This window comes from Bufo bufo, chromosome 2 (genome assembly GCF_905171765.1).
Source record: "Bufo bufo chromosome 2, aBufBuf1.1, whole genome shotgun sequence".
Taxonomy (NCBI): domain Eukaryota; kingdom Metazoa; phylum Chordata; class Amphibia; order Anura; family Bufonidae; genus Bufo; species Bufo bufo.
The window spans coordinates 36,409,659-36,481,747 of NC_053390.1; the positions used below are offsets into that span (position 1 = coordinate 36,409,659).

Genomic DNA, 72,089 nt, shown 5'->3' on the forward strand with positions numbered 1-72,089 from the left:
GACCTTTGATGACGTAATCGCGCTCAGCACGTGGTGACGTCAGCGCAGGTCCTGCTGAAAGAAGATAGAAGATCCTGAAAGAAGATAGAAGATCCTGAAAGAAGAAGAAAGAAGATGATGCCGACTGCGTGATCAAGTGGATGAGGTGAGTTTTTTTTTTTGTTTTTTTTAACCCCTCAATCGACATTTTACTAAGCATTCTGTACTAAGAATGCTATTATTTTCCCTTATAACCATGTTATAAGGGAAAATAATACAGTGAATTTACTTTAATGGGGTCCGGGGTTGCTCATCACTGTCATCTCCTAGCAACCATGCGTGAAAATCGCACCGCATCCGCACTTGCTTGCTGATGCTTGCGATTTTCACACAGCCCTATTCATTTCTATGGGGCCTGCGTTGCGTGAAAAATGCAGAATATAGAACATGTTGAGATTTTCACGCAACGCACAAGTGATGCGTGAAAATCACTGCTCATCTGCACAGCCCCATTGAAGTGAATGGGTCCGGATTAATGGGCCTAAGGCTAAGTTCACACGAACGTGTGTGATTCGTGGCCGTGTATTGCGGCCCGCAAATCGCGGGCCGCAATACACGGCCACAGTTCCGTGTGAATTCCACATCACGGATGCGGACCCATTTACTTCAATGGGTCCGCTAATCCGGAATCGCGGAACGGCCGCACGGGACGGGACCCCTCGGAAGCACTACGGAGTGCCTCCGTGGGGTTACGTCCCGTACTTCCGTTCCGCAAAAAGATAGAACAAGTCCTATCTTTTAGCGGAACGGCCGGATCGCGGACCCATTAAAGTGAATGGGTCCGCGATCCGATGCGGCTGACCTACGGCCGGCGATCGTGCATTGCGGCCCGCAGCACAGGCACGGGTCACACACGTTCGTGTGAACTTAGCCTAAGAGTGCCAAGAGCAGCACATTAGCACTGAACCCAGTCACTGGCGCTGCATCTGACCACGCCCATGCACTACCGAATGTACACAGCGCGGGGACCAGAAGATGGAAACAGCGCAGAGGACCTGATCAGCAGGAAACAGGTAAGTATCAATCTTCTGTTTCAGCAGGCGGTCTGTTTGCACTGGCCTAAAAATCATTATATTTAGAAAACCCCTTTAAGGAGGCTGGTCTGGGGTCTATATTTATTTAGGGGGGCTCTGAATTAGTTTAGGGCAGGGGTGTCAAACTCAAATTCATCGGGGGCCGCATCAGCAGTTTGGTCACCCTCAATGGGCCGGAAAACTTACAATTACTTGGCTTGGCCCTTGGGGATCTCGGACGCCACTTCCACACTTTGGCCGGGGGCTCGGTGGAGCTGATGTTGTGTTTTATCCTAATGAGAAAGATTTCATAATAAGTATTTGGAGAAGGGGCAGAGGGATAGCAGAGCAGGGAGAGGCTGGTGCTGCTTCTAGGGGGTCATACCATGGGGGAGTAATAAAGCCCACCATAATACCCCCCAGTAGTAATAATTCTCTTTTATAATGTGACAGTGCAAAAATACCCCCTTGTAATGCCCCCATTTGAGCTAATGTCCTCATAGTGCCCCCATAATGTGCCAGTATAAAATACCCCTATATAGTGCCCCTAGTAAATGACCCCATAGTGCTCCACACCCTCCTTCCTCCTAGTGCCCCCCATAATGTACCAGTATAAAATGCTCCAGTAGATGCCCTCAGTGTCCCCCATAATTTGCAAGTATAAAATACCCCTTCTTAGTGTCCCCCGTAGATGACCCCATAGTACTCCTCTCCCCCCTTCCCCATAGTACCCACCATGTGTCCCAGTATAAAATTGTACTGTACAGGAGCCCATATAAAATACCCCTTCTTTGTGGCCTCAGTAGATGCCCCTATAGTGCCCCCAATCATGTGCCAGTATTAACAGCCCCCCCCCCTGTGCCAGTAATAATAGCCCCCTATGCCAGTAATAGCAGCCCCCAGTAATAAGAGCCCCTCTGTGCCAGTAATAACAGCCCCCAGTAATAAGAGCCCCTCTGTGCCAGTAATAACAGCCCCTCTGTGCCAGTAATAACAGCCCCCAGTAATAAGAGCCCCTCTGTGTCAGTAATAACAGCCCCCAGTAATAACAGCCCCTCTGTGCCAGTAATAACAGCCCCCAGTAATAAGAGCCCCTCTGTGTCAGTAATAACAGCCCACAGTAATAACAGCCCCTCTGTGCCAGTAATAACAGCCCCCAGTAATAACAGCCCCTCTGTGCCAGTAATAACAGCCCCCAGTAATAAGAGCCCCTCTGTGCCAGTAATAACAGCCCCCAGTAATAAGAGCCCCTCTGTGCCAGTAATAACAGCCCCCCCTTTGCCAGTAATAACAGCCCCCCCTTTGCCAGTAATAACAGCCCCCCCTTTGCCAGTAATAACAGCCCCACCTTTGCCAGTAATAACAGCCCCCCCTTTGCCAGTAATAACAGCCCCCGCCAGTAATAACAGCCCCCCTTTGCCAGTAATAACAAACAGCCCCCCCTTTGCCAGTAATAACAGCCCCCGCCAGTAAAAGTATTGTACATAATAAAAAAAAACACATACTTACCTAAATGTCAGTGATGCGATGCAGGCCTCTTCTGGCCTGTGTCCCACGCTGTATGGCTCAGGCAGCGCGATTACGTCATTGCGCCGGCCTCTGATAGGCTGCAGGCACTAGGCTGGCAGCCTATCAGAGGAAGGGAAAGGGACACGCCTCTCCCTCCCCTACCGCAGCACAGGCAGGCATCTGTATCGCTTTCCTGAGAACGGCGATACAGATGACTGGAGATGAGCGCTTCCACAATGGAAGCGCTCATCTCCCTGTGCCCAGCAGCCGCCGCCAGCTCGCTCGCTGCGCGGGCCACATGACGAGGTCTGGCGGGCCGGATTTGGCCCGCAGGCCTTGTGTTTGACACCCGTTGTTTAGAGGGTCTGGTCTGGGGTATGTATTATTTTAGAGGGTCTGGTCTGGGGTCTGTATTAGTTTAGAGGGTCTGGTCTGGGGTATATATTACTTTAGAGGGTCTGGGCTGGGGTCAGTATTAGTTTAGAAGGTCTGGTCTGGGGTCTGTGTTAGTTTAGAGGGTCTGGGGTCTGTGTTAGTTTAGAGGGTCTGGTCTGGGGTCTGGGTTAGTTTAGGGGGTCTGGTCTGGGGTCTGTATTAGTTTAGAAGGTCTGGGCTAGGGTCTGTATTAGTTTAGGGGGTCTGGGATAGTTTAGGGGGTCTGTATTAGTTTAGGGGGTCTGTATTAGTTTAGCGGGTCTGGGTTAGGGGGTTCTGGTCTGGGGTCAGTATTAGTTTAGAGGGTCTGGGGTCTGTATTAGTTTAGAAGGTCTGGTCTGGGGTCTGTGTTAGGTTAGAAGGTCTGGTCTAGGGTATTTATTAGTTTAGAGAGTCTGGTCTGGGGTCTGTGTTAGTTTAGAGGGTCTGGTCTGGGGTCTGGGTTAGTTTAGGAGGTCTGGTCTGGGGTCTGTATTAGTTTAGGGGGTCTGTATTAGTTTAGGGGGTCTGGGTTAGGGTTTAAGGGGTCTGGTCTGGGGTCAGTATTAGTTTAGAGGATCTGGGGTCTGTATTAGTTTAGAAGGTCTGGTCTGGGGTCTGTGTTAGTTTAGAAGGTCTGGTCTGGGGTATGTATTAGTTTAGAGAGTCTGGTATGGGGTCTGTATTAGTTTAGGGGGTCTGGGTTAGTTTAGGGGGTCTGGTCTGGGGTCTGTATTAGTTTAGGGGGTCTGTATTAGTTTAGGGGGCCTGGGGTCTGTATTAGTTTAGAAGGTCTGGGCTGGGGTCTGTATTAGTTTAGGGGGTCTGGGTTAGTTTAGGGGGTCTAGGTTAGTTTAGGGGGTATGGTCTGGGGTCTGTATTAGTTTAGGGGGTCTGCATTAGTTTAGGGGGTCTGGGTTAGGGTTTAGGGGGTCTGATCTGGGGTCAGTATTAGTTTAGAGGGTCTGGGGTCTGTATTAGTTTAGAAGGTCTGGTCTGGGGTCTGTGTTAGTTTAGAAGGTCTGGTCTGGGGTATGTATTAGTTTAGAGAGTCTGGTCTGGGGTCTGTGTTAATTTAGAGGGTCTGGGCTGGGGTCTGTATTAGTTTAGGGGGTCTGGTCTGGGGTCTGTATTAGTTTAGTGGGTCTGTATTAGTTTAGGGGGTCTGGGTTAGGGTTTAGGGGGTCTGGTCTGGGGTCAGTATTAGTTTAGAGGGTCTGGGGTCTGTATTAGTTTAGAAGGTCTGGTCTGGGGTCTGTGTTAGTTTAGAAGGTCTGGTCTGGGGTATTTATTAGTTTAGAGAGTCTGGTCTGGGGTCTGTGTTAGTTTAGAGGGTCTAGTCTGGGGTCTGTATTAGTTTAGGGGGTCTGGGTTAGTTTAGGGGGTCTGGTCTGGGGTCTGTATTAGTTTAGGGGGTCTGGAGTCTGTATTAGTTTAGAGGGTCTGGTCTGGGGTCTGTATTAGTTTAGGCAGTTCAGTTTCTGCATTTGTTTAGGGGGGTTCTGGTCTGGCATGGGTTCTCATTTTTTGGTGTGATGAAGGCAGGCAGGCCATGCACTATTTATTAATGAAAATCATGTGGAAATGTTTGCTAGCACATCGCTTAAAAGAGTACTCCGGCAACGATTTAAAACAGCCGCCAGCAACCTGTCCTAGAATTTGAACTTCCAGAGTTGCCTAGGGCAGTGAGGGGATGGGGCCTCAGTTTACAGTACGCTCTGGCACTTGCATATACTGCACATTGGTGAAGCGTTCCTGTCAGGCTGCTCAGCCATGATGGTATATTATAGGCAGGATTGCATCATTACCATCTATTGTAGAGCAGTGTAGTGAAGCCCCATCTCCTCACTCTGCCTAGTCAGCTCTACAAGCGGTGGCCACCAGTCCTGCTCACGTTCTAGGAAAGCATGCTGGCAGCCACGTTAAATCATTCCCTATCTGGAAATCTTCAGGATGCTGCTTGTTGACGAGTGTGCATCGCTCCTACAGGACACTGTGGCATCATATGGCAGTAGTACGTGGGACCTTGTGGAAGCTCCGCACACATGGCGCTGTCATAGGTATGAGGCCTTATTGTAGGAGCCATGCTGGTAACTCCCCAATATACTCACACGAAGCCATGCAGCACATGGTATATACGGAGGCCACGCCCTGCGCAGACTTGTTTGCCTCACCGTTTTTTCTACATGTTTTATATTTGGAATTTATTGATTATTTTTTTTAAATTCCTCTGAACATCAATATTAATTTATCAGAGGTCACCCACCTCAGAAGGCTGGAGCTTGCTGTTCCCACAGTCTCCCGGACGATGTCCGCAGCCTCCGCTCGCCGTACCGCCTCAGACGTTCTCTGGATCTAAAAGAAGAATAATGGCGTCATTACCCTGTAAATAGAGGCACGAGGCGGTTTATTTTAATGCCTCCGCTCCTCGTCCTGTGGTCACCTGCTGCCTTCTATTTACAGCTCACCTTGTCCTATAGATTCCGCACTTAGGAATAAAAGACGGGGGAGGGGAAGGTGACCGCGCGACATTGACCGTTCTTACTACATTTGTTCTTCAGAATAGTTAAAAAGGTCTGAGAACTGCAAGTGAAAATCTACACAAGACAGCGCCCCCTCTGCACAGGTCAATAACTGCGATGGACACCCCCAATAGTAGGCATCCAAACTAAAGGCTTTTGCACAAATGTAGCAGAGCTGAATTTGTGACCATTTCTTTGATACAATGAGACAGTCATGTCATGAAATCAGGAAAATAAAACTCAGTTCCCCTACACCCATAAGAGGACACAATAATCATTCCTGTCCCAACTAGGAGCCGAATAAAAGGAGGTTAATAAACACCTCAATGTCTAGTTCACATTTGTTGTTTTGATACATCCTCTTTTTTATGCCTCTTTTTGTTAAAAGCAGGAAGAAATAAATGAAGTAGAATTTAAAGTAATAAACAGATTAATTTATGAGAGCAGTCAAAGCCCCCAAATAATAAATTCTGTATTTCTGAGGCCACCACTAGGGGGAGATCTAGGTATAACTCTGCAACCCCCTGAGTTTGTGCTGGTGTGTGTTATACTCCTGAGCTCTAACTGATGGTGGCTGTATATATCTGTGTGCAGTAATCTCCTGAGCTCCCTCTAGTGGTGGCTGTATATATCTGTATGTATTAATCTCCTGAGCTCCCTCTAGTGATGGCTGTATATATCTGTATGTAGTAATCCCCTGAGCTCCCTCTAGTGGTGGCTGTATATATCTGTATGTATTAATCTCCTGAGCTCCCTCTAGTGGTGGCTGTATATATCTGTATGCAGTAATCTCCTGAGCTCCCTCTAGTGGTGGCTGCATATATCTGTATGTATTAATCTCCTGAGCTCCCTCTAGTGGTGGCTGTATATATCTGTATGCAGTAATCTCCTGAGCTCCCTCTAGTGGTGGCTGTATATATCTGTGTGCAGTAATCTCCTGAGCTCCCTCTAGTGGTGGCTGTATATATCTGTATGCAGTAATCTCCTGAGCTCCCTCTAGTGGTGGCTGCATATATCTGTATGTATTAATCTCCTGAGCTCCCTCTAGTGGTGGCTGTATATATCTGTATGTAGTAATCTCCTGAGCTCCCTCTAGTGGTGACTGCATATATCTGTATGCAGTAATCTCCTGAGCTCCCTCTAGTGGTGGCTGTATATATCTGTATGCAGTAATCTCCTGAGCTCCCCCTAGTGGTGGCTGTATATATCTGTATGCAGTAATCTCCTGAGCTCCTTCTACTGGTGGCTGTATATATCTGTATGCAGTAATCTCCTGAGCTCCCTCTAGTGGTGGCTGTATATATCTGTATGCAGTAATCTCCTGAGCTCCCTCTACTGGTGGCTGTATATATCTGTATGCAGTAATCTCCTGAGCTCCCTCTAGTGGTGGCTGTATATATCTGTATGCAGTAATCTCCTGAGCTCCTTCTACTGGTGGCTGTATATATCTGTATGCAGTAATCTCCTGAGCTCCCTCTACTGGTGGCTGTATATATCTGTATGCAGTAATCTCCTGAGCTCCCTCTACTGGTGGCTGTATATATCTGTATAGAGTAATCTCCTGAGCTCCCTCTACTGGTGGCTGTATATATCTGTATAGAGTAATCTCCTGAGCTCCCTCTAGCGGTGGCTGTATATATCTGTATGCAGTAATCTCCTGAGCTCCCTCTAGTGGTGGCTGTATATATCTGTATGCAGTAATCTCCTGAGCTCCCTCTAGTGGTGGCTGTATATATCTGTATGTAGTAATCTCCTGAGCTCCCTCTAGTGGTGGCTGTATATATCTGAAAAAACAGTGTATAGCAAAAATACACAGGCCCTCCAACAGATTGCTGCAACTAACACATTTTCTGGAAATCCAGACTTTGCCCGCAAGGAACTGATCCTCCAGCAGAATATTGAGGAGGGTCGCATTTTAGAATTTGGGGCTAGAACAACCAGGACACTAGAAGTGGAAACAGAACCCTCATCCTCTGAGGGTGAAAGCACCCCGTATCCCCCTGAACAGTTCCCAATTTTCTCTACAGGTAGAAGAAGAAGTAGGGGAAGAGGAGGTAGAAACAGGAGACCCCGTAATCGAGGAAATTTTTAGGGATTCCTCCAGGACCATCAACCTACGGTTTGAGGGACAGAAAAAAATCAATAAGACAATCTCCTATGGATAAGGTTTCTGACATTAGTCTGGAGACATCTCAATCCGCTAAGTATACTGATGATTTACAAATTATTAATCTCTCACAAAGACCCTTAAACACAGCAGAGATGCAGGTGCTTAAAAGGGGCCTCTCATTTGTCCCTACCTGCAGAAAATTATCAGAAAATTAAAATGGAAAAAATTCTTCTCCACTCATGACAGGCAGCAATGTGTTGAATTAGGGATTAATATCGATGAATTAGCAGACGTGCGTCTGCCAGCAACAATGATGGAGGAGGGAGATAGGTCAATAGAGGAAGGTCCTTTCACAGAATTAAAACTTCCATCTACAAAAATCCACCACTGGGAGATCACACAGCGATGGATATTTTCCTAAAGGTAGTGACGGACCAACTTAAATCAATAGAGGGGACTAGAAGCGGAAATTGTAACCTATCCAAGGCAGAAATTGAGGCATAATTATCTCTAGAGGGGGATCCCTCTATAGTGATCAAACCCTCTGATAAGGGGGGGCATGTGACTATTCTGGGAGCTGAGCAGTACAGTGACATGTGTTTGAACATCTTAAAGGACAAGCATCGTTATCGTGTCCTGGAGAGTAACCCTATGGGGGCTCTCCATACAAAGTTGAAACACATCCTGCTGATCAGCAAGACAGAGTACGCATATTTTCTCCCAAAACATCTACAAATGCCTTGTTTCTATAGCCTTCCAAAGGTTCATAAAGTTCTTTCCCCTCTGAAAGGAAGACCTACAGTTTTAGGTATTGATTGTTTTTACGTCCCTTTGTGCGATCTCTTCCATCGTACATACGTGACTCAATGGAGGTGATACAAAAGTTGGAGGGTATCCAAATTGATGAACACACCTTGCTGGCCAGTTTGGATGTGGAGGCACTCTACAGCTCTAGACCCCATGACAAGGGGTGGGAGGCTGTAGGAGACTTCCTCAAACAGAGGGGAACCCATCTATGGCCACGTAATGAGTTCGTACTGCAATTGCTTCAATTCATCCTTGAGAACAATGTGTTCCTTTTCGATCGTCGGATCTACCACCAGCTCAGGGAAAGGGGGGGGGCGGCGATGGGGAGCCCTTGTGCCCCCACGTTCGCAAACCTTTACCTGGGCTGGTGGGAGCGAGAGGTTGTTTTCACGGATGATAATGGCAGATGGACACGGCACATCAATTCATGGTTACGCTTTATTGATGACGTGTTCATCCTATGGTCAGGGGAGAAATCAGACTTTGTTGACTTTGTGCAGGTCTTGAATATAAATGAGATGGGACTTTTTTTCACCTTAGAGATCCATGCGGATAAGATTGACTTTCTTGATTTGACAGTGTTTAAGGACCAGGAGGGGTGCCTAGGGACCCGTCTCTTCCGAAAGAAGACTGCTACAAATAGTCTGCTGCATCAGGGGTCCCTTAAAAAAGGCATCCAAAGGGTCACTATTTGCGGTTACGGCGCACTTGCTCCAAGGTATTGGACTATTTGGTGGCAGCAAAGGATTTACAACAGAGGTTTCGGAGGAGAGGGTAACCACAGCATGTATTGGCTAAGGCACATCAGCACTTGGGCAGCTCAGCCTCTGTTGGTGGTAGACCTTGTCCCAGCCCTGAAAAAGAGGCGCAATGAACCTTCAGGTTACGGACGGTGCGTCCTGAAGGTCTGAATGAATATATCTCCTTTGCCTGTTTCATTTAATACGGCTCTATCGGGTTTATTGCAATGGCCAGAGATTTTCCTGGCCTGTCGCAAAACGTCCTGGACCCCGGGGTATTCGGCAACGAATCGCTGCGCGACTAAGTTCAGGACGTGTGCCATTTTGCCCTGTTTCAGCGCTCAGCAGATTGGCACCATTGTCGCACACCACTTTACCAACTGTCAATTTGAGCGGGGTTAGCCACTGATCTGCCTGTGACCGCAGAGCTGAAAGCAGTGCAGGACCGGTGTGGCTCTTGGCTTCAAGGCACAACAGCCGCAGCACAGCATGGCAACGTCTCACCTGGCACATCGAATAGGTTCTGGGGTGCAGCGGAAGAGGCGGAGTCAGCCGAGGAGGAGACAGAGGATGGAGTAGGAGGAGGAGAAGAAGAGGCCGGCCTGCATGGAATCCATGGCGGTAACACCAAATCCACACGGGTGCCACAGGGTACATGCTCGACAGCTGTCAGAAGGTTCACCCAGTGGGCAGTAAAAGTTATGTACCTTCCCTGCCCGTGTTTGCTAGACCACGTGTCTATGGCCAGATGTATCTTGGCACCGACACTGTGTGCCAGAGATATAATCACTTGCCGCTGAACGTGGCCATATAGTTCTGGGATGACCTTCTGGGAGAAATATTTCCTTCTGGGGACTTTCCATTGCGGTGTGCCAATGGCCACAAATTTTCTAAAAGCCTCAGAGTCCATCAGTTTATATGACCGTAGTTGTCAGGCTAGCAGTTCCGACAAGCCAGCGGTCAGAGGTGGAGCAAGAGGATTATCCGGCGTCATCAACTTTTTACGCTCGAACATTTGGTCCACGGAAGCCTGCCTTCTGCCAGATGAACGCGATGACAGCACTGTGGAAGGTGGAGTGGAGGAAAAAATGGGAGGAGAGAGGAGAAGAGGTAGGATGTGGAGCACTGGGAGTGTGGCTTTGTGGGTTCTGACGTTGTTGCTCCCACTGGGCTCGGTGATGGGAGGCCAGGTGCCTTCTTAAGGCAGTCGTCTCTAGGTGAGTGTTGGGCTTTGCGCGACTTATGCGTTGATGGCACAGGCTGCAGATGGCAACAATATTATTAGCAGTTGACATGTTAAAAAAAAAAGCGGAGCCATGTCCTAGCGTCCTGGGAGCACAAGATGTGACCGTGCATGGTGGATGGCTCGCTCCAGATAAATTTGCAGTCTGCTTTTTGCCTCCGGTGCACTGCGAGTTCTGCCTGCTTCTTTCTCCCTATCTGGTGCCTCGTCTCTCCCTCTGTACTCCCCTCCTCTTCCTCTCTTGTGGGCACACACGTGACGTCCATCGACACGTCATCATTGTCACCTTCACTACCACTGACATTAGAGATCTCGCCGTGGGCAGCAACAGCGGGGACCACCCTCCTTGGGCTGATCTGGGTACGGTCATCAGACTGCTGGGGGGCGGCCGTTGCTACCTCCTCTTCCGATACCAAGAATGGTTGTGCATCGGTAAGGTCTGGGAATGGGTGGAAAAATTATTCCTCTGACTTGAGTGGAGGGGCTATGGTGGTGGTGTATTTGGGGGTGCACACAGCAGATACAGAGGATGAGGAGGGTGCAGAAGCGGAAGGCTGAGCGAGCCACTCAACCAACTCTGGTGCGTATTTTGACGTAATCGCACACACCTTCTCCAACTTCCCACTTAGGTTCCGTCCTGGTGCACCTGCCCGACCCCTACAACCCCTGTGGAACAGCCTACCTCTTCCTCTGCCTGTCTTTTTCAAAATGACCCTGTGCCAAAATCCCTAGAGAAGAGCAGTATTTTGTGGAAGCAGGTATATAGAACCCCTTAATCAATATCTGGCAGAAGCAGGTATATCGCAGGCCTTAATCAATATTTGGTGGAAGCAGGTGTATCGCAACCCTCAATCAGTTTTATTGATGGGGGGGGGCAACAGATATATCACACCAGTTGCAATTATTTATTCCAATAGCGTTTGTCGCTCTATATATTGCAGCAGAACTGCACAACTGCTGCACAATACAAATAAACTATAATATTCTTTCTATGTTAGAAAGAATAGCACACCTATACCAGTCCTTAAAAAGGACTTTTGTGGCCCTATTAGCTAGCGTTTGGTGTCCCGAACAGTCTGTCCCTGCTCCACACAGCAACCTCTCCCAGATCAGGTTCTGTTATAGGGTGGGGGGTGTCAATGTTCGGTGCAATGCAAAATAATATGGCGCATGCGAACATGGCCATATGTTCGGCGAATTGCGAACGAGCAATGTTCAACACAAAACCACCAGGCAAACTGCAAGGCTATCTCTATAAATTGATATGTGCTGCTTTTTTTTACACTGCCTCCCATCAGTGGCACTGGAGAAGGTAAGCGATGAGTGCAGCTACCTCTGCAGTGAACACCAAGCATGCAGCTAGTGGGAACACATGGCTACAAGCATCCCCAGACCTCCATTCTCCTGAGAGGTGCAGGTCCCATAGGGAGAAGGCTACAGATTATTAACAAACCCAACAAGCACAAGTCCATGGTTCGCGAGTCCCAGAACACCCCCCCTCCCCTTTAAAAATCACTGCTAGATCAATTATAGGACAATAAGAACCAAGCAAGAAGAACAGTTACCAGCGATGGAAGCGCCTGAGGGGTTCCAATTCCTCAAATCATTTTCTTACATGAGTTTCTTGACAGCTCCTCAGAAGAGAGCGCAATGTCATCAGGACACACAAAAGCCATGAGTATGGATTTCTCATTCGTCGTGTCAGCCTCCTCCCGGGGTATTATGGATGGAGAATATACTTACTAGTTTTATAGAATGTTTTCTTGGCTTCTTTCCTGAAATTTCCAGAAAGGTTAAAGAAAGAAAAACGGCAGTTTTGTGTTTTTCCTTTATTTTCTTCCTCTCAAGGTTTAGACGACATCTACTTAGGTTGTTACTTAAGCTTTTGGTCCCATTGCTTATTACACCTATCCGGTTGCCTTTTTGGCATTGCTTTTATCGGGTATTCACTTGTACACATACAGCTCAACAATAAAACCTCCTGACAAAGATTGAGGTTCCCTCTCCTGCTCTGATCCATCGAGGTCTGGACGCCAAGACATTTGAGGAGTCCTGTAGCATCAGATCATGTAGGTCAGGGATGCTCAACCTATGGCCCTCCAGCTGTTGCAAAACTACAACTCCCAGCACGCCTTAACTGTAGGCTGTCCAAGCATGCCGGGAGTTGTAGTTTTGCAACAGATGGAGGGCCACAAATTGGGCATCCCTGCTGTAGGTTGCTCGGTGTAGACTCCTTTTTTCAGCACATCCCACAGATTACAAACAGATTGAGATCTGGGAATTTAAGTACAAGCCATCGCCTTCATCTCTTTTGTCATGTTCCTCATTTCTTGGACAATTTCTGCAGTATAGCTGGGGCATAATCCTGCTGACAAAAGGGCACTGCCGTTAGGGGGCAACGCTGCCATGAAGTTAGGCACTGGAGGGTAGTCTGGTTAGATATGTGTCACATCCACATGATGTCAAGGTTTCTAGCAGAACATTGTCCAGAGCATCACTGCCTCCACTAGCTTGTATTCCCAAAGAACACCTGGTGCCATCTCTTCTCCAGGTAAGTGAAGCACACACACACCCAGCCGCCCACATTACATAAAAGGTATTCATCAAGACCAGGCCACCATGTTCCATTGCTTCAAGGTCCAGTTCTGTGCTCATGTGACCATCATACACTTTCAGCCAAGGGTAGGGGGTCAGCCTGGTCTGCAACTATGAAGCCCCATAGACCGCAAACAGCAATGCCCTGTGTGTCCTGACACCTTGCTAACATAGCCAGCAGTAACGCTGTCAGCAACTTGCTCTCCAGTAGCTTCTGTGGGACTGGACCAGACAGGCTAGTCTTCACCCACCACACATTAAAGAACCTTAGGCATAGCACAATGCCCCAGATTGTCCTTCCCTGGACGATTCTGGAGATGTTCCGACCCAGTGGTGTCCACACCATGATTTGGCCCATATCATTTACATCAATTTAAAAAAAGGACTGGTTAATTGCTGCCCGACATATCCATAGGAGCCACTGTCACCAGATTCATTTCACCCATCAGTGGTTTTAATGTTACCAGAGAGTTCATAAAATAAAAAACACAACAAACAAAAACACAAGGCACTGCAAGTGTTAATCAAAACTACAATTTTTTAATTAATTAATCCCCATCTCTCCCCCAGCCCTATGTAACAAGTCACCACCACTGTCAGTACACAGGTCCTAGTTGGTAGACATCCATCTCTGTAGGACAGGGTGCTCCACCACCACAAATATTCACAAAACCTTCAGTTGCTGATCTGCTGCAGAGGCTTCAGGTCAGGAGAAACCTGGAAATAAAAAGGTGAAATCCATCAATTCATATACTTTAGGCTTTGGAGGATAAAACACATTGAAGATAGGAATATGGCCGCCGTAATGCCCACTACTCACTGCAAAGTCAGAGCCAGTGCACTTCTTTATATCGTCTACGGAGAGGCCTTCGGCCACTTCTATCAGAGTCAGCCCCTTCTCCCTGTCCACATCAAAGACAGCCTAGGACACAGGAGCGAAATCTGATCAGAAACGCATCCATATGTACATACAGGAAGAGTAGCGCCATTATACAGCGGCCCGATCCATCATCCGCAGTGGACCGAAATTAAGCCACCGCCATATCCCTCACCACATGCTGCGATCGGTTAAGTTACGGAGGCTCCCAGCAGGTCCGTGACCAGGAAACCCAATGCTGGAGAGTCCACCAATATATCCGAAAACAAAGATCTATGGAACGTGTCCCTCTGGAGAGTCCCGAGTGTGAGGACACCGACACGTTCTCCACCTTCATGCTGATCTCAGTGCCAAGAGGCACCCTGTAAAGCTGACCACAGACATGACCCAAGACAGAAGATGTCAGGGGGTGGAAAGAATGGCTGGGCAGGTTGAATTTCATTATGCCCGATCCTTCGTCCCTGCAGGCAATAAACCTCCACCTGAAAACAGCTCGTCTTCTTAACCCCAAAGGCCACAGACAGCAGCACCTAACAGCGCAGGTCTGAGGCAGCAGAGCGTTTTTTTTTTAGTCAACACTTGCAGCCATCAGCACATTATCTGAGGTCTTGGAGATGCCTTAAAGCAGGCATCCTCAAACTGCGGCCCTCCAGCTGTTGTAAAACTACAACTCCCACAATGCCCTGCTGTAGGCTGATATCTGTAGGCTGTTCGGGCATGCTGGGAGTTGTAGTTTTTCAACAGCTGGAGGGCCGCAGTTTGAGGATGCCTGCCTTAAAAAGAGTACGGGGACCTTAAAAGCAGACATGAGGGGGGGGGGGGGGGGTTTGCAAGCAGCAGGAAAAGACTCTAAAATACACCTTTAAAAAGGGAGTTTCTCAGCAATTTTTTCTATGATAAACTACTGACTGCACTAGGTAGCAGATGGGGAGAGCAGTATAAACAGAACTTTGCTGCAGTTTTATTTATCAGGAGTAAGGTGAATATGAAGTTTTATTCTGCCAGGTTCTGCTCCTGCAAGAGGACATTAATCTGCACTGGATGCAGCAAGGAGCGCGGCGTCCACCATGCTGGCACCAACTACACCCTGTGGATGTGACCATGGGCACCAGTATTACCTTCTCTGTAATGATCCGGTCCACGCACTGCATCCCGGTAAGCGGTAAGTTGCACTGTTCCAGAATTTTGTGGGTTCCCCCCTGTAATAAAAGCACAGGAGCGCACGTTGACGACTGGAAACCAACAAGGTGAAAACAAAGCTACTACACATGTGAAAATTATTCTGCATCCAGTCTTTTCCCTCTCAGGCAATTAAAGGAGACGTCCTGGATAACAAAAACATGGCTACTGGCTTCCAAAAACAGCGCCACACCTGTCTATGGCTGGTACTGCAGCTGAACATTACTCAGCACTGCAGTACCAGACAGGGCCTGTGGACAGGAGGGGCACAGTTTTTGGAATCAAGCTTCCATGGTTTTTAATTAATCCTGCACCACACCTTTAGAAGTGGTTGTCCAGGATTAGAAAAACAGCACCCCCCCCTGTCTGCAGGTTGCATCTGGTACTGCAGCTCAGCTCCGTTGGAGTCCATAGGGGGACCTAGGGGCAGATTACAGTACATCACACAGGGCTGGTGCTGTAGGCTACATGTACAACCCTGCAGTGGGTAAGTACCTCATGCAATGAGCACTCCCGTCACAGGTGTATAAAACTCCTCACTTTTCAAAACCTCTGCTTGCTGTCATCCAATAGAATCCTCCACAGTTTACTTCAAGGGGGATGAGACTCTGTCCTGGCCATGTAATATAGACACTGGTGCAAATGTAATGAGCTGTGCACCTGTGTCTCCATTACAAAAAAAAAAAAAAAAAAGTACATTGGATTTTAAGAGCTCTGCTTGCTGTTATCCACTAGAAATCTTTATTGCTCACTGTTCTGGTCATGTGGCACACAAAGTTTGACTGAATGACAGCAAGCGGAGATCTTCAAACTGAGCAACTTATGCAAAAAGTGTTGGAATTTTTTTGCATTTTTCCAGGATCTCTGCTCGCCATAATTCCAAAATAATTTCCAATATATTCTCTGTATCAGTCACTCATTATCAAGATCTCTGCCTGCTGTCACCAACTGAGCCATCACTGTTTACTTTGAGGGGGATGACAGTAGCAAGCAGAGATCTTTAAAAATTATCTATTGTTACAGAAAGCATTGAAAACATTTGCCCTTCTCAATTTTTCAAGATCTCTGCTTGCTGTCATCTAATAGGATGGTTTACTTTCAGGGGAGAATAAATCGGACCTGGTCCTGTGATGGTCACCGCTCTGATCACTGGCCTGTAACGAGCAGGGCACCTGCATGCCCATCACATGACCGGGACAACGAGCAAGGAAGGTTTCTAGCGAGTGAATGACCGCAAGCAGAGATCTTGAAAACTGATGAAATCGATAGAGAAAGTATATATGAAAATCGTAGGACTAGATATCTGGAAAGAATTTATATCCCAATGGTGGGGGCCAGCAGTCTAGAGGAAGCCGAGAGATGATGAGGACTGTAGTCAGGTTGAATGACTGCGCTCCACCCGGCTCCCGTCACATGCCGCCTTAAACTAGATTACAGCAAGCATCCGGAAAATGAGCCGTTACCAAGGAAACAGCCGTGACTCCCCCTCAATCACTTAGCTATTTAAGCGCTATCTATTAAATCCAGAAAAGCCATCACGAGGACGTTCAGACCGAGCGCTCACACCTGAAACCTCCGCTGATAAAACACGTATTGGCGCAATTCCCCCTTAAGACTCCAGACCTTACAAGACATGGCCCAGAAGAAAAAAAAAAAGAAAAAAAATACACATGGCTGCCTTCTTCCAGATACAGGGCCACCCCTGTCCACAAGCCGTACAGCAGCTCAGCTGCACTGAAATGAATGGGACTCAGCTGCAATACCGCACACCACCTGCGGACAGTGGTGGCGCTGTTCCTAGAAGAGAACGGCCGTCCATTTCCAATGCTGGGAAGGGATGTTGGCAGTAGCAGCACTGACCGCGGTCACTGCTAATGGAGGACTCCTAGTGCGAGGTAAGTAGCGGCTTTCTGCAGAGATCTCCATGCGACCAATAGCGGGAATGTTTGGGGAGCCCCTGATGCCAACAGAAACCAACCTTTCATTTTGTATTCTGCTCTTGAAAAGTGAAAGTCGCGCTGTGATTGGTTGCGGTGGGCGAGTTACGCAAGTTTACCGCAAAAATGGGCGATTTGAGAGATTCCTGGACATTGAGGGCAGAGACTAAGCTTCCCCGATGATGCCGGCATCAAGCCTCCCGACCGTCCTGCATCCAGCAAGGCAGTCCCGAACCTCAGCCCGTGTCCCACACTCCTGACCTCAGCTGTATCCGCATCCTCAGGACTATAGTGAATGAGGGAACGCTCCGTCAGTGGTGCGAGCACAGTGCGGGGGACATCCTCACCTAGCCACGGACAGCACCTATGGGAGGGTGGTGCAGACCTGGTCAGAAAATATGGAGGCACTAAGGGCTCTTAAAGGGGTTTTTTCACCCCTTCACCAGTGTGGTTGGACCTGCAGAGGGAGGCATACCTACCCGATCCCCGCCGCTTGGTTCCAGCTTAGTCGTTCCGCTCTCCCCGCTTCAACATCCAGTTTGACATGGATCACGTGGCTGCTGCAGCCAGTCGTGTCACTAGGTCACCGCTTCAGCGGCCATGTTACCAGCAGATACTGGGCGCTGCAGCAGCTTAGGCGGGAATGAAGGAATCCAGTCATGTGGGATCAGGAGTGTACGATTCCCTCCATGTCCAGGGTGTGGGGTCTGCCCCCCAAGGGTGAACAAGGGACCTCACACTTACTAATATCGCATATGACCCCAAAACTCCACAGGACATCCCAAATGTGCAGGGACCGTCTGCAAACTAAGGAGCGGTCCTGCAAATTCAGGACTGTTAGCAGCTAAGTGCTGGGGATCATTCTAGCGTGCGGGGAACTTGGGGCATACTGGGTATGGGCCGTCCTTGCGTCCAATCGGGAGCGGACGTGGTAGACGTGTGGACACCTGGATCGGAGCATGAAGACTACCGCCTCACCAGATGGCGGTATGACAGGCGGCTCTAGAGGACGAGCAATGTCACTCCATATTTATAACACAAGTCATAGGTCTTCTCCGGAGCGGAGGTCGGGGGTCATCCTGACGATCCGAACACACAGAATCCTCCACATCCATGACATTAAACCCGAAATATCCCACCTTCTTACCGCCACCTTACCTTGGCCGAATGTTCCATAGTCACAACTACTTTTGTTCCGGAGCTGGAAACCAGATCCATGGCGCCGCCCATGCCCTTCACCATCTTGCCCTGAAAGTAAATGGAGAAGGTCATTCATCCCGCACATGGATCTAGTCGATGCTGCAGTTGCGTGGCGGTATTACACTAAAGTGCTGCAGTTTCCCGTTACTCGAATGTCAGAAATCGAGTGCACCTCACAATGTTATTTAAAAATGAAAAAAAAATTATAAAAAAAATTATATAAAAACACCTTGCATTTTTTCATCAAAGACTGAAGTACACTCTTAACTGTGCGCCATTTTGCTTCCGAGGCGCTTCACGTTGCAGTTTTGACCGCCTCCTCGGGGGTTCCTGGTATTTTTTAGTGGTAACGGTGCAGTTTGTAGGAGAGTTAATAAAAAATGACTTCATTTTATGGGAATCGACCAGTGTGAACAGAGCCCGAGGATTTAGACGGCCGCTCCTTCACGGATCTCAGAGGAGATGCAGAGCGTCGGAAGGGATTTACAGCTTCTTATGCAAGTCTGCAGAAATCCTCACGGGAAATGAGATCCACGCATAACTGTGACCCGTGTCCTGACCACAATATACTGGGGGTCACCTACAGATGTAACCTACCTGCTCAGCAATAATCCTAATGCATTGAACAAGTCTGGAGGCTGCGCTACGACCACAGGTCAGTCAGAGCGTAATCCTGGAGCCATATGAAGGAGACGATGCCGCCACCCTGTGTAATAACTGCTGCCAGCACCAGAGGAGATGAGAAGTAAATCAGAAATACCGCAGACATCCACAACGTCATGGCGCACAATACCAGAAAGACAATTCCATAAACTTCACGTTCAGGTGTTTCTGCATGACAACTGCTTAGAAGACCGGAGACAGGCGCACATGACCTATTCTATAATGTTCAGCGGGTGTCAACATGGCGATGTTACGGCACCTCAAGGCCCCATTATATTTCTTGCCAAATCGTGACTCTCCAAAAAAGGTAACTACAACTCTCAGCATATACAGATGCCACAGATCACAATTCAAACTGTAGATGTGACCCATTTTTGCAGTTATACAGAAAGAATCTGCACAACCACAGCATTATGGGAGAATACTCCAGAGCTGCACTCACTATTCTGCTGGTGGAGTCACTGTGCACATACATTACTTATCCTGTACTGATCCTGAGTTACATCCTGTATTATATTACAGAGCTGCACTCACTATTCTGCTGGTGGAGTCACTGTGCACATACATTACTTATCCTGTACTGATCCTGAGTTACATCCTGTATTATATTACAGAGCTGCACTCACTATTCTGCTGTCTTTTTTGGTTCTGTTGCTATGCAACTGCCTTCCCCCTCCCTTCCATCAAACCACATGACACCCGATGTAGCGACCAGCTTACAGTGACCAGTCAATCATGGAGAAATCTAGAAAGCCGATTCAGAGCACGTCTTCTCACTCACCTCATCCACAGCTGCATTCATAATTCTGCAAATTTTTTAGATCAAATAGTTTTGCAATCTTTACAGATGTGCGTTGCTTCTGCTAGAGCAGAGTGGTCCGATGTAGACATGCACGGCTCAGCTTCACACGGCTGCAGAGACTGTGTCTTCAGCTCAATGTCAAGCAGTAACTGCAAAAGCCGGTATCATTTTAGAAATTAGAGTGCCGCCCTATACTGTGCTGGAACATCAGCCCTCCATGCAGAGATGTCCTGCTGAGCCTGTGTTTATCCACAGCAGCCAAACTGAAGAGACCGATCTGCAGTGAGTGGGAGGAGTCAGCAGCCTGAGCCAATGGTGAGGCAGGGGTGTGTCCTAGACTACCTCAGAGCTCCTGCCGTCACTGTAGTTAAAGGGGGTTCTCCAGGCTTTTAATATTAATGACCTATCCTCAGGATAGGTCATCAATATCAGATCGGCAGGAGAACCCCTTTAAGATGTAGTCACCTGTATGTATGATCTCTGCCCTAGAAAGAGGTTCGCCGTGTACAAATGGACATCTCCCTTAAGGCAAACTCAAGGCATCAAAAGCAAAAAACTTTAATATTACGGTTGTGCCAAGTCCACCACAGTTGGAGCTGCTCTGCCAGAAACAGCGCCACCCCCATCTACAGGCTGTGTGTAGTATTACAGCTCAGCCCCAATCAATGCAATAACCCAAAGACAAAGCCCCACAGTCTCTGAAGGAGCGGATGTGTTTTCCTGATCCAGTAATGAGATGACCCCGGCAGCCGCACACTCGTATCTGCAGGTTATTATCCACTGAGCAGGTAACTGATGTGCTGCAATTACTGCCTCCCCGGAGCAGCAGAGAAGGGTTTGCGATTATCACGTTTTGCAAATATTGCTGGGCGTAAATATTACAGATCGGGAAAGGTCAGAGTCATTATTTCCTCCGAGTAGAGACTCGAAAATGCCACTTACTGGAACAGCTCAGTGTGCACAGCGTGCGTGAGCAGCAGCAGGCTACCCCGAGCCACGCAGCAAACACACGGCCACTAGGTCTGGCTGTTACTATACCATGTGCACATGCATTAAAGGGGGCCTCCACCCAAAAGACCCAACTGTTCACATGTCGGTATATCAGGTGTAAGAAACTCAATGACTGCACCAGGGCTGCTGACCTGATATACAGAGATTGCCAGATCCCGTATACTACACCACACAGCAGAGCCGACAGCTCCCCTATACTACACCGCACAGCAGAGCCGACAGCTCCCCTATACTACACCGCACAGCAGAGCCGACAGCTCCCCTATACTACACCGCACAGCAGAGCCGACAGCTCCCCTATACTAATCCGCACAGCAGAGCCGACAGCTCCCCTATACTACACCGCACAGCAGAGCCGACAGCTCCCCTATACTACACCGCACAGCAGAGCCGACAGCTCCCCTATACTACACCGCACAGCAGAGCCGACAGCTCCCCTATACTACACCGCACAGCAGAGCCGACAGCTCCCCTATACTACACCGCACAGCAGAGCCGACAGCTCCCCTATACTACACCGCACAGCAGAGCCGACAGCTCCCCTATACTACACCGCACAGCAGAGCCGACAGCTCCCCTATACTACACCGCACAGCAGAGCCGACAGCTCCCCTATACTACACCGCACAGCAGAGCCGACAGCTCCCCTATACTACACCGCACAGCAGAGCCGACAGCTCCCCTATACTACACCGCACAGCAGAGCCGACAGCTCCCCTATACTACACCGCACAGCAGAGCCGACAGCTCCCCTATACTACACCGCACAGCAGAGCCGACAGCTCCCCTATACTACACCGCACAGCAGAGCCGACAGCTCCCCTATACTACACCGCACAGCAGAGCCGACAGCTCCCCTATACTACACCGCACAGCAGAGCCGACAGCTCCCCTATACTACACCGCACAGCAGAGCCGACAGCTCCCCTATACTACACCGCACAGCAGAGCCGACAGCTCCCCTATACTACACCGCACAGCAGAGCCGACAGCTCCCCTATACTACACCGCACAGCAGAGCCGACAGCTCCCCTATACTACACCGCACAGCAGAGCCGACAGCTCCCCTATACTACACCGCACAGCAGAGCCGACAGCTCCCCTATACTACACCGCACAGCAGAGCCGACAGCTCCCCTATACTACACCGCACAGCAGAGCAGACAGCTCCCCTATACTACACCACACAGCAGAGCCGACAGCTCCCCTATACTACACCGCACAGCAGAGCCGACAGCTCCCCTATACTAGACCGCACAGCAGAGCCGACAGCTCCCCTATACTACACCGCACAGCAGAGCCGACAGCTCCCCTATACTACACCGCACAGCAGAGCCGACAGCTCCCCTATACTACACCGCACAGCAGAGCCAACAGAAACACAGGGAACTCATGCAGTCATCCCGGAGGTGCTGCTCGCCTCTTCACGCTGGTTTAAGCTTTCTGTAGTCAATGAGCCATTTCTGAACGGGTCCTAATGGCGCTACTTCAGCCATGACGCCGGGCGTAATAGGATTATTAAAAAGGTTGGAATGGAGGAATTTATGGAGGCGAATATTTAAATTGCTGAATATGTAGAGGACAGCATTAATAGAAGTTAATGTTTAGGGTTTTTATTTTTATTCTCATTATTGTTGACTTACTGAGCCAAAGAATATATTTATTTTTGACAATTGGACCAGGTTGTCTTCTGCCTCTTTTCAGACACCGCTCGGGCTCCTGTCTCCTGACGCGCCCTCCGGTCTGACGGATTAGGGCGCGTCAGGAGCCAGAGAGACCAGGATTACACAGCGAGCGGTCCGACATTGAATGGGGTGGAGTTGCAATTCCAGACAGTCCACTGACAAGTGTGGAGTCACTTCTACAAAACCAGAAGACCCTTTTTCTAGTCCTAGGCACCTTAAAGTCTCAGCAACTGCTCTGATGGGACCACCACATGGTAAACTCTGCAATACTACAAGGGTCCAGCAGAGGATCCTCCAAAACTCTGATGGATTCACAAGGTTCTCAAAAGTAAGAGTTTGGTTGGTGCCTCTATTCTCCACCATCCTGGTCCATAAACTTACAGCAGAAAAAAAACAAAAAAAAAACAACATCTATATGGCCACAAAAAACCCCATTCCTTAGAAGGAGTCTCCACTTTTGTCAGAAGGGTCTCTTGACAATGAGCTGGTCACAAAGGGTCCTCCTGATGGAATCCCCAGTGATTAGCTGTGATCTGGGAGGGAACCTGGCAGAAAGCATTCCACTTCCCTGCAGCGCGCCCGCAGGAGAAACAAAGCATTACACTGTCCACTCCCACCACTGGACTGTCCAGATAATACAGGACAGGAGATGAAGATCCTGTGACATTCGGAGGTCATCGGCTTGTACAGGAGATTGTATTCGTGGCCACATCTCAGAAACGTGAATGAGCTGCAGCCCCCGAAGAACATTTGAGAGGTTTCTGGTAATCACAGCTTAGTTGGTTTATGGCGGTGTACAGCGGTGACCCACTTCTGACACGCTCGCAGCCTACACTACCCTGCAGTGCATCAGCACTTAACGCCGATCATCTAATTATCCTGCCCAATTTAACTTCATTGCTCCAATGCATCTAAAATGGAAAAAAAAAGCAACCTCGCCAATAATCATTAAAATAAAATATCTCCCACTGTTTTGGGTCTACAGCTCTTATTCAGAACCAAGTGTCCCTACGGTTACAGTGACCTATAAGAAACGGTGGCAAACAAGCCCTGTGTGATCCTGCAGTCTGTTAACCCCTTCCCACCAGTGACTGTACCTTTCGGCAACCCGCTAGTGTGCATGAGTGGCGGTGTAATACAGCTTACTGAAGTCCTGTCCCACAGCTTCTATCTAACCTTCCACATCTACAGTAGTAAGAATTAGGTTTAAGATGGCAGGAGTATGACTGCAATATCTGACTACATTAGATTAGCTTGTAGTCTAACACATTGTAACTGCACCTACCACTAGGAAAACTTACAGCATACCGATTTACTATCAGTACAAATGTATAAACAGCAATCTCCCGAGCTCCCTCTAGTGGTGGCTGTATATATCTGTATGCAGTAATCTCCTGAGCTCCCTCTAGTGGTGGCTGTATATATCTGTATGCAGTAATCTCCTGAGCTCCCTCTAGTGGTGGCTGTATATATCTGTATGCAGTAATCTCCTGAGCTCCCTCTAGTGGTGGCTGTATATATCTGTATGCAGTAATCTCCCGAGCTCCCTGTAGTGGTGGCAGTATATATCTGTATGCAGTAATCTCCCGAGCTCCCTGTAGTGGTGGCAGTATATATCTGTATGCAGTAATCTCCCGAGCTCCCTCTAGTGGTGGCTGTATATATCTGTATGCAGTAATCTCCCGAGCTCCCTCTAGTGGTGGCTGTATATATCTGTATGCAGTAATCTCCTGAGCTCCCTCTAGTGGTGGCTGTATATATCTGTATGCAGTAATCTCCTGAGCTCCCTCTAGTGGTGGCTGTATATATCTGTATGCAGTAATCTCCTGAGCTCCCTCTAGTGGTGGCTGTATATATCTGTATGTAGTAGTCTCCTGAGCTCCCTCTAGTGGAGGCTGTATATATCTGTATGCAGTAATCTCCTGAGCTCCCTCTAGTGGTGGCTGTATATATCTGTATGTAGTAATCTCCTGAGCTCCCTCTAGTGGTGGCTGTATATATCTGTATGCAGTAATCTCCTGAGCTCAGTCTAGTGGTGGTTGTATATATCTGTATGCAGTAATCTCCTGAGCTCCCTCTAGTGGTGGCTGTATATATCTGTATGTAGTAATCTCCTGAGCTCCCTCTAGTGGTGACTGTATATATCTGTATGCAGTAATCTCCTGAGCTCCCTCTAGTGGTGGCTGTATATATCTGTATGCAGTAATCTCCTGATCTCCCTCTAGTGGTGGCTGTATATATCTGTATGCAGTAATCTCCTGAGCTCCCTCTAGTGGTGGCTGTATATATCTGTATGCAGTAATCTCCTGAGCTCCCTCTAGTGGTGGCTGTATATATCTATGCAGTAATCTCCTGAGCTCCCTCTAGTGGTGGCTGTATATATCTATGTAGTAATCTCCTGAGCTCCCTCTAGTGGTGGCTGTATATATCTGTATGCAGTAATCTCCTGAGCTCCCTCTAGTGGTGACTGTATATATCTGTATGTAGTAATCTCCTGAGCTCCCTCTAGTGGTGGCTGTATATATCTATGCAGTAATCTCCTGAGCTCCCTCTAGTGGTGGCTGTATATATCTGTATGCAGTAATCTCCTGAGCTCCCTCTAGTGGTGGCTGTATATATCTGTATGCAGTAATCTCCTGAGCTCCCTCTAGTGGTGACTGTATATATCTATGCAGTAATCTCCTGAGCTCCCTCTAGTGGTGGCTGTATATATCTATGTAGTAATCTCCTGAGCTCCCTCTAGTGGTGGCTGTATATATCTGTATGCAGTAATCTCCTGAGCTCCCTCTAGTGGTGACTGTATATATCTGTATGTAGTAATCTCCTGAGCTCCCTCTAGTGGTGGCTGTATATATCTATGCAGTAATCTCCTGAGCTCCCTCTAGTGGTGGCTGTATATATCTGTATGCAGTAATCTCCTGAGCTCCCTCTAGTGGTGGCTGTATATATCTGTATGCAGTAATCTCCTGAGCTCCCTCTAGTGGTGACTGTATATATCTGTATGTAGTAATCTCCTAAGCTCCTTTTTGTGGAGAATTTCATGTTTTAAATGAACGTTTATGCAGGAGATTTGGAGCTCTGTATCAAAAGAGTAGAACACTGAATCCTATAAAGATTAGGATGCTACTTGGAGCAGAAGTTTGCAGCTATAAAAGGATATAATCATGAGGTGGAGATATTCTCTGAAATCCCTATTCACATGGCACATTTTTAAGCTGCTCGGCTTTCAGGGTGTGCTGCAGTTCTTCCGTGTGATGTGGCTTCCCATGGAAAGTGCTGTGTGCGTCCTAATAACATTGCGGTTTGTCTCATCAGTCCGACATTTGCTTCATCAGTAATCTCCTGAGCTCCCACTAGTGGTGGCTGTATATATCTGTATGTAGTAATCTCCTGAGCTCCCTCTAGTGGTGCCTGTATATATCTATATACAGTAATCTCCTGTGCTCCCTCTGGTGGTGGCTGTATATATCTGTATGTAGTAATCTCCTGAGCTCCCTCTAGTGGTGGCTGTATATATCTGTATGTAGTAATCTCCTGTGCTCCCTCTATTGGTAGCTGTATATATCTGTATGTAGTAATCTCCAGAGCTCCCACTAGTGGTGGCTGTATATATCTGTATATAGTAATCTCCTGAGCTCCCTCTAGTGGTGGCTGTATATATCTGTATGTAGTAATCTCCTGAGCTCCCTCTAGTGGTGGCTGCATATATCTGTATGTAGTAATCTCCTGAGCTCCCTCTAGTGGTGGCTGTATATATCTGTATGTAGTAATCTCCTGTGCTCCCTCTATTGGTAGCTGTATTTATTTGTGTGTGATCCTCTCCTTAGCTTCCTCTGATGGTGACTGCAGGTAGTCAGAATTGTCATGTAAAGGATATAGGAGGTCTGCTAAACAAAAAAAAAAAGTTACAAAAATAAAGAAGTGGAATTATAGCAAATAAGACTGTGCTCAGGAGCAGTCTGCCACTCTGCATGCTTACTACATTGAGGGAGGACGATAAAGCCTTTTAGCTTAACTTGGCCTGACAGACATTTCTTATGACATAGGGCAGTGATGGCTAACCTCTGGCACTCCAGCTGTGGTGAAACTTCAACTCCCAGCATGCTCCATTCATTTCTATGGAGTTCTGAGAACAGCCAAGAAAGTGTACATCTTGGGAGACTGGGGTCTGAGCAGTTTAGCTTACAGAGCATTGTCTAGACTGGATACAACTCTGCTAGTTTGTTACAATGTATCAGTCTGGAGTCCGGGCTGTTTAGCTCACAGAGCATTGTCTAGACTGGATACAACTGTACTAGTTTGTTACAATGTATCAGTCTGGAGTCCAGGCTGTTTAGCTTACAGAGCATTGTCTAGACTGGATACAACTCTGCTAGTTTGTTACAATGTATCAGTCTGGAGTCCGGGCTGTTTAGCTCACAGAGCATTGTCTAGACTGGATACAACTGTACTAGTTTGTTACAATGTATCAGTCTGGAGTCCAGGCTGTTTAGCTCACAGAGCATTGTCTAGACTGGATACAACTGTACTAGTTTGTTACAATGTATCAGTCTGGAGTCCGGGCTGTTTAGCTCACAGAGCATTGTCTAGACTGGATACAACTGTGCTAGTTTGTTACAATGTATCAGTCTGGAGTCCGGGCTGTTTAGCTCACAGAGCATTGTCTAGACTGGATACAACTGTACTAGTTTGTTACAATGTATCAGTCTGGAGTCCGGGCTGTTTAGCTCACAGAGCATTGTCTAGACTGGATACAATTGCATCTACTTCTCGGCTCGGAGCAGGACGAGCTGTGGACAGGATTGCTGCCTCTAAACGGAAACAAGTTGCACCAAGGAGATCTTTTATTTCAATTCTTTAGCAATTTCAAGATCTTATTAGAAAGCCATTTTAATGTACAGAGACTGGAGGACAGACACCTTGTGACTTGGTACTGGACTGTTGAGGTTGCAGCCCTAAAAATCCCCTATTTGGTTTCATTTTTGGATCAGATACGATATTTTGTGCATTTCCCAACAGCTTAACCTTCTAACAGGCAGCGATACCCAGAAAGTAACATTTTCCCAGGATTAGTCCAAGAAAAAAAAAAAGTCAAAAGGCACAGAAAAGCAGAAAATTACTATAAAAACACGACACCCAGACAAAACGGCAAAATGTTCCAAGTGTCAGCCGCCTGGCACAGGCAGATAGTTACAGCCACTTATCTGGTAACGGGAGATAATTGTGCTCTACAATATCTCCAGAGAACGGCAAGGATTTGGATTTGATTTCTTTCCAATGAAGGGAAGAAACTTCATTTCTAAACTTATCACCAAAGAAAAAGGGAAAAAAAAAAAAAACTAAACCAATGTAGAGCCTCTGAACCCCTGGGTGAGTAAAGGAATGACCGGCAACATCCACCAATGTCATCTGGAGTTTTCTGCCCATGTACGTTAGAAAATGCACAACCCCCTCTTAGTGCTGGGGAAATGCCTCCACCTTTCCTCCAAGCACATTTGCAAAATTAGTCAACTATAAAAAGTTAAAGACTTAAAAAGGAAACTGCAGAAAACTACATTTATACTTTTGGCATCAAAGTATCTTGAAATATTGCAATTCTCACACTGGCCACTAGAGCACACAGTAGGCTGACACTTCCTGTTCGTTGCAGCTCAGCTTTGCTGTATAGACAGGGACAGAATGAGCAGAGTCCCATCATTAGAGGTTGGGAGTTAATGACCGCTGACGTCTAGATAAGGCAGGTTAGTTACAATATACACAGATAGGGTCTGTATGCAGCTCCCCCGTCACTCCCTGGTCTCTGGGGGGGGGGGGGGGCTGTACTTCACTTCCTGGAGACTAATAATTCAAGACATTTCTTTGACAATCAAAGGCATATTCAGATCTCAGAATAGGTCAGCCAGGGGTGGTCGGGACAATGGTAACAGCCATTCCTAAGTGCATGGGCGTTACGGAAACAACGTAACGCGCCCACCTGGCTGTTTGTCATCCCAACCACTTCCGGCTGCTGGGACTGAATAAAAACTCCATCAAAGTCCATTTCTGCTCATCAGATGGCAGTATAATTACTTCCAGGAAATTAACGGAGCGAGATGTGCACTCCTGCGATTCTTCCATTATACAGAATAAGCTTCCTGTGCACAGGGCAATGCCAGCCTTAAAACAAGTCATTAGCTCCATGCCCAGCAGCACTCCGCACAGGGCAGTGCCTGCTCGTCTCCCTCACCGGCTACATCACCGATGCCTCCCCTGTGGCTCCAGACAGGTGAACGTCAACCAACACAAGCGAGTAACCACCTGCCCCGATACCACCTCAGGCTCCAGCCACTCCCCGATCCTGTCCTACTTTCTCTTCACTCTTAATACTTTTTTTTATAATTTCACCTGTTTAAAATATCAGATGCACAAAATGCACGACCCGCCGCCAGGCATGGCAATTTTCTACATTTTTTTGGGGGTGAGGGAGAGAAGGTGCATTCTGTGCCACAATCTGTCTGCATTCGATAAATGAGATTTTCAGAACTGCAGCAAATGGTTATTTTTTACAAAAATGCCTTAAAAGGGAATCTGTCACCATATACCGCTGCTAGATCCATTATGGTATCTCGACCCAAATGTTTGTCCCCTTCCTAATCGGCGCCTCGGTTACTGAGAAATGCTGGTTTTCCTAACATGCAAATGAGTCGATTGGTGCAATGAGGGTGTCACCTTTGCACCAAAGGCTCCTCTTCGTGGTGCCAAGCAGTGGAGATGTAAGCGCCCCAGCTGTGTTTTACCGTTTGTGCAGTAGCATTTCAGGAATCGGCACATGCACAGTACACTCCTGATCCTTGCCAGGGCTGAAGCCAGGGGCGGATTGGGAAATTTCCTGGTGGGCAGATGCCCAGGGGGCCACCCAAGCTCTCCTGATGGCCGAAGGCCAGGTACATAATCTGAAGCTCAACGGCCGCCCTCCTGAACTCAACTGTATTACCATCCTCAGGAGGGCGATAGATTTAAATACTGTGGAGAGGGCGGCAGTATTTTGTGCTGCACTGTGGTATCTGGTTCTGCTGGGGCAGTACTTTGTGCTGCACAATGATATTGCAGGCCCTGTCTACTTCGGTCGTCTCTGCCCACTTATGTTGCCCAGTCTATCAATTTAGTCCCGCCTAACATAGGGCCACTTAGTTTTTTTTTTTCCAGGGCCACTTTAAAGAGGTATTCCCATCACATGCAATGGGTACATATCGCCAGGATATACCCTTATTGTCTGATAGGTGCCGATCCCACCTCAGGAGCAGGGAGAGCTGTGGCTGGAGGACCCAGGGTTTCCTGGGGTCCGTCCGCCACCTGGCGCTGCTCCCATACAAGTGAATGGGAACACACCATACACACACGGCCCGTGCTCCTATTTCTATGGGGCAGACGGAAAAAGCAGAGCCATTTTTGGCAGCCCCATTGAAATGAATGGAGAGTGGTTGCGCATGCGCAGTTCACTCTACATTAATTTCCCCGCTCTGTTCTCATTTAGGTGCGGGTCCCAGAGGTGGGACACGCACCTATCAGACAATGGGGGCATATCCTAGCGATATGCCCATTGTAGGTGATGGCAGAACCCCTTTAAGTTCCCAAATCTGCCCCTGGCTGAAGCCATCTGTACTGCGCATGCGCCGATTCCCAAAGAGACAGTGCACATGCCAGAACTTGAGGCCACAGGAGCTTACATCTCCATTGCCGGGTCTGGGGTGTGGGGAAGGCTGGCACCAGTAAAGGGAGAAGCTTTTTAAGCAGCAAGGTGCAACAGTGAGCCCGTGATTGCACCAATCAGCTTATTTGTGTATTCTAAACAGCAGCATTTCTCAGTAACAGACACTGAGCGGGAAGGGGGCAAAAGGTGATCAGTGGGGGCAGCGTCGCCGGGTGTGAGCTTTGCTGACATAATGGAGCTGAATTGTGCAGCAGAGGAATCAACCGCAGACCTCCTGCCCCACTATTGCAGCAATTGGGGGGGCTTGCACCTGGACACCCATTGATCTAAATGTCTGACCTTGCAAAATTAGAGTGACAATTTAAAGGGGATTTTCCAGGATATGACATTGATGGCCTGTCCTTGTAGGAATCGGGTGAAGAACAGATATTACATTGCATTAAAGAGTCTCTTGGGACTAAAAGATGTCCAGGCTGTGGGGGGTAAGGTGCAGTTTTGGGAACAGGACCAGCTTGTGTATTGTACATATGGAAGTTGTTCATAGGGAGACACTCACGGGAATCATCCAGTTTGCCAGATCTCCGTATTTAGAAACCTGCATGGCGCCCAACATGGTCAGATCCACATGGCCCCTGTAAGGGAAGGAACGAGAGAAATCAGACAGAGCGGCCATTCTCCAGATACACAAGTATACCCCAGAGTGGTCCTCACCCAGCTTGCCCTGAACGCTCCTAACCCCAGAGATGCCGACCAATGGCAGATTAACCAATGTGGGTGACAAAACATGGACCTATTTGATCCCACCTAGTTGACAGAGCCAACATGTCTACTAAAGGACTTATCGTTCCGATTCTAGGTTAAAACCCCCCCGAATGGGGCGGATTCTGCATAAAATCTGCCATTTGTGACTATACTCCGTGAGCACAAGATGGGTACCGGGTACTCACCCTCTGATCATGGCGAAGGAGTCGTCACTGGAGAAATACGCTGCTCCTGGAAGGACCGTGACTGTTTCTTTACCTAAGAGGTCAGCCAGAGTTTAGTTATAACTAATGTACTGTACCACCCAAAGAAAGCAATAGTAAAAAGGGTGGTCCGAGCTCTAGAGTAACAACCTGTCCTTCAAATAGGTCATCAATATCAGACAGCGGCACCCACCAAACCGGCTGCTCTCTGCTTGTGCGGGAAAAAAAACGTGGATGAAGCAGAAAGGCCATGACGGACGGACATAATGTCACAGCCCCTTCCAAACAACTGGTGGGGTGCCAGGAGTTAGACCCCCACAGATTTGATGACCTACCCTGAGGATGGCTCATCAGTATTTAAATACCATAAAACCCCTTCAAGCTGTAGGAGTCAATAAGTACATACATTACTCTGTACTGATCCTGAGATACATCCTGTATTATACTCCAGAGCTGCACTCACTATTCTGCGGGTGGATTCACTGTGTATATACATTACTTATCCTGTACTGATCCTGAGTTACATCCTGTATTATACTCCAGAGCTGCACTCGCTATTCTGCCGGTGCAGTCACTGTGTACATACATAACATTACTTATCCTGTACTGATCCTGAGTTACATCCTGTATTATACTCCAGAGCTGCACTCACTATTCTGCCGGAAGCTACTAGAACAAGTTGACCTAGCTCAGCTCGTAGAACGGAAATCTGCTGAGCACTATCTGTACAGACACTGAACAGGCAGGAGATGCTGCTCCATGTCAAGAATTAATAATTAGTTTATTGAAGTATTTGCAGAGTTACTTCATCAGGTATTAGGGAGAGGGGCAATTACTTTTATAAACTGAACCATTTGTACCTGCGTTGATGAGATCTGGATCCACTTCATCTTCTGTGGGGTAGGGGCCCTGCAGGGAACACACGGGCACAGTATTTAGTATCATGCACTTCGTCCGGTAACCGGGTTAGAATGAGGCTCATCTTTAACCCCTGATGTCTGCTAACCATTCCCGCCCTAGAAAACCTCTATGTGCAGGGGCCCAAACTAGGTTTGCCTCTTTAAAAAGCACCCCTCCACCCCAATACTAAACAGGCTGGGGGTCCCTGAACAAAAACAGGTCTTGTAATGTAGACTGCAAACGTACCAGGCCGAGGACGCCGTTCTCGCTCTGTAGGTGCACAGTGATATCTTTCGATATGAAGTTGCTCGCCAGCATTGGGATCCCGATACCCAGATTTGCTGGAATTTCAGTTCATTAAGGTGGAATAAATCATGAGAAACATACAGTGACCTTCACAGCTTCTGTGCCATGCTGAATGCCACCACTAGGAGGTGCTACCATTACAGATGCCAGTTTGAGGTGGGACTAATTATATATATATATATATATATATATATACACACATATATACACACACACACTTAAAAGGGACACTCATCAGATCTGGTATCAGCAACCTCTGACGCTCCGGTTGCTGTGAAACTACAACTCCCAGCACACAAACATGCTTGGCTATTCTAACTCCCACAGAAGTGAACCACGCACTGTGGGAGTTGTAGTTTCAGAACGCCTGGAGTGCCGGAGGTTGCCGATCCCGGCATTAGATGAAGGTCAGCCAATCCCACATGTGTATGAGAGGGACATACAAAAAACAGGTACCTGATGTGTAAGACCAGCCTTAGTCTGGGTTCACAAAGCTTCCTTTGATGATGGGAGTGACAGAGGCCCATTCTCTCCACTAGGCACCTAGAGGTCACGGTTACTACTGGCCGAGGCATCTAAGGGGTTTGCTTCAGTAGCACTGTCCTGCTGTGATCATTGCACCCGGCAATTCAGCTGCCTTATAACTCCGTTCTTACATTTTTACAGTGGTCCAAGCTCTATTTTATATATCATACCTATAGCCCCTTAAAAATGAAGTTAAAGGGCTTCTGTCACCCCACTAAACTCATTTTTTGTGTACTTATAATCCCTATCCTGCCATACATTAAGTTATTAATAATTTTCGTTCAGTAGATTTAGCAAAAAATAAATAAATACTTTTGTGATATGCTAATTACCTTTCTACCAGCAAGTAAGGAGTCTACTTGCTGGTAGCAGCCGCAGAAAACCGCCCCCTCTTGTTGATTGACAGGGCCAGCCGCGATCTCCTCCTGTGTTGATTCGGCGCAGGCGCTCTGAGATAAGGACGCTCGCCTCCTCAGCACTCCCTCAGTGCGCCTGCGCCGATGAAGTCTTCTCTTCCGGTGACGTCATCGGCGCAGGCGCACTGAGGGAGTGCTGCGCCGAATCAACATAGGCGCGCGATTTTTGAAGTGCTGGCAGGGCTGGCCGGAGGAGATCGCGGCTGGCCCTGTCAAACAGAAGGAGGGGGCGGTTTTCTGCGGCTGCTACCAGCAAGTAGACACCCTACTTGCTGGTAGACAGGTAATTAGCATATCATAAATGTATGTTTTTTGCTAAATCTACTGAACGAAAATTAATATCTTAATGTATGGCAATATGGCAGGATAGGGATTATAAGTACACAAAAAAAATAATAATATGAGTTTAGTGGGGTGACAGAAGCCCTTTAAATTAATTATATATTGATATAATATACTAGCAGAAGGACCTGGCTTTGCACGGGTATATTCAATCTATTTCAGTTTATGTTTGTGTGTCGTAAAAAGATATGCTTCCAATAACAGTGACCTCTACAGTAGGGATCGACCGATATAAATTTTTTAGGGCCGATACCGATAATTTGTGAACTTTCAGGCCGATAGCTTATACCGATATTCTGGGAATTTTCATTTTTGAGGAAAAAAAAAAAATTCCTACACAAATCTGCTGAAAATTAATGTTTATTGTTAATGTGTATTTTTTTATTTTTATAAATCTTTTTCATTTATACTTAATATTTTTGTGTTTTTTTTTTTTACTAACTTTTAGCCCCCTTAGGGACTAGAACCCTTGTCCTATTCCCCCTGATAGATCTCTATCAGGGTGAATAGGAGCTCACAGTGTCCCTGCTGCTCTGCTTTGTGCACACAGCAGCATGGAGCTTACCATGGCAGCCAGGGCTTCAATAGCGTCCTGGCTGCCATGGTAACCGATCGGAGCCCCAGGATTACACTGCTGGGGCTCCGATCAGAGGAGCAGGGGAGAGGGGATCCTGTGGCCACTGCCACCAATGAGTAATACTGGGTGGGGAAGGGGGGCGCACTGCGCCACCAATGTTTTTACTATTGGCCGGGATTGGGATGGGGGCGCACTGCGCCACCAATGATTAATACTGGGGGGCTTGGGGGGGGCGCACTGCGCCACCAATGAAGATAAGTCTCTCAATCATTCATATACAGGAGGCGGGAGCTGGCTGCAGAATCACATAGCCGGCTCCCGACCTCTATGAGCGGTAGCTGCGATCCGCGGCACCTGAGGAGTTAACTACCGCGGATCGCAGCTATCGCTCATAGAGGTAGGGAGCTGGCTATGTGATTCTGCAGCCAGCTCCCGCCTCCTGTATATGAACGAATGGCTTATCTTCATTGGTGGAGCGGTGGCCACAGCCCCTCCCCTCCTCTTATCTTCTCTCCTCTCATTGGTGGCAGCAGCAGCACAGGGGGAGGAGACACTGCTTCCTTCTCCCCTGTGCTGCGGAGGGAACACAGAGAGCGCTGAGAGCAGCGCGATCTGTGTTCCCCATACGTTATCGGTATATCGGCAAAATAGATGCCGATACCGATAACGGTCAAAATCCTCAATATCGGCCGATAATATCGGCCAAACCGATAATCGGTCGATCCCTACTCTACAGTGCCCGCCCCTTTAACAGTGGCCCCTGCCCCCATGCATGTAGCAGTGTAGATGTGCCGTCATATGAATATTTAAGGACCTGCGAACTGCTAAAACCTGTGATCAGTTATGGCAACTTGGAGTAGGACCTGCGAGCTTCTATTGGCTAATAAAAGGGACATGTGACTGTAAATGGCAGTTCGGATTTAAAGGGGTTGTCCAAGTTATATTTATTGATGATCTATCCTCAGGATAGGTCACCAATATCAGAGCGGCGGGGGTCCAACACCCGGCAACCCCACCGATCAGCTGTTTGAAGAGAAGGTGCGTGCCGTGCCAGCGCTGCCTCCTCTTCATTGTTTACCTGCTCGCCGTTGCATCTGCAGTGGTGAGCAGGTGTAATTACACCCAAGCCGTCCCATTCATTTCAATGGTACGGATCACTTCTATACAAGTGTATGGGAACGATCCGTACCATTGAAATGAATGGGACGGCTTGGGTGTAATTACACCTGCTCACCACTGCAGATGCAACGGCGAGCAGGTAAACAATGAAGTGGAGGCAGCGCTGGCACGGCACGCACCTTCTCTTCAAACAGCTGATCGGCGGGGGTGCCGGACCCTGGACCCCTGCCGATCTGATATTAATGACCTATCCTCAGAATAGGTCATAAAACAAATATAACTTTGACAACCCCTTTAAGTGAAAGGCTTGCTGGCTTGTATTGGTTAATGCAGGTCATTTTTTGAGAATCTCTCAGGACCGGTATGTCCTAGAGAGCTGACACCCGGTCTAAAACCTTCCCAGACACCTGATGTACCCGTGTGCCAAATTTGATGAAAAATCGGTCCAGTCGTTTGGTCGCACATATAGAACGTCTAGACACTCATTTTTATATAGATAAGAGATAATTTCCCTGCCTGTAGTCACCACTAGAGGGACCTCAGGAAGTTACTGCATACAGATGTATACAGCCACCACTAGAGGGAGCTCAGGAGATTACTACATACAGATATATACAGCCACCACTAGAGGGAGCTCAGGAGATTACTGCATACAGATATATACAGACACCACTAGAGGGAGCTCAGGATATTACTGCATACAGATATATACAGCCACCACTAGGGGGAGATCAGGAGATTACTACATACTGATATCTTACTGAAATAAATAACAGTATACAGCAGCCTCCAGAGTCCCCTTAGTGATGGCTGCAGGCAGATAGAAAAATTGTGAAATGCTATCAGAGCTCACACATTTTCTTAATACAAGCAGATCATGAGTCATGGATGTCCTGTAGACCACGGCAGAATATGCTAAGGATGTCTACCCAGATCCTGGGATTGGTCCACCTACAAGAAGCACAATCTCCACATAAAGGATACCATACATCCCATCCTGGAACTCCAGGGCGGCTCGTCTGATGATCCGCTCTCTTACAAGGTCAGACTCTTTCTTCGGTTTCGGCGTGGACTTCTCCGCTTTCCTCAACGTGAGCCTCTAATGAAAACACAACGACATAAGATTAGATTACCAGGAACTGTGGCACAGTGACATCATATAAGTAGTGGTTAACGACCGACGAGGTCACGCAGGGCCGGCCTTAGGTGTCCAGGCGCCCTGTGCGAGCTAACCTTGTGGCGCCGCCCCCCCCCCCCCCCAAAAAAAAAACCACTGCTTGTTGCTGGCATCATGGCATAGGCTGGCTGACTATCCAACCAAGTAGTTACCAGCCCGCACACCCCAAAGGCCGGTGTAATGTCATACTTCCCTACTTCGTGAGATTTCCCTACCCTTGTCACTTGACGTGAGGAGGTGTGCAGCGCCGCGCAGGCGCACAACGTCAGGTTAGGGAAGTTTCACAGCAGAGTGCGCATGCGCCAGGAGTCTATGGGCCAATGCGCAGGCGCAGTGATCGGATGGATGTTCTCAGCTGAACACCGGCCGACACTGCACATGCACCGGGAGCCTCACCAGCGGTTAGGGAAGGGAAAAATTACGTACGGGCCAGTGCTTTTTCCCTACCCTAACCGCTAGTGAGGCTCCCAGCGCATGCGCAGTGTCGGCCGGTGTCCTGCTGAGAACATCTATCCGATCACCGCACCTGTGCACTGGCCCATAATTTTTCCCTACCCTAACCGCCGGCGAGGCTCCCAGCGCATGCGCACTCTGCTGTGAAATTTCCCTAACCCATCGTTGTGCACAGTGCGCCCCCCCAACACCCCAGTATAATAAACATTGGTGGCGCAGTGCACCCCCCCCCCCCCAACACCCCAGTATAATAAACATTGGTGGCGCAGTGCGCCCCCCCAACACCCCAGTATAATAAACATTGGCGCAGTGTGCACCCCCTCAATATAATAAACATTGGTGGCGCAGTGGGCAGTGCCAATGAGGGTTAAAAAAAAAAAAAAAAAAATTAACTCACCTCCTCCAATTGATCGTCTTCTGTTCTTTCTTCATGACCTGTCAAAGGACCTGTGGTGACATCACTATGCTCATCACATGATCCATCACCATGGTAATGGGTCATGTGATGAGCTCAGTGACGTCACCACAGGTCCTGAAGAAAACAGGAGACCGGCAGCCGCGATCAACTGGAGGAGGCGAGTTAATTTTTTTAAATTATTTTTTAACCCTCATTGGCACTTCCCACTGAGCCACCAATGTTTCTTATACTGGGGGGGGCGCACTGTGCCACCGATGTTTCTTATACTAGGGGGGGGGGGGGCGCACTGTGCCACCAACGTTTCTTATACAAATACAGGAGGCGGGTGCAGGAATCAAATAGCCGGCACCCGACCACTGTGACAGGGAGCTGCGATCAGCGGCAGTTAACCCCTCAGGTACCGCACCTGAAGGGTTAACTCAACTGCAGCTGATCGCAGCTCCCTGTCACAGAGGTCGGGTGCCGGCTATTTGATTCCGGCACCCGCCTCCTGTATTTGTATTCAGGTCAGTTTTCTTCATTGGTGGCGCAGTGGCCACAGCCCCTCCCCTCCTGTCTCTTCTTATTGGCAGCGGCGGGGGCAGCAGGCAGGTCAGACAGGGGAGGGGCAGATGGAGGGGGCGCCCCGAGGGAGAACACAAGTACAGCCTCGCCTGCCGCAGATTACATTGCGAGCTGTCGGCCGCCCAGCGCCCCTGTTACTATGGCGCCCTGTGCGGCCGCACACCCCAAAGGCCGGCCCTGAGGTCACGCTCCCCCCTTGTAGGATCACTCCTGAAAACACTGTAAGATAAAGACACCAGAGACAGAAGTCGGAAATAATGAGACGAGGCGAGCTCCTGACCACAGTGATCAGAGCCGACCATCAAAACAAGATGAAGGATCCTGAAGAAGGTAACGAGGACCATGGTGGCAACTGCTGCCGCCTTCAGTCTAATGAGCCAGGGATACAGGTCAGATGGACACCTAAAACACACAAGATCATACCTCGATTTTTTTCTGATAGCCTTCACCCTTAATGATCCGATCAATGTAAATGCTGGGAATGTGGATGTCTTCTGGTGCAAAGCTTCCAGTATCCACGATCTCCTCCACCTGGAAACACAAGCAGCAAGACAACTAGTATAGAGGCTGACTAACAGGGGTTGACCGTTGCCCCATTACAGTTTGCATGGTGTAGCAGAGGCATGCAAATGAAATGTTTTTAGAATGTTTTTAAATCTTGATGTACCCCGACATGCAGAAAAGCAGAAGGCAGGGGTGGAGTGGGGTAGGGTCAAGAAAAGGGCAGGGGACCAAGAGGAGGCAGAGAAAGCAGAAGGCATGGGGGTGAAGAGAGGGCAGGGGACCAAGAGGAGGCAGAGAAAGCATGGGGCAAAAGGCAGACAGAAAGCAGGGGGTGAAGAGAGATGGGCACAGCAGGAAGCATCAAAGTAAGAGAAAAATATCGCACCAGGAAGAGTCTGCCCGTCCAGGAAGCGTAGCCATGCAATAGAGAACCCAAAATATACAGGTTAGGACTCGTACAGTGGCATGGATCCTGCAGAGCAGTGCACAAAGGCCATATGGCTCCCTAGTACAGAGCTGCACCGCCGCCATAAGTACAGAGACAGGGTCTTAAACTCCCCAAACATTTTTTGAACCAAGAAATAGAATAGATTAGAGCTTTTTAAGACATTTCACATGAAACCTTCGGCGGTCTACAGAACCAGACAAACACCAGCAGGGAAATTAAATCAGTGCAACGATAGTCTTCACTCATTGTAAAGTTTTTCCGCCAAAAGGGGCTGAGAATTTACAGCTGGCGTCACGTTTCCAGCCACACCTTCTGCCCTCCACTTATAATAAACAGTCAGCGCCTGTCTGCATCCAGCACAACGCATGTCGTCAACTACAGTCATTTACTGTGTTCAGGTATCTGCAGCTATAGACCGGCACAGATTATTATTTTTTTTAACGTTAGTAGAAAAAAAAAACATTTTAAAAAAAAAAATTGTAAAAAAAAACAAACACTCTTTAGTTAGGAATTTTGTTTTTTCCAAGTACCTGAGAGGGAAGGATTTAGAAAACACATTTGCTACCTATTTTTTGTTTTGTTCAAAATTGCACCAATATATCAAAATATTAAAAATGTATATGGCTGTTAGGCAGATCTATTTATCTCCGTGGTAACAGACCACAAGTCTGATCCTGCGGTCACTCATCCATCGGTCACATACTACTTTTGAAACCACCAAATTTATGTCTGCGTGCAGTAGGGGGACAGATGCCAGTACGATGGAAGGATCAGACTACGCAAGCTATGTTTGTAGTCTGTTACCATGGAGACACAAATCTGCCATAATCTGGCAAATTACATACTTCTCACAAGCCTCCACATAAGGCATATGGATGTATAGCAGGCCACCCATGGACGTCTGAGGGTCCCCATTAGAGATCTGCACAATCCGGAGGTCGTGCACGAGTCGCCTCAGGGTTATTTTACCTTTGCACGTTCCAAATAGATAATCGCGTTACGACAGTTACAAGAAACAAAAAGCGCCCTGTAACCGGTCATTATAATAGACATGAACAAAAAGGCAACAAAACCGAACATAGTCAGGTTCATTACACACAGATAATGGAAGGCACTGGAGCAGACTCCGCAGCGTTACCAGGCAACAGCGGCGAGGAGGAGGGCACCATCGTCAGAAGCCGCAACGCTCTACTGCACAGCAAACCATGCAAGTCACAGGAGCCGCCCAGCCCGTCACTAGGAATCCAGCCTGACAGGCAATGCTGAGAGTTGTAGTTCTGCATCAGTCGTTGCGGAATGCACACGGCTGGTGACCCGTGTATTGCGGAACCACTGTATGCGGTCCGCAGCACGGGCACGGAGCCCTTACGTTCGTGGGCATGAGCCCTAAACCAAAGAAAGAGTCTTCCACCTGCCAAAACTACAACTTTAATTCATGCCGACCTCCCCGGCCTGCGGGCACAGCGTATTCTTGTGGTTTACGTGACAAAAAAAAAAAAAACAATTCTTGCATGACATGTTTTTAATGGCGCCCCCTGCAGGTTCGATCCCCTTGCCATTATACAGCAGGTACATTAGGAATGCCCTAACCTAGGTGAACCCCATAAAGGTCAGCCCTGCGGTCGCCGTCACTGGCGTGATAACCAGTGAAAAGCGATCCCGGCCTCGGCCATGTCACATCACATTCACTGGTCACGCGGGGCCCGCCATACCAAGCACCGCCGCTATCCAGTGTACGGAGCGGTGCTTGATAAGCTAAGAGGAGGCTGCAGTGTAGCGCCAAGGATTCATCATACAGCTGATCGGCGGGGGTGCCAGGAGTCAGACCCCCGCTGATCTCATGCTGCCAAAAATCACGGAAAACCCTTTTAAAAAACGGCCAGGATCAGACGGTCTCAAATCCTAAAGACTTTGAACAGGTAATGGCCGCGAGTGGAAATCTTTGACAGACTGGTTGCTACAGACTCCTGAGAAATAAGAACCACAGCAACCAGCCTCTCCATTCTTCAGCCACAAACTCCTGGAAATTCATTGCCCCTTGGTGTAATTTTGGGCTGTTCATCAGGCGGTATTCAGCACCCATGTAGTACCGCTCAGGGCTGTGCGTGGGGCACATAGTCCTTTCTATCTGGAGGGTGAAGCAAGTAGCGTTCAGCCCCATAGTTCATGGGTGCATACACAGGGCTACTGGATTAGACACCCCACAGAGCATCCTAAGTAGGGTCCTGTTATTCAGAGACCCTCTACACTGGCTCCCGGGGCCACAAACTGCTCGTCATAGTATGGCCGTGTGCATCTTACAGCCTCCTAAAGCTTTTTTGACCAGTTTGATTTTTCACCATTTTGCTCCCACCCCCCCCCCCCCCCACCCCAACAATACACAGTGAGCACCTACCTCCACCACCGTCACTTTGGCCGCTTTACACATCGGCTGGTTGAAGTTTCTTGCGGTTTTCCTGATCAAAACACAAAATTATGTTCACATTACATCAAAGATGGAAAATACCTGAACTATCCATGAGGAGTCCATGTATGTAGCAGAGCTGAGGCATCGGTACCAAACACCTTTAGGTTCCCATTCTGTAGGTTTCCTCATTTAAATCCATGACGGCCATCATTATATGCGTCGGCCCTTAGCGCTACCCATCTCATGGTCAGAAAGCTTCTATATAATAGAGCCGAGATCCATGGCTGGCTTATGCCATGCAGCAGAGCCGAGTGATGCACAGGCCCGCATCTAGTAGGAGGCTGCCGGAGCATACGGCTCAGCCTCAGTCAATGTATGTAGACCGTTTTCTGCCCTATACAGTGTAAGACTAGGGTAAAGAGGAGAGATCACTTCCCCATCACCCATGGACTGCAGATAGCCAGCTACAGGCCTATGCCGTGTTCTCAGGCCGCTTACGTGATCTGCAGAACCTGCAACCCCGTACTAAAAATAATCCAAGACAGAACACGTGAAGCTTGGGGTGGTGCCCAGAAGACAAGCCCTTATAGTGGCCGTCAGTTCAGCATTAACGTGCATGAAGACAAGTCGCCTTCTGCATCCTTGTTCTGCACATAAAAATAAAGGCATGGACAGAAATGTTTAAGGGCATTAGTCAGCAGATTTGCACCTACGACACTGGCCGACCTGCTAGAGGTCTTCAGCTGCCAAGCGCACATCTGTGTTGTTCCAATGTTCATATGTGCCAACACTGCTGAGAAAAATGAGGTTTTAATGTATGCAAATGAGCCAGTAGGAGCAACGGGGGGCGTTGCCATTGCACCTAGAGAGGCTCTGCTCTCTGTACCTGCCGTGCCCTCTGCACTTTGACAGGTCCAGGTGTGATCTGGTTTACACTTCCTGGACTTGTCAAAGTGCAGAGGGCACGGCAGGTTCAGAGAGCTGAGGCTCTAGGTGTAATGCTAACGCCCCCGTTGCTCCTAGAGGCTCATTTGCATATAGTAAAACTTAAATTTTCCTCAGCAGTGCGGGCACATGTGAACATTGGACCAACAGATGTCTTCAGCTGCCAAGCGCACATGTAACAGGTCAGCCTGTTCCATGGGTACAAATCTGCTGATAGATGCCCCATTATGTTGTGATCCAAACAGTCACCCATGTGGCCTCCTAATTCTGTCACTTGAACACAAGGTGGACGTCAGCAACAAAAAAAAAAATCACGGCGATCGCCGATGATAAAGATCCTGTCACTGGGCACACATTCCCTGCAGTGGCCGCTAGAGGAGAAATGTGGAATTACACACCCATATGACCACTTATTTTTAGGTCTTTGGTCTCCTACCTATGGTAGACATTCGGACACCAAGCAGCTTTTAACAAACAGCATCGGATTAGGCTACACTGTCGTGGTCTTCATCAGTGGTCACTCCCCAAAACACATCGCATTGAGAGAATTGTGTAAGCAGCGATCCAGCTCCAGACCTTACCTGAATACAACGTTACCGGCACGATCCGCTTTCCAGGCCTTAATCAATGCAAAGTCTCCAGTGATTGAGTCCTCCATAACAAACTGCCGGCCATTAAACTCTTTCACCTAGAAGAGAAGGGTTGGAGGCTTCATTAAGTGGGGCGTGAGCAACATCCTACGTGTAGCAAGGCATTTTAGTGGTTCTTTCCCCTTTAATTTCTTGTAATATAGAAGAAGGTTAGTGGTACCAGGTACGTGGCCGCGTTCTTGAGGTCTGAAATAAATGTATACTGCACACTGAAGACCGAGAAGCTAGAACAAAGCTAGGCAAGTAACAAAGAAGTCATCTCCATTGAAGACATCTGGATAAGAGGTGTATTGCTACCACTACCATCCAAATGTTGACTGGGTGCCATGTTGGGAACTGGTCGATGGGGAGCTTGCTCATTTGTTCACGGCTTGGGGGACTTAAGACTTTTTATGCACCCAAGTCATGTTAAGCCTATTCATTCCCGAACCTCAGAATTCACAGTAATACACCCCACTATCTCCTTAGACCTTGCAAGATGACAGATTAAGTGCCATTCAGGAACCCCTCTTTCAAAGCTATAGCATACACACACTATAGGTGTAATCTCATAAAACCATACCAGTTTGTCCATCACACTGCGGGCCCGGCGGTTCTGTACTCCTGTGGATCCACATTTAATAAATATAGCAGTGGCAAAAATACTAATTAAAATAAAGAAAAAAAGAAATAGAAAAGTCACAGATCGATGACGTTGCTATATCCTTTTCTCTGGTGCTTATTAGGGTTCCTTGTCGTATCTTAAAAACACTACATCTGAGATGTGAACATAACCGTGCTGCAGATTCCTTTTACATTTTAATAGAGGCACAAAGTGCACACTAAGGGTACTTTCACACTTGCGGCAGAGGATTCCAGCAGGCGATCTGGACGCAAAAGGATGCATTTGTCAGACATATCCGAATGCCGATCCGTCTGACAAATGCATTGAAATACCGGATCAGTCTCTCCAGTGTCATAAGGAAAAACGGATCAGGTTTTTTTATTTTTTCACAGATTTAAAGGTCTGCGCGGATCGGAGGAACAGACCCGTCAATGCGGCAATTTTAACCCCTTAACGCAAAACGCTGTGCATGTACAGCGGGGGATGCCAGAATGTATGGCAGGCTGATCGGGTGGGCACCGGAGCGGTGCATGCCCAATCACTGCAGGGGTCCGGCCGTCCTTGGTAAAAGCCGATGCCGGCGGATTAACCCATTCTATGCTGCGGTCCGTGCTGCAAAAAAAAATTAAATAAGCCATTTTTGTCACCTTACATCACTAAAAGTGCAACACCAAGCGATCAAAAAGGCGTATGCCCCCCAAAATAGTACCAATCTACTAGTCACCTCATCCCGCAAAAAATGAGCCCCTACATAGGACAATCGCCCCAAAAAAAAAAATAATAATAAGGCTCTCAGACTATGGAGAAACTAAAACATGATTTTTTTGTTTCAAAAATGCTTTTATTGTGTTAATGTAAAATAAAAAAAGTATACATTTTAGGTATTGCCGCGTCCGTAACAACCTGCTCTATAAAAAATACCACATGACCTAACACCTCAGGTGAACACCGTAAAAAATAAGTCAAAAAAGCATTTGTCACCTTAAATCACAAAAAGTGTAATAGCAAGCGATCAAACAGTCATACGCACCCCAAAATAGTACCAGTCATCCCATACTGAAAAAAATAATTAGCCCCTACATAAGACAGTCCCAAAAAAAAAATTGATTAAATCTTATGGGGGGGGGGGGGGGGGGGGGGGGGGGGGGTTACCCGCTCCCCAACACTGGTGCAGAGGCGTCGGCAAAACTTACATTTTAATCTAAACCTCTCCAGAGCATCTGATCTAATGCACAAACCAAGTGTCTTCTGTTGCTAGAGCTCCATCTGGTGGTGAAGCACAGACATTGCCCCCACCACTCACCAGGCCAAGCAAGCGCCACCAACTTAAAATTACCTATGGGCACATGTCCATGTTAATTTTTTGGATATCCTGTTTAGGGGGAAGCTGTAAAATTCTATGCACAGAGCTACCTCTAGTGGTGGTTGCAGAAAACTGCATCATATTTAAGTGGAGACCAGGAAGGGTTCAGCATCGGGGCCCCCCTCTTTCATCCTTGGGCCCCATAGTCACACTCCGTGCACACAGTAGGTACCAGACAGGCACAAGACAAAGGGCCAGGATCAGAGATTGTCAATTTCTGGATAGGTCATCAGTATCTGATCGGCGGGGGTCCGACACCCGATCAGCTGTTTAACGCAGCACTGGTGAGCTGACGAGGCACAGCGCCGCACATTGTATAGTGGCCGTGCTTGGTATCGCACCCAGTGCCATTCACTTCTATGGGGCTGAGCTGCGCCTAGGTCACGTGACTGATCAACATGATGTCACCGCCTTCTCAAAGAGCTGGTGTCAGACCCCCACCGATCAGATACAGAGCATAGGTCATCAGTATGAAAGTCTCAGAAAACCCCTTTAAAAAGGTAAAACACTTATCCAACATGGCGACCACCGTTTCGAACACGTGTACGTGCAGTAACAGACTCCTCGCACCTCTTTCTGTTTGCTGGCGATCGCTACGCTGCCATCTTTATTGTATTTTATAGGCGCTCCTCCTTGCTGGATCAACGTGCCGTAACCCGTGGCCGTATAGAACGCTGGGATACCTGCGCCGCCGGCCCGAACCTTCTCCGCAAGGGTTCCCTGTGGGATTAGAAAAAGACAATTTCTTCATGAAACCTTTATTCTCCTACTAGAGGCCCGACAACGCTGCGACGTGCAGGGTTGTCAGGTACCTGCATCACTGCTAGAAGTCTGTAGGGAGCCATGGTTGTGTTGTGCCGAATGTTTGTTTTTTCTTCCCTCCTTGCCTATGGTTTCCCTACAGTTGTGTGCCCTGTAGTGGTGAGGGGGAAGAACAGTAATCAGCTGGCTGATGACCTTCTGTACCAAGATACCACATGCCCTGTCAGCCAGCTGATTACTGTTCTTCCCCCTCACCACTACAGGGCACACAACTGTAGGGAAACCATAGGCAAGGAAGGAAAAGAAAAGAAAAAGGAGAAAGGAAAAAAAGCACCCATCATGCAAGAAGTCAAAAATCACCCTGCAGGACAATTTCTGTGCCCATTTGCACAGCGCTACAGATTTTCCATCCATAATTCCACAGCAGAAAGTCTGCAGCGCATGCGCCCCACATGGATGACAGACCGCGTGAGAGACGCGCCGCTGCAGGTCGTGTCATGGCGTTCCAAAGATAAAGCGAGGACAGGGAAGTCTATGGAGGACGGAGCACCTGAGGGACCAGCTCCACTTCCAGCTCTCCTTGAAGGTACTGCCTCTCAAACTCCACGTTCTCCCCGACGTAGGAGGACACCATGCGCTTGATCTGCCGGCTCTTCAGGAGTAACCCCAGGCCGAAGTCATCGACTCTGCAGAAAGAAGATCAGAGGAGGGGAGCAGGGTGAGAAGAGGAGGAGAGCACAGCTCCGCGGCAGGCCTAAAAACACTTTCTGGGCCTTCTTTATCATATTCGTGCATGGAGGTGATCAATCTTACTGACACAGAGCACCAAACCCCCTGCACAGGCGTCATCTCACTTCAGTAAGCGGCATTTATCATGTAGAGAAAGTGAATACAAGGCACTTCCTATTGTATTGTGATTATCCATATTGTCTCCTTCACTGGCTGGGCTCATTTTTCCATCACATTAGACACTGCTCGTTTCCATGGTTACGACCACCACACAATACGGCAACGGTGGTCATGCTTGCACACTATAGGAAAAAGCACTAGCCTCTCTGGTGGCAGAGACCGTGGGAGTGCACATAGGTTGGTGCTCTTTCCAACAGTGCACAAGCACGACCACAGCAACTAAAGGAAGTCTAAATAAAACATATCTATATCTTACTCTATATATCTATATCAAAATTAAAAATTCACATTACCCAAAAAAATATATATATATCCCGGAAGAAGACTGGGAAAAATAAAAGAAAATGATTGTGGCAGGAAGGGGTTAAGCGATGGCCTCGGCCCATACACCTATATATCCTGTGGTCAGGAGAGGCCACGACCAAAGTAAACAGAAAATCCAGATAGGGGTTATCTATGTAGTGGAGCCATCAATGTCAGGGGTCAGATAACGGGAGCACTCCGCACACTGGACGCCAGCGGCAGATTCACGGATCCTCCTATAGATGCACCACACGGATCAGCCATCCCTCCATCTCCTAGCAGTTGGCTTACTACAGCTGCTCTGTATGTGGCAGCGGGATAGTGCTGGCAACTATGCCACCGTGAAGGGGGGGGCACCCACCTAGGCACAGCCACCGTGAAGGGGGGGGCAACCACCTGGGCACAGCCACCATGAAGGGGGGGGCAACCACCTGGGCACAGCCACCATGAAAGGGGGGGGGGGGGGGGGGGGCTGGGCATGTGTAGTTATATTTTGGGCGGAGTTAGGGGCGTGGTCTAGTACGAAAAGTTTGCCGCCGCGCTACGCACATTGTCCCTCTGAGGTGGAGGTGAGCCTCCGCCGTCCATGAGGAAGTCCAGGTAATGAGCGACAACCACCATGGGAGCTGATCTAACGGCCATAGCGGTAGTCACCCAGCTTTCCCAGAAGCAACCATAGGACAACCCTGCAGAGCTCCACTCTAAGATGAGGTTACACTGCGGTGTCCTACAGTGGGTACAGTCAGGAGATAAGAGGTAAGTGACCACGGCAGTGGTGAGGAAGTCCTAGGAGAAGCCCCCCCACCCCCCTCCCCCGGCAGGGGCGCCATTAATATAAACCTCACAGCAAGGTCAGGGAAGGATTTTCCAGCCGCACAAGACTTGCTAATCTCACAAGACAAGTGTGAGGTCACAGCCTTAAAGGGGCAGTCCAGGATTAGAAAAACATGGCTGCCTTCTTCCACAAATAGCACCTCAGACCTTCCAGAAGAGCGGGCGCATTTCCCAGGCACCGCATCCTGACTAAATGCCCCCTTTACCCCCCCCCCCCGGGTCAGTGCTGACAACTTGCCGTCCCAGGGGTCAGCTCTTTTCTTATCAGGAGTAGTGCGACTATGAAGTTTTATTCTGCCAGGCTCAGCTCTTCCTAGTGTCCAGGAGGCGGAGCTTCACTGTGAGGCGCTCTGCATTGAGCCGATTCACAGCCCCTCCCCTCTACTCTGAGTGACAGCTGTAGCATCCAACCAGGAGACCCTACAGCTGTCACTCAGAGCAGAGGGGAGGAGCTATGAAGCAGCTCCATTTAGAGAGCACTTCATAGTGAAGCTCCGCCTCCTGGACACTTTCAAGAGCAGAATAAAAAAATAAACTTCATATTTACACCACTCCTGATGTTTATTCTGCTCTCCCCAACGGCCAATACGTGCTGTAAGCAGCGTAGCATGGTCAAAACTGCTGACAGACTCGCTTTAAAAAAGTACAAAAACTGTGCGGGGTCTGCCCGGAGTAGTCTGAACACTGCACAATGAATATCATTAGAGGGAAACTATGTCCCAGCTCCAGAAAATCCATGAGTTGTTTACAGCCCGATTCTGAACCGCACACTACATCTATAAGCTTCCTCACAGTCCGTGCTGCTCCCGTCCGCGCACCAAGTCACCATCTTGTCCCTTATCTGGCAGTGACGGGCCCCATCACCTCATTAAGACTTAATGTACAGAGGGCGGTAAATCATTAACAAGAGGCTATCCAGCAGCTGCCGTGTGTACGGAGCAGCTTCATTACACATGGGTACCGATGCAGCAGAGCCGAGTGTGCGGCCTAGTGCAACCCACAACATGACACTGCATCAAGACAGGGTATATAGAGATCTCACAAAGTCAGCTCTGCTACATCTACCTCAGTTCTGGAGAAGACCCGGCACTCACCCCGCGTTGTTGCTCACGGCCGTTATTCCCTTCACGCCAGTTTTAAGGAGACCCCCGATAAGATTCTCTGGAATACCGCACAAGCCAAAGCCTGGGGGAAGAACAAGCAGAACTGTCAGAGGGAAGCGCCCGCGGAAGAGCGCGTCCAGAGATGAGGCGGGGTAAAACCTCTCACTCCACAGACACCCCCCCCAGCGACAACTATACATCCAGCCCGCGTCTGTAGGCCGCCCGTGCACTAGCCGTCTGAGCGGGGCTCCTAGTCAGAGGGAAGATTTACTAATGCAAGGTCCCATCGAGCGCCATAGATATGGGGGAGCCCTACCAGACAGGAGACAAAACAAACATAAAAGCACCTTCAGCAGCATCAACCCCATTAAACTTGGTAGGGTTGACCCTGCTGATTAAAAAAATGACACTTTTCACAAGAAAAGATACTCCTAGTGGTGTGGCCCAGCTGGTCGGTGCACCTCAGATTTTAAGGACAAACCGGACACTTACCGCCAACCAGCAGCGTGGATCCATCTGGGATGTCCCTCACCGCCTCCACCGGATCGCTGTAGAACTTGGCGCCGTGTGAACCGGATGTGGAGAAGTAACAGGTGCAGACCTGAAATCACAGGGGTCAGTGAGCGGACGGAATGTGAGAACCCCCCCCCCCCAAATAACTGGACTGAGGCTGGCGCTGCCCACTGGGCGTACACATCCCCTGGTGGCGGTATTCTAATGGATCCGACAACAGCCCATGTATGACAGGTGCATCTGTCCACGTAGGAGATGAGCGGCGCGCAGCCGCCTGTCTCCACTTATCTCCATCTGCCTACTGTAGTAGAAAAGCAGCCCGCGTGCGCCTCTGGGTGAACGGAGCCTGCGCCGGCAGGTGTAATTAGGTCTACACCTCCTGGCCCTGTCAGTCAAAGCAGTGAAGTGCAACAGCAACGCCCTCATTGCACCAAAGGGACAATTAGCATACGGCCAATTTCTCCACATGAGGGATCGGCGGCGACGCGAGTCACGAGATATTTCATGTAATGTTTGCAACGATTGGGACAAAACTGCATCAAAATCCGTAACCCCCCCCCCCCCCCCCTCCCATGTGCTGCGTGAGGGAGGACGAGGCGGTTACTGGTTGTGCCGCCACCTGCTTCACTTGTAAGTGACCTTGTGTAAAACACCCTCATGTGAGAACAATGCCGTCACCGCCGCAGTCATGTGATCCCGGGGACAGTCAGAGGGCAGCCTCTCTACAAGTCACCTCTGGGGGGTACTACAAGAATCAGCAAAAAGGGTCAAAAATCTCCAAAAAAGTAAAACTATGACCCATGGACAGGAATAAGGCGGAGCGGCCAGGGGAGGAATCGGTGCAAAAAAAAAAAAAAAAAATTATATATATATATATACACACACACACACATACATACATACATATATATACACACACATACATACTCTTATCTGTGAGTGCACAGAGCAGCTCGGGGCACTTAACTACTCAGGTGCATAAGGATTTTTCCGATCACTAAGTGACAGGAGTCATTACATGCGGCCGAGCTGCATCGGTCACAGCGACGCTCCCTTCAACACCGACAGGCAGGGGGTCGGGTGGCACACCCATCTGCCCCTAATAAAACACTTATGGTATACTCCGTAAATCTAAAAAAAATAAAAACATCCCCTTTACGTCTGGCAGTTCTGCAATAGGACAGGTTCACACTGTGCAGTCACAGCGCAGGGTTATTGCTGCAAAAAGAAAAAAAAAAAATCCAAAAGGACAGACCGCAGCGTGTGAACACAGTCATAGGAATACAAGCGGCAGGAGATGCGGCACTGTGCCCAGTACCAGGCCACGTCACCCCAATAGTGCCCTCACCCACAGCTCGCTATGGGTGCTCTGGTCAGAGACCGGACCGGGGACCGGGCACCCGGCAGGGCACCCCCAGGACCGGGCACCTGGCAGGGCACCGCCGCTGTCCCCGGGGCTGTGACGTCAAGGTCACGGTCGGAGCCGCCGCCGTCTCGGGTCCTCTGCAGTCAGACGGCAGGGGGCACCTACCTGGCCGGGGCTGCTCCTGTGCAGACGGCGGGGGGCACCTACCTGGCCGGGGCTGCTCCTCTGCAGGCTCAGGCCTCTCCGGAGAGTCGGGAGGAATCTACAGACCGCCATCATCATCATCCAGCACCGAGGAGAGGCGGGAGAGCGACCGGGCTGCCAGGAGGAGGGGAGGAGGGACAGCGGGGCCTCCCAATATATAGCCGCCCTGCAAGGCGCCAGTCTGTCATATATAGAGATGTAGCAGAGCCGAGTGTGCTGGGCCAACTGTCATACATAGAGATATAGCAGTGCTGACTGTGTCGGGGTAGCTGTAATATATAAAGATATAGCAGAGCTGAGTGTGCTGGGGCAGCTGTCATATATAGAGATATAGCAGAGCTGTGTGCTGGGGCAGATGTCATATATAGAGATATAGCAGTGCTGAGTGTGCGGGGGTAGCTGTCATACATAGAGATATAGCAGAGCTGAGTGTGCGGGGGTAGCTGTCATATATAAAGATATAGCAGAGCTGAGTGTGCTGGGGCAGATGTCATACATAGAGATATAGCAGAGCCGAGTGTGCTGGGGCAGATGTCATACATAGAGATATAGCAGGCCGAGTGTGCTGGGGCAGATGTCATATATAGAGATATAGCAGAGCCGAGTGTGCGGGGGTAGCTGTCATATATAAAGATATAGCAGTGCTGAGTGTGCTGGGGCAGATGTCATACATAGAGATATAGCAGGCCGAGTGTGCTGGGGCAGATGTCATATATAGAGATATAGCAGAGCCGAGTGTGCGGGGGTAGCTGTCATATATAAAGATATAGCAGTGCTGAGTGTTCTGGGCCAGCTGTCATACATAGAGATATAGCAGAGCTGAGTGTGCGGGGGTAGCTGTCATATATAGAGATATAGCAGGCCGAGTGTGCTGGGGCAGATGTCATATATAAAGATATAGCAGAGCCGAGTGTGCTGGGGCAGATGTCATACATAGAGATATAGCAGAGCCGAGTGTGCTGGGCCAGCTGTCATACATAGAGATATAGCAGAGCTGAGTGTGCTGGGGCAGATGTCATATATAGAGATATAGCAGAGCTGAGTGTGCGGGGGTAGCTGTCATATATAAAGATATAGCAGAGCTGAGTGTGCTGGGCCAGCTGTCATACATAGAAAACACACGATCCAACCAGGAGTAATGGAGTCCAGTCTCCACGTCGTGTACTCATGGCAGGGAGGAGGGGAGGAAACCATGACTATGACTAGTAGTCCCCCTCATGTGTCACGGGGGATCCCGGTGACCACCCCCAGTACACACAGCAGCCAGGGACTTGTTCCAAAGAAGCTGTCTAAAATGAAAGGAGGAATCTGATTGGTTGCTATGGACAACTAAGCCAGTTCTACAGGGTGGGCCATTTATATGGATACACCTTAATAAAATGGGAATGGTTGGTGATATTAACTTCCTGTTTGTGGCACATTAGTATATGTGAGGGGGGAAACTTTTCAAGATGGGTGGTGACCATGGCGGCCATTTTGAAGTCGGCCATATTGAATCCAACTTTTGTTTTTTCAATAGGAAGAGGGTCATGTGACACATCAAACTTATTGGGAATTTCACAAGAAAAACAACGGTGTGCTTGGTTTTAACGTAACTTTATTCGTTCATGAGTTATTTACAAGTTTCTGACCACTTATAAAATGTGTTCAATGTGCTGCCCATTGTGTTGGATTGTCAATGCAGCCCTCTTCTCCCACTCTTCACACACTGATAGCAACACCGCAGGAGAAATGCTAGCACAGGCTTCCAGTATCCGTAGTTTCAGGTGCTGCACATCTCGTATCTTCACAGCATAGACGATTGCCTTCAGATGGTACGAGATGTGCAGCACCTGAAACTACGGATACTGGAAGCCTGTGCTAGCATTTCTCCTGCGGTGTTTCTGTACAGCACAAAAATCCACGATGGCCTAAGGGCTCATGCACACGAACGTGTTTTCTTTCCGTGTCCGTTCCTTTTTCTTTCTTTTTTTTGCGGACCGTACGCAGAACCATTCATTTCAATGGGTCCAAAAAAAAAAACGCAAGTTACTCCGCTTGCATTCCGTTTCCATTTGTCCGTTGGTTCGCAAGGATTCTCTGCAACAGGATCTGCTTTGAAGGCAGCCTTAGGGCTCGTTCACACGACCGTGTGTCTTTTTTAGTGTTTTGCGGGCCGTTTTTAACGGATCAGTTTTTCCGTTTTTTGTTTCAGTAGTGTTTCTGCTTCTGTTCCCTTTTTCCGTATGGCATATACAGTAATTGCATAGAAAAAATTGGGCTGGGCATAACATTTTCAATAGATGGTTCAGCAAAAACGGAACGGATACGGAAGACATACGGATGCATTTCCGTATGTGTTCCGTTTTTTTTTTTGCGGACCCATTGGTTTGAATGGAGCCACGGAACGTGATTCGCGGGCAATAATAGGACATGTTCTATCTTTAAATGGAACGGAAATACGGAAACAGAATGCATACGGAGTACATTCTGTACGGAACGCAAAAAACGGCCCGTATACGGAACGCAAAAAAACGTTCGTGTGAACAAGCCCTTAGGCTATGTTCACACAGTGCAGTTTGACAACATCCACTGTGTTCTCCCGGTGCGGTTTTTGCCGTGTTTTTGGAGCTAAACCGTAGTCAGACTCCTGCCGTATGCTGTCCGCAAAAATGCAGATCCGTTTTTTTGCGGATTAGATGTTGTCCCATTCACTTCTGTGGGCCCTTTTCTTCCATTGCACAAAAATGAAACATGTCCTATACTTGTCAGTGGAAATCAGGGCACGGCCCTATTGAAGTCTATGGATCAGCAAAAAAACGGAATGCAATCCATTTTTTTACGGACATGCTGAACTGTCCGCAAAAAAACGGATCCACATTTTTGTGGAAAGCATACGGCCGTCTGAATGAGCCCTTATTCACACGTCCATAGCATGTTTTGCGGATGCGCAAAACATGGACACCGTAAATGTGCGTTACGCATTTTGCGGAGCGCACATCGCCGCCACTAATAGAATATGCATATTCTTGTCCAGACAAGAATAGGACATGTTCTATTTTTTTCGGGAACGGAAGTGCGGGTCCGCAATTCCGTATCCGGGCAGCACATCGTGCGGCCCCATAGAAAAAAAAAATCTGCAAAGCGTACACGAGATTTGTGTCGTCTCATACATTTTACAGATACTATAATACACTGCATTTTTTTCTGCACAGGAATCCGTGCTGAAAAACCGCACGTATTCTGCAGCGTGTGCTTTCACACGCAGGTTTTCAGGAGCGCTTTTCTGCACTTTTGTCAGATGTTCGCTGACGTTCTATGGGAAATATGAGACGCAGGTCACACAAGTGTTTTTTTTTACTGCTGGAGTTTTCGTTCATTAGGTGGCGGCGTTTCTTGTCTTTCTGAAATCTTTCTGACAGCGCAGCGTGCCGGAGCTCTGGGCGCCTTCCTCTATAGGGGAGAGGTTTCCCATTCCCCTACGTCGCCCAAGGTTTGCAACTGTTTTAAAAAGCACTTGCACATTTTTATTTTTTATTTTTTGCACAAATTCCATTTTTACATCTCTTTGGCCATTTCTGGGAAAAGGGGAATTGACAAGGGCAGGGAGTGGGAGGCGCCATCAGGCCCCGCAAATTTGTCATCATCTCTGGTAGTTTTGTGGTGTAACGGATGATTGGTGTATTTAATAAAATAGTTTTTTTTTTGCAAGTTTTCTTCCTACTTATTACCATTTATCAATACATGGCATCACTTATCTTACATCGGTCATGTATTATACTCCAGAGTTGCACTCACCATTCTGCAGCTTCAGAGCTGAAATCTTCCAGAGTCCCTTGCTATTCAGTGTAATCTGAGATGGATCAACTACATACCAGACAATACACTAATTGCCCCCCACCCCCAGTACTGGTCCGGTCAGCTAATCACACACCTTCACAGTTTCTCATCTTAACATTTTGTGGCTTTTTTTTTTCTCACTGGAAAACAATTTTAAGGTGGATTTCCGTACGGAACGGATACGGAAAACATACGGATGCATTTCCGTATGTGTTCCGTTTTTTTTTGGCGGACCCATTGACTTGAATGGAGCCACGGAACGTGATTTGCAGGCAATAATAGGACATGTTCTATCTTTCAACGGAGCAGAAATATGGAAATGGAATGCATACGGAGTACATTCCGTTTTTTATGCGGACCCATTGAAATGAATGGTTCTGCAAAAAAAAAAACGGAACGGACACGTTAAGAAAATACGTTCGTGTGCATGAGCCCTTATTGTGAGGCCAAAGCCAGGACTGGAGCCTCCACAGACAGAAGGTATAAGGGAAAGATCTGCACATGTTCCGTGTTTAGAGCCGCACCTGGTTCTGGCTCAGAATCACTGATGGAAATCACTGATCGAATACTGACGTGTGAATGAGGCCTAAGCAGTTTTCAGTCTAGACAGAGCTAAGGCTACTTTCACACTAGCGTTTTTGCTGAATCCGGCAAGGTTCAGCAAAAACACTTCCGTTACCGATAATACAACCGTCTGCATCTGTTATGAATGGATCCGGTTGTATTATCTGTAACATCGCCAAGACGGATCCGTCATGAACTCCATTGATAGTCGATGAGGGACGGATCCGTTTTCTATTGTGTCAGAGAAAACATCCCAGGACGGAAAGCAAAATACTACATGTTGCGGTTTGCTCTCCGGTCTGGGAACGCAACTAAACAGAACGGAATGCATTTTGGAGCGCTCCGTTCTGTTCAGTTCAGTTTTGTCCCCATTGACAATGAATAAGTTATTGAGACCCTATGACTGATCTCAAAACCGGAAAACTTAAACGCTAGTGAGAAAGTACCCTAAGGCTAGTTTCACTCCTCCGCTGTGAACTCCGTCAGGCTGGGAACCGTCCAGACAGCGGTTTGTGTCCAGCCGATCCTCCACATTGTCTGCCGGAATGCGTACGGATCATTAAGTAGAACGGGGTCCAGGAGAATTCCGGCAAGCTGGCTCATGCACACGAACGTATTTTCTTTCCGCTTCCGTTCCATTTTTTTTTTGCGGGACCATTCACTTCAAAGGGTCCGCAAAAACAATGGAAGGTACTCCTCCGTGTGAATTCCGTTTCCGTATTTCTGTTCCGCAGAAAAGTAGCGCATGTCCTATTATTGTCCGCAAATCACGGTCCGAGGCCCCATTCAAGTCAATGGGTCCACAAAAAATATGGAACGCATCCGTATTTTTGCGGATCCATACTGTAGAAATGCTATGCCCAGCCAATATTGCTCATGTGTTTGGTGATTAATAAGTTACTGTTTCCGTTTCCATTCCACAAAAAATTGATCGCATACGGAAACCATACGGATATGTTTTGTGGAATAACGGAATGGGAGAGGACTTAAATCAGAGAAAAAAAAACTCTGATACGAAACAATGGATCATTGAAAAACGGACCGCAAAACAACAACGGTCGTGTGCATGAGCTCAAAACCAGTTAAAAAGTTTATTGGGGGAGATTTATCAAACTGGTGTAAAGTAGAACTGGCTTAGTTGCCCATAGCAACCAATCAGATTCCACCTTTTAATGAAAAGTGGAATCTGATTGGTTGCTATGGGCAACTAAGCCAGTTCTACTTTACACCAGTTTGATAAATCTCCCCCTCCCCCCCCACCGTGTCTGTTTTTTCTCTCCAAAACTTAGCTCTGCATATTCTCTTATAGTACGGCCTCTTGCACGCGGCCGTTCCATACAATTTGCGATCCCCAATGCACGGGCACCATCCGTGCGGCTGCCGCGACGGATCCAGACCCATTCAACTTGAACAAGTTCTATTTTTTTGCGGTGCGGAGGCACGGACAGAAACACCACGGAAGCACTCCTTTCCGCACCGCAGCTCCGGATTGCGGATCCATTCAAGCTGTTTGCGGGCCGCAATACGTGCCATGGCCGGCAACGGTCGTGTGCATGAGGCCTAAGGCTACATTCACACGGCCGTATGTGTTTTGCGGTCTGCAAAACACTTATCCGCAAAAAATACGGATGACGTCCTTTTTGGCATCCGTATTGCATCCGTTTTTTGGGCGGATCCATTGTAACAATGCCTATACTTGTCCGCAAAACGGACAAGAATAAAACATGCTCTATATTTTTATACGGATGCGGACAGGACACAGTGGGCTGTCCGCATTTTTTGCGGACCCATTGAAACGAATGGGTCCTCTTCTAATCCGCAAAAAAAGGGAACGGACACGGAAACAAAATACGTTTGTGTGAATGTAGCCTAAGGGCTCATTCACACGCACGTGCGAAGCCCGTGCAGTGGACCGAAAATTGCGGTCCGCAATCCACGGGCACCGTCTGTGGGGCTGGCACATGGGGATCGCAGACCCATTCACTTGAACAAGTTCTATCTTTTTGCGGTGCGGAAGGACGGAACGGAACCCCAGAAAGCACTCCGTAGTGCTTCCGTAGTGTTCTGTTCCGTTTCGCATCTCCGGATTTGCGGACCCATTGAAATGAATGGGTCCGCTTCCGTGATGCGAAATGGCCACGGAACGGTGCCCGTGTATTGCGGATCCGCAAATGCGGTCCACAATACGGCAACGGGCAGCACACGTTCGTGTGAACGAGCCCTAACTGGAAGATTTTTAACTTCTCAGTGCCCAGGCCAGAAAGTCCCAAAGTCTCTCAGTATTAGCTAGCTGTGCATTACCCTTTCCACAGTGCGGTGCAGATACAGAGCAAAGGGACAGGTTATATATGAATAAATATATAAAATGCAGTCTAACAATATAAACCAGTGTACGTGTAAACGACGGCAGAAATCACAGTGCACGTTAACCCTTCAAAGTGCAATAAAGTAGGGCGTTGATGGTTTTGCGTAGCAGCAATAGGGCAAACGTCCAGAAACGTCTCCACGGCAGCCTCGCTCCAGGACAATACCCACGTCTTGTAATAGTCTTGGCTTCAGGCTCTACAAACAGGGTTCACCGGTTCCTCCAGACGTCTTCATCCAGAGAAATAAGGCTGAAGCTGTTTTTGGCCAGACGTCCTCCTGACCTTTGTTCGCGTTTGGTGTCTCGGTCTGGAGCTAAGAAATGTTAAAACCTCTTAAAGGGACGGCCTGGGCTAGCAGAAACATCCTGTAATTCCATAGTAGAGGGCGGGGGCCGGATAAGAAGCAACACTCGCTCAGGGGGACCCAGCACACCTATGTATTAGGGTCCATTCACACGTCCGTATGTGTTTTGCAGATCCGCAAAACACGGACACGGCAATGTGCGTTCCGCATTTTGCGGACCGCACGTTGCTCTCATAGAAAATGCCTTTTCTTGTCCGCAATTGCGGACAAAAATAGGACATGTTCTATTTTTTTGTGGAACGGAAGTGCGAATGCGGACAGCACATTCTGGCCCCATTGAAAATGAATGGATCCGCGCCTGTTCCGCAAAATTGCCGAACGGATGCGGACCGACTTTGTGGACGTGTGAATGGACCCTTAGGGTTCGTATTTTTTTTTTCCATGTGGGTTCCGTTGTTTTTGGGTCTCATATGCAGAACCATTCACTTCAATGGGGCCATAAAAAAACGGAAATGATCCTTTTTTTTCCGTTTACATTCCGTTTTTTGCGTTCCGTATACGGAACCATTCATTTCAATGGATCCGCAAAAAAATAAAAACGGAATGTACTCTGTATGCCTTCCGTTTCCGTATTTACGTTCCGTTCAAAGATAGAACATGTCCTATTATTGTCCGCATAACAGACAAGGATAGGACTGTTCTATCAGGGGCCGGCTGTTACGTTCCGCATAAAAACGGAATGCACACGGACGTCATCCGTATTTTTTGCGGATGCAATGTTTTTTTTTGTGTGTAATACTTCAGTTCTCCTGCGGTGGCGCTGCAGCAAAATGCAAAACTCTCTGTTAGGTTCCCTTTATGATCAGCGGACTGGATCCCTTTAAGGACCACCAGTTTATTGGTCAGTTCTTTGAGGATATATACATCTGAGTAGTAGGCGGATTACAAGAAGCATTGTAAAAAATTTTGACCGTTTTTGCGAATCTTTTATATACCATTTTCCAAGCGCCAAATTTGGTCTGTGGTGATTATAAACATTATTAAAGGGGTTGCAAAGACATGGCTGCTCTCTACAGGAAACAGCGCCTCACCTGTCCAAAGGTTGTGTCTGGTATTGCAACTCATTCAATCCAATGGAGCTGAGCTGTAATACCCGACACAACCTGTGGACAGGTGTGGCGCTGTTACTGGAAGAAAGCAGCCATGTTTGAATAGTCTTGGACAACCTGATCGGTGCCGGGGCATGGAGCGCATCTCCCTTTCAATATAAGTAGGGGCCCCCCGCCCAGGAATCCACAAACCTGGGGCTCCTGCCTGTAGAAGCCTCCCCACCCGGGAAACTATAAGAAGGATCGGGTAACATGAGACAGGCCTCATTCAGACAGCACCCGCGTCACTTCTAATTAGGGTTGCCACATTTCCCAACAACAAAATACCGGCCAAGTAAAGCCACACCCCAAAGAGGGTGTAGTTGTGGGGGCGTGGCTTAACATGGGGTGTTAAGTCGCTAATACGCTATCATGCTGTGGCTCCCAATAATATTAATGCCCCCATTAGTGCCGTCCATAATTAATAATGCCCCCAGTAATAGTAATGCCCCATTAGCGCTCCCCAGAATTAATACTGTCCACATTAGTGCCCCCAGTAATATTAATGCCCCCATCAGTGCACCCCAGAAGTAATGCCTTCTAGTAAGAGTAATGGGCCCATTAGTGGCCCCCAGTAAGAATAATGCCCTCCTCCATTTGCTTGCGCCGCTGGGAACACCCCCTGCTGACTGGAAGCTGAGGACAGGATCTGCGCTCCAGCGTGATGACGTCTCGCAGGTCCTGTCCTCCAGTCAGAAGCGCGAGCAAATAGAGGTGGTGAGTGCTTTTTTTTTTTATTAACATGGGGGGGGGGGGGGGGGGGAGGTAAAGGCTGCACTAATGAGCACTCCGCAATGGAAGCAGGAAAAAAATTACCGGCAGCGGCAGAGCCACCGGCCGGGTGGCCACCCTGCTTCTGATCCCCGCATGGGCGCCGATGCATCTCCTCATTGTGCGGATCAAAACATCTGGCGGTGGGCAGAGCAGCCAATAGTAGGCTGTGACGGGGACAAGCCTCCCTGACATTGCGGGTGACGCCAGGGAGGCTAGTCCCCATCGCGGCCTGCTATGGCAGGGATCAGCAACCTCCGGCACTCCAGCTGTTCTGAAACTACAACTCCCAGAATCCTTCTTTTAAGGCTACTTTCACACTCGTGTTTTGGGCGGATCCGTCATGGATCTGCAAAAACGGATCCGTTCAGATAATACAACCGCATGCATCCGTTATGAACTCCATTGAAAGTCAATGGGGGACTGATCTGTTTTCTATTGTGCCATATAGTGTCAGAGAAAACGGATCCGTCCCCATTGACTTAAATTGTGTGTCAGAACGAATCCGTTTGGCTCAGTTTCGCTGCAGGCAGCGTTTTGGTGTCCTCCTCAAAAGCGGAATGGAGACGGAACGGAGGCGTTCTGAGCGGATCGTTTTCCATTCAGAATGCATTAGGGCAAAACTGATCCGTTTTGGACCGCTTAGCCTTACTTCTACAGGAGTTACAATAACAGCCAAGAAAGTGTGCATGCTGGGAGTTGTAGTTTCGTAGCAGCTGTAGTGCCGAAGGCGGCTGATCCCTGGTCTATGGAATACTTGTAGCCTACCCATGAACCTATATGCGCATTTATATATCGCCCTCTGCTGGTTGAGGTTGTGCATTACATGCTGTATCTGTAGGCCTGGGCTACACTGCGACTTTTTGTGACGCCACTGAACTATTGAATGACCGCGGCAGATCACAAGAATACACTCAACTGAATACATTCATTCGGACTGCAGCAGTGGTTCAATAGTTAAAATCAATCAAAAGTCGCAGTGCAGCCCAGGCCTTAGGGTACGTCCACACGTTTATTTTCTACGTAGATTTTGGCATATACCTGTTAATTCATATGGCACTGCAGCTTCCAAAACCGTGCCGCAGAGAAAAGGAATGCCATGTCCATTGAGGGTATGTTCACACTGTGCTGTAAAAAAAACTGACGTGGAATGTGCTTCTTAGGGTCCATTCACACGTCCGTTGTTTCTTTCCTGATCTGTTCCGTTTTTTGCGGAACAGATCTGGACCAGATCTGTACCCATTCATTTTCTATGGGTCCTGGAAAAAAATCGGTCAGCTCAATGTGTACTGTCCGTTTCCGTTGTTCCGTTCCGCATGTCCGAAAAAAAATATAAAACTTGTCCTATTCTTTTCCGCAAAAATCGGATCCTGGTACAATACAAAGTCAATGGTTCCGCAAAAAAACGGAAGACATTCGTATGTCATCCGTTTTATGCGGATTCCGTTCCTGGAAATTAAATCCTGCCCACAGAAACCAAAGGGGAAGGGCTTGGCAGAGCTGGTTCCTAAAAGAGTGGATCAGTTGACAGGATGCCACTATATGATGTGGAGAAATTGATTACTCTCATTGAAGAGCGTCCCAACCTATGGGATACCAGATTGGAGTCCTACCATGACCGAATCCAGAAGGAAAGGTCATGGGAGGAGATTGCCCGAGAAATAGTTGGGGCAGAATTTGAAAAAGCTGACTCCAAGAAGCGCCACATCATCAGTGAGTAATTTATATATGTATATACAGTACAGACCAAAAGTTTGGACACACCTTCTCATTCAAAGAGTTTTCTTTATTTTCATGACTATGAAGGCATCAAAACTATGAATTAACACATGTGGAATTATATACATAACAAACAAGTGTGAAACAACTGAAAATATGTCATATTCTAGGTTCTTCTAAGTAGCCACCTTTTGCTTTGATTACTGCTTTGCACACTCTTGGCATTCTCTTGATGAGCTTCAAGAGGTAGTCCCCCGAAATGGTTTTCACTTCACAGGTGTGCCCTGTCAGGTTTAATAAGTGGGATTTCTTGCCTTATAAATGGGGTTGGGACCATCAGTTGCGTTGAGGAGAAGTCAGGTGGATACGCAGCTGATAGTCCTACTGAATAGACTGTTAGAATTTGTATTATGGCAAGAAAAAAGCAGCTAAGTAAAGAAAAACGAGTGGCCATCATTACTTTAAGAAATGAAGGTCAGTCAGTCAGCCGAAAAATTGGGAAAACTTTGAAAGTAAGGGCTATTTGACCATGAAGGAGAGTGATGGGGTGCTGCGCCAGATGACCTGGCCTCCACAGTCACCGGACCTGAACCCAATCGAGATGGTTTGGGGTGAGCTGGACCGCAGAGTGAAGGCAAAAGGGACAACAAGTGCTAAGCATCTCTGGGAACTCCTTCAAGACTGTTGGAAGACCATTTCAGGGGACTACCTCTTGAAGCTCATCAAGAGAATTCCAAGAGTGTGCAAAGCAGTAATCAAAGCAAAAGGTGGCTACTTTGAAGAACCTAGAATATGACATATTTTCAGTTGTTTCACACTTGTTTGTTATGTATATAATTCCACATGTGTTAATTCATAGTTTTGATGCCTTTATAGTCATGAAAATAAAGAAAACTCTTTGAATGAGAAGGTGTGTCCAAACTTTTGGTCTGTACTGTATGTCTGGTCATATTTCTTGTATGAAATGCATGTATTCAGGAATGTGTAAACTATGGCTCTCCAAACTACTCCTCCTCCTATGACGTGCTGTCTAGAGTAGTAGTTTTTCAGCATTTGGAGAGCAGCAGGCCGACCATGCATTCCATATAGCATAAAGATCCAGCTGCATATTCATGCTTTACTTTGCTTTGCAAACTTTTATAATCCTTACGTCGCAAACCTGTGCATAGCAAGGCATTAATATACAGCTGCATATGCATGCTTTTGTATTGACTTCCATACATTTTTACCCCCCCCCCTCCCCCCCCGCCTTATAGCATGGCTGCTCAAGCTGTGGCCATCCAGCTTTTTACAATCTACAACACCTAACATGCCGTGCTATAGGCTGATAGCTGTAGCCTATGCAGAAATGCTGGGAGTTGTAGTTTCGAAACAGCATGAGGGCCTGAGGTAGTGCATGGCTGCCTTATAGCTAATACATAAAATTGAGTAGATTAGTGTTTGGATAGTGTTTAAATCTCTGATATGTTGGTTTTTTGGAAATTTTGAAAAAATTAAATATATGTCTGTTTTTTTTTTTTTTTTTTTTCCCCTAGTTAGCAAAATTAAAAACCGCTGGTATTCATGTCGGGACCAGTTCAAGCGGGAAATGAACATGAAACAGAAAAGTGGCGATGGTTCTTTGGCCAAAAAGCCGTACTTATGTACGTCCAATTTGCAATTTTTAAGGCCAATCATGGAAACTAGACCGTAAGTAATGTTTTATTAATATTATATTTCAATGTCATCTTGATGATTAGACTTATAGTTTGGTTCCTTTCAAACTTGCGTTTCTGGGTCGACCGGTGAAATCAGTTTTAAGGCTCTCGCAAGCGGCCCAAAAAATGATCAGTTCTGGACCAATGCATTCTGAATGGATATGGGCCCATTTAGAATGCATAAATTTGGCGCCATCATGCCTCTTTTCCGCTCAGGAGGCGGGCATCTAAATGATGTATGAAGAATTTAGGTGTGCTCCAGGAGGTGCCGAACCAAAGGGATCCGTCCAGAGTTTATAATGTAAGTAAATGTGGACGGATCCTTTAGCAGTTACACAATATGGTGCAATTGTGAACGGATCCTTTTCCCATTGACTTTCAATGTAAAGTCAGGATTCCCTATTAATATTCCATCGGATCAGATTTTTCTCAAATCTGATGGTATATTTTAACTTGAAGCGTCTCCATCAACATGAGAAAGCCTCTATGTTAGAATATACCAAGCATGCTCAACCTGCGGCCCTCCAGCTGTTGCAAAACTACAACTACCAGCATGCCCGAACAACATACAGCTATCAGCTTACAGACGGCCAACGTGGGAGTTTTAGTTTGACAACAGCTGGAGGTCCGCTAGTTGAGCATGCCTAGAATATACCATTGGATGTGAGTTTGTTCGTGAAAACTCAGATCCAACAGTATATGCGCACACAGAGGCGTTCCCATGGTGATGGGAACGCTTCTAGTTCTATTATACTAAGAACAGTGTACATAACCGCACCAGAGGGGTTAATTGTGGGGATCATAGCACCCTGTAACAGATAGGGTGTTGCCAGGCAGGCGAGGGTCAGTATGTACATTGTTCTTTTTATATTCCAACTTGAAGCGTCCCTATCGCCATGGGAAGGCCTCTGTGTTAGATTATACTGATGGACCTGAGTTTGAACCTTCAAACTGAAATTCGATGGTATATTCTAACATAGAGGTTTTCTCATGGTGATAGGGAAGTTTCAAGTTGAAATGTTTTTTTTTTTTATAGATATAATTTTTTTAGAAACTAAAAATGTTGCACTCATCGAGTGAGGAATCCCGTGGGTTTAGTTGAACTAGTTAGGACTCTTTCACACTTGCGTTGTCCGGATCCGGCGTGTACTCCATTTGCCGTAGGTGCCCGCCGGATCCGGAAAAACGCAAGTGAACTGAAAGCATTTGAAGACGGATCCGTCTTCAAAATGCGTTCAGTGTTACTATGGCAGCCAGGACGCTATTAAAGTCCTGGTTGCCATAGTAGTAGTGGGGAGCGGGGGAGCAGTATACTTACCGTCCGTGCGGCTCCCCGGGCGCTCCAGAATGACGTCAGGGCACCCCATGCGCATGGATGACGTGATCCATGTGATCACGTCATCCATGCGCGTGGGGCACCCTGACGTCATTCTGGAGCGCCCCGGGAGCCGCACGGACGGTAAGTATACTGCTCCCCCGCTCCCCACTACACTTTACCATGGCAAACAGGACTTTAGCGTCCTGGGAGCCATGGTAACCATTCAGAAAAAGCTAAACGTCGGATCCGGTAATGCGCCGAAACGACGTTTAGCTTAAGGCCGGATCCGGATTAATGCCTTTCAATGGGCATTAATTCCGGATCCGGCCTTGCGGCAAGTGTTCAGGATTTTTGACCGGAGCAAAAAGCGCTGCATGCTGCGGTATTTTCTCCGGCCAAAAAACGGTCTGGTCCGGAACTGAAGACATCCTGAACGGATTTCTCTCCATTCAGAATGCATTAGGATAAAACTGATCAGGATTCTTCCGGCATAGAGCCCCGACGACGGAACTCTATGCCGGAAGAAAAGAACGCAAGTGTGAAAGAGCCCTAAGACAATCTATCCAGACAGAATCAGTTACTCTCGTCTGCAAGGGGCCTAAGGTATTTTCATATCCAATAGCTTGGATAGTGACCCTGCGTCATTCTTAAAACAGTTGGCAAATAGCAACTCCAAAAATGGTCCTAATAAGAGGATTTCTGTAGGCCGTTCTGAAATGATGGGAAATGTAGTATTGAAACTGCTTGACGTTTTCCGGATCAGCATGTCTGTCAAATATTAATTATTTATGAACTTTAAAAATTCTTTAATAATTAACTTTAGGTTAATAATACTTTTGAAAATATTTTACAGGACCGTTGATAACCTCAGCAACTTGCCTGAAGAAGTAGAAGCAGCATCAGGACCGTCTTCAATAGACCATCCTTCTGCCCCTCCATCCACGGAAGAAAATCCGCCATTGCAAACAGTCTCTGAGGATGTACCTGAAAATATATCAGTGCCACAGCAGATAAACACCCAGCGTCGTTCCTCGGGTAGACGTAGGGGTCCCCCTCCCCACGATTCTGCTTTAGATACTCGAACCATTGTTGAATCAAGGGTTATGGAGTATCTAAACCAGAATCGTGGTGAGAGTCCGGACGAAACTATGGTAAAAAGTTTGGTCCCCTTACTTCAACAAATACCCGAGGAACGAAAAGCTCGGTGTCTATCTGCTGTGGCACTTTTAATGGACCTATTTGCAGGTCCACATGAACCAATAGAAACAGTTCATAATTTAGAGCGAGATAGAGATACAATGCTCAATTGGAGGCCATTTGGGCAAACTTTTTCCCACAATCCACCTCCATCAAGATACTACCGTGGAGAATCTTCTACCCAGGGGAGTTCTCAATTTGAACATGGATACCCCAGGTCTTCAGAGGGAACTCGTCTCCCCAGTTCCAATACCAGCCCTTTTACAAGGGAACTTTTTGATCTTTAATTTTTTCCTATAAAAAAAAAATGCTTACTATCATAAATGACATTTTTCATTTAAATATGTCTATTTATTTTTATTTTGAGAAATAAGTTAATAACATATTAAAAAAATCAGTAAGACACAAATTTTTGACATTTTTTATTGTTTAAAAAAAAAATCATTTTGTGGTTCCAAAAGCACTAATCAAAAACACATTTTAAATTATTTTTAATAAATGTAATTTTGAGGTATTTGAAGGTATTTAATCAAAATTAAAAAATATTTATTAAAATTATAGAACACTATCAATTAAAATTGATATAATTATAGTGTAATTTGTCAAATATTAAATACCTCAGCTCGCAAGCCCACGTCAAGGGTCCTCATTATCTTGCGAGTCGCTTAGGGCTCTTTCACACTTGCGTTGTCCGGATCCGGCGTGCACTCCATTTGCCGGAGTGCAACGCAAGTGAACTGAAAGCATTTGAAGTCGGATCCGTCTTCCAAATGCTTTCAGTGTTACTATGGCAGCCAGGACGCTATTAAAGTCCTGGTTGCCATAGTAGGAGCGGGGGAGCGGTATACTTACAGTCCGTGCGGCTCCCCGGGCGCTCCAGAATGACGTCAGAGCGCCCCATGCGCATGGATGACGTGATCCATGCGATCACGTGATCCATGCGCGTGGGGCGCCCTGACGTCACTCTGGAGCGCCCGGGGAGCCGCACGGACGGTAAGTATACTGCTCCCCCGCTCCCCACTACACTTTACCATGGCTGCCAGGACTTTAGCGTCCCGGCAGCCATGGTAACCATTCAGAAAAAGCTAAACGTCGGATCCGGCAATGCGCCGAAACGACGTTTAGCTTAAGGCCGGATCTGGATCAATGCCTTTTAATGGGCATTAATTCCGGATCCGGCCTTGCGGCAAGTGTTCCGGATTTTTGGCCGGAGCAAAAAGCGCAGCATGCTGCGGTATTCTCTCCGGCCAAAAAACGTTCCGGTCCTGAACTGAAGACATCCTGATGCATCCTGAACGGATTTCACTCCATTCAGAATGCATTAGGATAAAACTGATCAGGATTCTTCCGGCATAGAGCCCCGACGACGGAACTCTATGCCGGAAGACAAGAACGCAAGTGTGAAAGAGCCCTAAACTAAACTAACAACAGGGGATCTAACTAAACTAAGAAAATGTAAATTTGTATATTAATTTGGTAACCAGATTCAAGCTGAAATCAACGACTTCCACGGATGGCTTCCAATTGCCACGGTAATGCCCCCTCTGGACTGCTGAAAAAGTCGGCATAGAATTCCCGAACAGCTAGCCCAGCCATTCCCGGTCGTCCAGTCCGACTCTGATCAAAATTGACAGAAGATGGCACAATTTGACCAATATCAGCATCAGCGGAGGCATCATGTATCCTGGTGAGGTTGTGCAGCAGTACACAAGCCTGAATCACCAGGGTGGCATTGTCCGGATTCATCTGTATGGATGACATGAATACTCTCCACTTACTGGACAGTATTCCAAAAGCGCACTCCACATACCGACGGGCGCGAGTCAATCGATAATTGAAGATGCGCTTCCTGTCATCCAGATCGCGTCTAGGGAAGGGCCGCATCAGGTGGTGTGACAATGCGAATCCTTCGTCTGCCACGATCACAAATGGAGCCGGCGAACCTGCAGATCCGGGGAGTCTTCTTGGCTCTGGCAGGGCAAGCTGGTTTTCACGAAGCCGTTCACCCATTCTGGAAACACTAAAGATGCGGCTGTCTGAAGTGCTCCCGTAGGCCCCGATATCCACAATTACAAACCTGTAGTTACTGTCAACCAAGGCCATCAGCACTACAGAAAAATATTGCTTGTAATTGAAGTACCGGGACCCTGAGTGAGGCGGCTTCTTCACACGGATGTGCTTTCCGTCCAGTGCCCCAATGCAGTTTGGAAACTGCGCTGATTGGTAAAATCCCTCGGCGATACGAAGCCAATCTTCCGCCTTGGGGGTGGGCATCACCGCATCTCTGAGTCGCTGCCATATGACTTTACACGTATGGCAGACAATCCCAGAGATTGTTGAGATCCCAAGCAAAAAGTCAAAGTGCAGCGATGCCAACGAATTTCCAGTTGCAAGGAATCTGTGGGGAAAAATAAAAAAATTATTATTTTTATTTTAATAACAAACCTCAAAAAATATACACTAAAAAAATTATTCGGCAGAGATGCTGCGCCGCATGCTAGTGTCCGTGAAGTTAAGGTCGGGATGGAGAGACGACAAAAGGTGATCAAATGACTCCATGGACATACGGCAAAAATTGTCTCCTCCTCCTCCTCCTCTCCGGTTCTTCTTCCAACATTGCTGCGGATCCGCAAAAAACGGATGACATACGGAAACATTTTCAGGAACAACGGATCCGCAAAAAACGGACCGAAAATCGGGATATAGAAAAATACTGACGTGTGAATGTAGCCTTAGGCCGAATGCACGCGGCCGATGTTTGGGTCCGCATCCGAGCCGCCGTTTTGGCAGCTCGGAGGCGGACCCATTCACTTCAATGGGGCCGCAAAAGATGCGGACAGAACTCTGTGTGCTGTCCGCATCCGTGGCTCCGTTCCGCGTCCCCGCGAAAAAAATATAACATGTCCTATTCTTATATTGCCGGCACCAGTTCCGTTCCGCAATTTGCTTCCGTTTTTTGCGGATCTGCGGTTTGTAGATCGCAAAAAACGGCACGGCCGTGTGCATGAGGCCTTACTCCGATCTGGACTCGGATTCTGAATAAAAAGGAGTAGTCCAGGACTTAAAGGGGTTGTCTCTCACTTCAGCAAGTGGCATTTATCATGTAGAGGAAGTGAATACAAGCCACTAACTAATGTATTGTGATTGTCCACATTGCCTCCTTTGCTGGCTGGATTCATTTTCCTATCGCATTATACACCGCTCGTTTCCATGGTTACGACCACCCTGAAATCCAGCAGCGGTGGTCGTGATTGCACACTATAGAAAAAAAGCGCCGGCCTCTCTGGTGGCCGGGACCGCGGGAGTGAGCGTAGACCGAAGCTTTTTCCTACAGTGTGCAAGCACGACCACCGCTTCTGGATTGCAGGGTGGTCGTAACCATGGAAACAAGCAGTGTATAATGCGATGGAAAAATGAATCCAGCCAGCAAGGGAGGCAATATGGAGAATCACAATACATTAGTAAGTGCCTTGTGTTCACTTCCTCTACTTGATAAATGCCACTGGCTGAAGCGAGACATCCCCTTTAAGAAGGGACAGTTTCTTTAGTTCACTAGAGATAATTGCAAGCGCTTTTGCTGGGTTTTTTGGGGGCAGAATCCGTTGGCAAAATCCACCTCGCGAAAAAAAATCCCATGTGGACATAGCGTGACGTGGATTCCACGTTCGGAGTTTCCATTGAAATGGATAGGATGAAAAACCATGTCAAGACTGCATCAAAAAGGTGTGTTGGAATAAAAACACACATCCTGAAAAAACCGTGAGGAATCCTGCGTGTATTTACACATGATATATTTTGGCGATGTTAAAATCCGCCACGTATCTAACCGCGGAAACTGCCGCTGGGTTTTCATTTTGAACGGTGCGGTGCTAAACAGCGAGCAGGCTCCCGCCGCGGCTTTCTGAGGGATCACTGCGCAGTGTGGAAAACCGCACGGGAAAAATCTTCAGCCGCCTGAACTGCACCACAGCCTTTCAGCGCAGATTTGCCGCAGTTTTCGTCACCGAATCGGTGCTGAAACCCATGCTAAAAAATAGTGTGTGAACGTACCCTGAACGCGGATTCTGCATCCAATTTTTTTTCAGCACGGAAAAAACTCCACGTCACCCACCCTGAGATGGAGAAGTTGATCACACTTAGGCCTCATGCCGTGGCCGTATTGCGGCCCGCAAATAGCGGGGCCGCAATATGCGGGCACTGGCCGTGTGCTCCCCGCATCACGGATGCGGACCCATTCACTTGAATGGGTCCGAAATCCGGAGCTGCTGTGTAGAACGGAGGCACGGAAGCACTACGGAGTACTTCCGTGGTGTTTCTGTCCGTGCCTCCGTACCGCAAAAAAATGTAACATGCTCTATTTTTTTGTGGTGCGGACGGATCACAGACTCATTCAAGTTAAATAAGTCTGGATCCGTCCCGGCTGCCGCACGGACGTTGCCCGTGCATTGGGGACCGCGAATTGTGGTCCCCAATGCACGGAACGGCCGCACAACGGCTGTGTGCATGAGGCCTTAGGGTTCAGCTACACGTCGATCGTGGTCTCAAGATCGCGCACAAGGATCGCAGTGTGGCGGTGCTAGCATAGAAATGAATCCGTATTTATGCTTGCTGCCTGTATACAGGGAGATCTGTACAAAGGTCTGGTCTGTATGCAGGGGGTCTGATCTGGGGTCTGTATACAGGGGGTCTGATCTGGGGTCTGTATGCAGGGGGTCTGATCTGGGGTCTGTATACAGGGGGTCTGATCTGGGGTCTGTATACAGGGGGTCTGATCTGGGGTCTGTATACAGGGGGTCTGATCTGGGGTCTGTATACAGGGGGTCTGATCTGGGGTCTGTATACAGGGGGTCTGATCTGGGGTCTGTATACAGGGGGTCTGATCTGGGGTCTGTATACAGGGGGTCTGATCTGGGGTCTGTATGCAGGGGGTCTGATCTGGGGTCTGTATACAGGGGGTCTGATCTGGGGTCTGTATGCAGGGGGTCTGATCTGGGGTCTGTATACAGGGGGTCTGATCTGGGATCTGTATGCAGGGGGTCTGATCTGGGGACTGTATGCAGGGGGTCTGATCTGGGGTCTGTATACAGTGGGTCTGATCTGGGGTCTGTATACAGGGGGTCTGATCTGGGATCTGTATGCAGAGAGTCTGATCTGGGATCTGTATGCAGAGGGTCCGATCTGGGGTCTGTATACAGGGGGTCTGATCTGGGGTCTGTATACAGGGGGTCTGATCTGGGGTCTGTATACAGGGGGTCTGATCTGGGATCTGTATGCAGGGGGTCTGATCTGGGGTCTGTATGCAGGGGGTCTGATCTGGGGTCTGTATACAGGGGGTCTAATGTGGGGACTGTATACAGTGGGTCTGATCTGGGGTCTGTATACAGGGGGTCTGATCTGGGATCTGTATACAGGGGGTCTGATCTGGGATCTGTATGCAGAGAGTCTGATCTGGGGTCTGTATACAGGGGGTCTGATCTGGGGTCTGTATACAGGGGGTCTCATCTGGGGTCTGTATACAGGGGGTCTAATGTGGGGACTGTATACAGTGGGTCTCATCTGGGGTCTGTATACAGGGGGTCTAATGTGGGGACTGTATACAGTGGGTCTGATCTGGGGTCTGTATACAGGGGGTCTGATCTGGGATCTGTATACAGGGGGTCTGATCTGGGATCTGTATGCAGAGAGTCTGATCTGGGGTCTGTATACAGGGGGTCTGATCTGGGGTCTGTATACAGGGGGTCTGATCTGGGGTCTGTATACAGGGGGTCTGATCTGGGATCTGTATGCAGGGGGTCTGATCTGGGGTCTGTATGCAGGGGGTCTGATCTGGGGTCTGTATACAGGGGGTCTAATGTGGGGACTGTATACAGGGGGTCTGATCTGGGGTCTGTATACAGGGGGTCTGATCTGGGATCTGTATACAGAGGGTCTGATCTGGGATCTGTATGCAGGGGGTCTGATCTGGGATCTGTATACAGGGGGTCTGATCTGGGATCTGTATGCAGGGGGTCTGATCTGGGGTCTGTATACAGGGGGTCTGATCTGGGGTCTGTATGCAGGGGGTCTGATCTAGGATCTGTATGCAGAGGGTCTGATCTGGGATCTGTATGCAGAGGGTCTGATCTGGGGTCTGTATACAGAGGGTCTGATCTGGGGTCTGTATACAGGGGGTCTGATCTGGGGTCTGAATACAGGGGGTCTGATCTGGGGTCTGTATACAGGGGTCTGATCTGGGGTCTGTATACAGGGGGTCTGAATACAGGGGGTCTGATCTGGGGTCTGTATACAGGGGGTCTGATCTGGGGTCTGTATACAGGGGGTCTGATCTTGGGTCTGTATACAGGGGGTCTGATCTTGGGTCTGTATACAGGGGGTCTGATCTGGGGTCTGTATACAGGGGGTCTGATCTGGGGTCTGTATGCAGGGGGTCTGATCTGGGGTCTGTATACAGGGGGTCTGATCTGGGTTCTGTA

At 48.1% G+C, this 72,089-nt stretch overlaps 1 protein-coding gene across 1 annotated transcript; it reads right to left on the reverse strand.

The window, feature by feature from the left end:
• Positions 1 to 13,507: 13,507 nt before the first annotated feature.
• Positions 13,508 to 50,878, reverse strand: OXCT1 (3-oxoacid CoA-transferase 1). The gene is made up of 17 exons (XM_040420930.1): positions 50,717 to 50,878; positions 49,123 to 49,231; positions 48,622 to 48,712; positions 46,032 to 46,167; positions 45,290 to 45,439; positions 42,684 to 42,790; positions 41,146 to 41,206; positions 38,222 to 38,329; positions 36,171 to 36,285; positions 32,148 to 32,242; positions 31,862 to 31,910; positions 30,984 to 31,056; positions 30,593 to 30,668; positions 18,144 to 18,233; positions 14,988 to 15,068; positions 13,813 to 13,914; positions 13,508 to 13,709 (listed from the first exon to the last, which is right to left on the reverse strand). The coding sequence occupies exons 1-17, from the start codon at positions 50,792 to 50,794 to the stop codon at positions 13,668 to 13,670; spliced, it is 1,563 nt and encodes a 520-aa protein (XP_040276864.1). The 5' UTR covers positions 50,795 to 50,878; the 3' UTR covers positions 13,508 to 13,667.
• Between the last annotated feature and the right edge of the window lie 21,211 nt (positions 50,879 to 72,089).

What these genes read in the sequence shown, in the direction of transcription:
- OXCT1 (XM_040420930.1), bottom strand. Translation starts at nt 50,794, where the DNA reads ATGATGATGATGGCGGTCTGTAGATTCCTCCCGACTCTCCGGAGAGGC. An exon ending in AAGTGGAGCTGGTCCCTCAG is followed by an intron (nt 45,440 to 46,031) that starts GTGCTCCGTCCT and finishes CTAATCCCACAG; the next exon opens with GGAACCCTTGCGGAGAAGGT. An exon ending in TCGCCAGCAAACAGAAAGAG is followed by an intron (nt 42,791 to 45,289) that starts GTGCGAGGAGTC and finishes CTTCTCTTCTAG; the next exon opens with GTGAAAGAGTTTAATGGCCG.